Genomic DNA, 72,089 nt, shown 5'->3' with positions numbered 1-72,089 from the left:
TTTTCACTACTTGGGAATTGTCTTATAATATTTTCAAAATTTGCTAGAGCTAATATCCCGATTGCCCAGAAAACCAAGAGGGAGAATGCTTTTGTAAATTAGATTTTGCCATTAGAAAAGCAAATTTGGCAGTCCCAAATTTTAAACCATTCAAATTCAGAGATTACCCAGTCACTATTCCATCACTTATCAAACATGAGTTGATTATTCTTCATATCTACCATCCCTCATGGCTGATACATTTGAAGCCATGATTCTAGACGTGAGGAAAAATTTCAAAATAAATTTCAAATCATTTTATCCGGATTTTGAAAGAAATATTCCAGCACACCATGTATTGGAAGTTTTATTTCAAGATTTTGATGACGAATATCAGGAATTTAATACAGAAAATTCCAAAATTAAGACATTCAAAATTGAAGAACCAGTGGAAAAACAATTGGAAATAGTCCGAACAAAAATTCTAGCCGACGACTTTGGATGGACAAGAAATAAATTTGCCACCATGAACATTTTAAGAGAGGATGAACAATGAAAAATTTATTGTGAATCATCAATAACATCCAAGTTCTTCTTCCCTTTTAAAATTGAGCATTCAAGACCAAGACTACTCCAGATATATAGAAGGCACAGGGAAACTCTTCTAAAATTCAATGAAGGTGGACATTCAAGACAATCCTCATCAGAATCCTTTCACTAAAAGGATTTTTTTTTTTTGAGTCTGAAGGTGTAAATTACAATGAATAGAAGAAGAGACATATACATATATGAATTAAAGCTGTAAGTCTAACCTCTCATCTGAAATAGTGTGGAAAATCCAGTGTTGCAAAAATCCCGCCTAGGCGCCGATTAATTCCCGCCTAGGCGCTAGGCGCTGGTCGACTGTCTAGCGTATCACATTAAATGGTGGTCTAGGCGGCTGGCCGGCTAGGCGACCGCCTAGGCCGTCTAAGCTCCGCCTAGGCCGCCAAAGCACCGCCTAGGCCGCTTAGGCGCTGACTGCCTAGGCGTCGACTAGATCGACTAGGCACCGACTAGGCCTTTTAGTCAGTCGATTAACTATTGTTCTTTTTTTTTAATGGGTTATTTCACTCAAAACAACATCGTTTTGAGCGAAATAATCCTAAATTGTACAAACTTTAGATTTTTTAGGTTAATATTTAATATTTTAGTATTAACTATTAAAGTATTATATAATTTATAATTATTAATCTTTAAAAAATTAAAAATACTTTAAAAAAATTTTAAAAAATAAAAAATAAAATAAAAAAATACACGAACGCCTAGGCGCCGAATAATCCCCGGCTCCTAGGGAACGCCTAGCGATTTTTTCAACCATGGGAAAATCAATAAATTCGAGAAGCCAAAGAAAGAATCAGAGGTACCCAAATAGCACGAAAATCCCAAGTAAAATGAGCCAAATAATGTGAACCAGCAACAGAGCTTGACCCGACACGGGACCCGATCCACCATTCCCCACATCGCAAAACCCTAACTTGTCCACCTGCACGCCGTTGCAATGCGCATCGGCACAACCGCACCAATAGGTCACGCCATCGACGCCGCAAACCGAGTCGGGTCGGAAACACTTGATTGGGCAGGAAGCCGGGGGATCCAGCACGGGGCAGACGTCACCATCGTCCTGATCCGACGGCAATCGGAGCGGGTTGTTGCTCGACTCTGCCAGGACGGATGTGGACAAACAGAAAACGGCGATGAGAAGGGTGAACACAAGGAGGGAAAACGGAGGTTTCAATGACGAAATCATGGCGAGCTTGAAGCGGAGCTCGCCCTTTGCCGTCGATTCCCAAAATTATTGTACTGAGAAACCGTAAAAATCCTGTGAAATTATCAAACCCTAAGACGAGTTTTGAGAATTTTCCACTAAAAGGATTGAAAAAGACAATTTTGGGACCCAAAGGAAGAAAAATTCAGCCTGAGCAAATTTGAAAAGACGAATACTTTTGAAAAATTGGTACACATACTCTACAGGGGACCCAATTTTAGGACAAAATTAAAGACTCTACGGCTAAGAGAAGGGGCATGTCCCTTCCAAGAGATAAGATCAAACTTATCTTTGAGTTGTGAAAAGATGAGATAAGATTCTCTCTTATCTTCGTCTTTATTACAATCTGTAAATATGTAAGTACAAAAGCAGTTGATAGCAGCTAAGATAAGATTCTATCTTATATTTATCACTATAGATAGTAGACATTTGTAATATCCTAGGATCTTCTATCGCTTGTATAAATATGTGTGATGTTCTCTCTGCAGAACACACAACACAACTCACAACTTTCATAAACTTTGCATCATAATGAAAACCTTTTGTTTCCTACGCACTAAATTCTCACGCTAAATTCCTTTGCTCCTACTTCTTCAAATTGCTACTTATTAAGAGGTATGATTCTAACTTAATCTTCTTCCTTTATGTTAGTTTTTATCTTTATTTTTAATCATATGCATATCTGTATCCAAAAGGCGTAAATCCTGTTTGAGCCGAAGCAATCCATGTAGTCTAGAAAACCTTCGGGGAAGAAATACCACGAAGGGAAAATAGTATCCAACTAAGGTTCATAGATGTTGTTAGGATTGTAGACGGAGAAGTCCGGTGGTAGGTTAGGGATGAAAAGGTGAGGGTGTTAGATAAAATATGATTAATTAGTAAGCATAAAAACTAACATGAACTGATAAGATTAAAAAGGATCATATCTGGAAGTAGTAAAAAGGAGTAAAGCTTCAAAACTCTTGAATAAATCTAAAATTTGAAAAATAAATTCTACAACCGCTTTGAGAACAAATAAATTTTTCAAAATTCTAAAATGGACAAAAAACTCTCATTCAAGACTATTTTGGAAACGATGAAAATTTTCAAGTTGAAAGAAATTTTGGAAATAATTTACTTTTTCAACATATTATTTAGATGAAAAATCAAAAGACGAAAAATTCGTGGAATACACAATTGATATTCCAAATTACAATGTAAAAAAAATTCTACTTACTCAAAAGATTTCCTTATCCAGACTTGGTAAAACAAATTATAAAATATTTAAAATTTTCCACATTTCAAGAAAAATTTATAATTGAACAATTAAAAGAACAATTCCAAAAAGACTTTGAAGAAGAAAAATTAGAAATGTAATTGGTTTTCTAAGTAAGAACCACCAATTACTTACACAAACCCCGCTCTCTTTCTCGCACACACCAAACAGTTTTAAGTTCAACTTAAAATCGAGCACGCACACCAAACAGTTTTGCATTCAACTTAAAATCGAACCATTCAATATTAAAAAAAGAATGCTACTGTTATCAAATCTCGAACCGCCATCCCCTAATCGACAATCTATTGTCACATGCACCAATCCAGTTAGACATTGTAAAACCCAAGGGTTCTTTCTTTGGGCTAGCTGAGTCATACCGGCTAAAAGCAATCATCTCTTTATGGGTTAAATTCTTACTTCAAGCAGCTGCTTTTTCCGGTTACGAAATATAATAAGCACATGTCATGCACATTTTAACATAACAATGAATTATTTTAAACCCTTCACATTTTACGCTCAAGAGATCATTTAGCGCATTTGCATCTCCTTATTTAGAGTTGTCAAAATGGGCCCAATCCGTCAGGTTGGGCCCGTTTAACCCGTATTTTAGACGGGCTGGGCTAGAGAATTTCTAGCCCGGCCCGTATAGCCCGTGTGGGAGTACGGGTTATATGGGTTGGCTCGTGGGTTACACGGGCCAACCCATATTCCTACCCACCCCAACCCCCTACCCTCAAATTTGTTGTGTAATTATGTATTTTAATATTTTAAAATATTGTTAATAAGACTTTGATTAGTATGTTACAAGTAAATTATATTAGTATTAAATATAAATTAAATAAATTATATATATATATTATATATATACATAGTACGTACATACATATTTAACATATATGTTTGTTGAAGGGCTTTGTTCAAATGTTATATACATTCACTAATCCACATTAGATTCATGTGTTTATTTATATTTATTTATACAAAGTAGTACAGTATGTACATACATATATGCTTATTTATATTTTTTTTTTTTGAAAGGAAGAAATTAAATTATTTATTTATTTATTTATATATTCATACATAGCATTTGTTAAAAAAAAATTCATGTGTTTAGTTGGAAACAGCGGTAATTGTTAATTTAGAGGTTGAGGGTTTAATTCATAAGAAATACAAAAATTAATAAATTTTAATAATATAAAATAAAAATAAATAAGCGGGCTGACGGGCTGGCCCGTTTAGCCCGTCAGCTCGTAACCAACGGGTTAGGATTTTCTCAACCCGTTTAAAAAACAAGCCGACCCGTTCCGGCCTATTTTTCACCAACCCGTATGGTGTTCTACTGAACAACCAAAAATAAAATAAAATAAAAAACTACTTACAGTAAATCATGGATATCATGATGCCCCTCCAACACAAACCACATGAGCCAGATCCATTTCTGTATTTCCGCTAGAGCAAATTGGATGTGCATCTCCAGAATCTTCACCAGTTAATCTTTCTATTGTGCAAAATTTCAATTTTAGTCCCATGAACATTATCAAAATGACAGTTTTGATCCACATGTTTAATTTCTACCAATTTGCATCCACGACTATTGTTTTAGTACCAAGTTTCATCCACAATTATTATTTTAGTGTCAAAATTCATCGCGCCGGTCACCAATCCGTTTAAAAACGTGCCAAATTTTAAAGTTTTAAGGGTATTTTCGTCATTTCCATTTAAGACATCAATTTTTTTTTTCAAAAATTTAAGACATCAATTTGAACATGAATAAAAGGATTTAAGTTCTAAGATCAATCAGAATTCACAGTTCTCCTCCTCAAATTAAGATAAGATGATGAGGAAAACAACGAATTGTGATCATTTTTAGGGCTTAAATCCTTTTATTCATGCTCAAATTGGGATATTAAGTTGAAAAGGACTTAAATCTATTTACGGCTCGTTTTAAACGGATGGATGACCGGCGCGATGAAGTTTGGCACTAAAATAATAGTTGTGGATGAAAATTGTACTAAAACAATAGTCGATGAAAAACCAAAACTGTCATTTTACTAATACTCGTGTGACCAAAATTGATATTTGCCCTCTTTCTATTGGAGAACATATTTTCAAGTATTTCTTGTTTCATCCAGGTATATACACTTAAAAACCATTTTTCTAAATTTCATTCAAATACTAAAAATGAAAACATTTTTCAAAAAATGAGTATTTAAAAAAAATTATTTTTCAAATTTCCAAATAAGCTTAAAAGTATTATTTTATTGCATTAAAATATTAACTTTTTAAAAATATATATATATAAATGCGGTTAGTATTAGTTTATGATATAAAAATGATAAGTGTTATTTTAAAAGTATTCATTTTAATATTAAATCCTTCGTCTAGAATCAAAATTATTTTGATATAAGAAAAATTAGTTTTGGTACAAAACCTTGTATTAATTTACTCTTTTTTTTCTGCTGAAGATTTAAAGTGGCTTTTTTTTTTTAACCTAATTAAACGCACTATTTTTTTTTGTAGAGTAATAGACCTTTTCAGGTGGCAAATTTTTATGTGAACCATGGTCCACAACGTTGCATGGATATCAAGATGTATAAACAAATAATATACTTTTTTAGTACTCAAATAGTCGAATAATGTATTTTATGTACATAAACAATGTATTTTATATTTTTTGTTCACACAACTGTATAGACCATAATCTATAAAATAATGATTGTTCTCATGCTATTATAGAAATAATTGGTCAGAAATTGTCAAGAAAAGTTAATAGTTCAGCTAGTATGCTAAATGTGTATTTGTCATGTTGAATGTTTCGAATCCTCTTTTTATTTTTAAGCATTTCCATCTTCTGGTCTTACACAAAGTTCTGCAATTATACAATTAAATATCATAAGGTGTATGAGGCTAAATATGGCATAACTTACATATTAACGATTGCATGGATGCATACAATGTAAATTAGTTAACCATGTTTTCTATCAAAAGCTTTTTGTACGAACAAAAGCGAGAGGTGGTTCACATAGGTAATACAAGTTATATCCATTCATTTGGAAAACAAAAATTACGACTCAAATGCCGCTATTCTCAACTTGATGCTTAGGCTCTGTTTGGAAGAACGATGAGATTAGACCGGTGACATTGAGATTGAAATGATGCCAAACCTTTACACCTACAATTGAAATTTTTGCGACTGGCGTGATTCACCATTCCAACATCTCAAACTGCAATTCATCCAAACGCCTTATAGAGAGAAATTGAAGTGGTCCACCGCTTCAACCACTCTTTCAAGCACACCCTTACAAGAGCCGCATACACAGACAAATTTCAGCCCTAATTAAGCTTCACAATAATTAGATAACTCAGCTATCTAGCTTGATCAAGTGTTCAGTATACTTCCTGATGCAAACAAAAATATCTATTTTCATTTTCCATTCCAACATTAATAATGGTTTCATTCTGGTGCAGTGATAAAAGTTAAAAGTTAAATTGCAAATTTAGTAAAACTGGAAAAATATAAATGGAGATGTAAAAGCAATGAAGTAATTACTCCATGTTTTATACCTAACATGTACTATGCGCATGGGCAAAGCCTCCTTGTATGCTGATGTGAGCCACTGCAAGAAAGCACAGATTGCGAAGTAGTATACAAGCATGCCCCAGAATTCTGAGCAAAAAAAAAAAAAGGAAAATGAACAAAAATGGTGAAAAATTATATATATATATATATATACTAACTAATATATGAAATCTTAATAGAAGCTAAAAAGTAAAACGTGTTCAGAAGGAATGATATCTTAATATCCCATATTAGAATGACATGTGGACAATAAATTACTATAATGGCTCTGATATAACACCAAAACCAAATGAGGAGTTCTTCAGAAAGTGAGACAAATTTATTGTGGTAACCTTTTATTGCTGCAATCATACATGTGCAAAATACAATGGCGAGGAAACTGCCCAATCAATGGCATCCTAAATGTTAGAAAATTCTAAAATTTATCACAACACATTGCATGAGCTATCATGTGAAAGTTGATTGATTGGACTTTTGGTCCCTCAAGCCTCAGTTAAACACAAATAGTCAAATTATTACATAATTGAGGGATCAAAAGTGCAATTAACCCTAATAATAATAATAATAATAAAATTATATTTTAGTCCTCCAACTACATTGGCATTCTCAAAATTAATCATTGATTTTAAAATTGCCTAAATGCAATCCTCCGACTTTTGTAACTTGTTCATCATCGAAGGTGTACTCAAACCAATTAAGATTACTTGTTATTCATTTGTCATACTCTGATACTCTATATCTTAAAGCTACTAATTAATTTTGAAAACAACTAATTGTTGACCATTTAGAGTAATTACTACTATTGTCAAACACTACAAAATCCTTGATGAATGATTGTCCTGCATTCACTACTGTTTTTATTGTTTTGAATTTTGGTTAATAATGCTGATTGTTGCATGCAATTACTACATTGCATTTTAGCACCCAAATTTTATTAACCAAAATAGATATTTTTATAGCCAATAAAAATTTCTTAAACCTTTTCAAAGTCATAAATTCAACATTGCAGTATATCATTGCATATTGGTGCCCAAATTTTCTAGTGAGTGGATGGATGATAACCATACATCAAGGATTTTGGAGACTTTTGTGATGGTAGTAATTACAATAATATTGCAAGACTCAGTAAGATTTTGGAGATTTCATAAATGGTCAACAATTAATTGTATTCAAATTTAGTTGGTAGCTTTAAAATAGTAAGTATTACAAATGAATAACAAGTAATTTTAATAGCCTAATTGGTGAGAGTACCTTCAATGAACAAAAGGTCTTTAGTTCAACTTTAAATGAAAACAAACAAATTTGGCTTATAATTTTTTTTTTTCTACAAAGACGGTAATTGATTAAGTTACATTTGAAAAAATTTAAAAATTAAAATAAAATGAATTTACAAAAATATCAGAACTTAAACCTTAAAAGCTAATGAAAGGACCAAAATAGATACTACCTCCAAAATCAGAAAAAATTCAATTGGGCATTTAAAGTTGAGGACTAATTTTGAGAATGATTACAGAATTGAAAGACCAAAGTGAAACTTTCTTTATTAACAAATAACAAGAACAATAATAATAGTTAGAAGAGGATTAAGTAATGAAATTAATGATGGTTTAAGGTTGTGCCAATGAGCTCTAGGGTCACCTAACACGAGATCAAGGGGTCAATCCCCATCAAGAACACTCCTATGTGAAGTATTAAAATCTCATCATTTGTGGTGCAACTTAATCCCAGTTATTTTGGGTTTGAAATAATTCCAACCACATCAAATTTATGACCAAAATATACATAATCTGCATTTCTATAGTACTTGCACAAATGAGAAATAACACCAGATTACTAATAATTTTATGAAGCAGATAATCTTTTTTAAAGCTGAGGCTATATTTTCCTCTATGAAGTAATTCTGTGTGTGTGGCATGAGTATTAGCTAGTTGCTTGTAAATCTCTCTAAAGAAAACATATTTTGTCTGATCAGATTAGGAGCATATAATTTGCAACATAATAAAGAGAGATCAAGAATATATAGCACAAAAGGAGTACTATACCATGTCTTCAGGGGCATCATCAACTACTTCAGCAGGTTGGTCTGCTCCAATACTGGCCAAGCATCCACCTTTACAGCTCAAGTATTTCTGTATCCTGTTCATGGGAGACAAAGTCAGGTTTAAGCAAATATTTAATGGTGTCAAGATAAAGGAGAAAAAAATTGAATTCAAAACGAGTCTGCATCAAAATAGATTATGGTCATTCTGTAATAGCTTATTCAAAGAGCTTTTCTGCATAACCAAAATGAGATGGAGATCATGCTATAATCCATATCCATACATACAGATAACAGACTCTTGCAATGACCACAAAAAAGCAAATAAATAAAATAAAAATTCCAAAGATCTTATATGATCCCGATTTTAACTTAATCATTTATGTTGACTCGATAATTTAAAAAGAAGTATCCAAGTTTTCTTTAGTCATTCTAGCTTTCCGAGGGAGGTTTCTTGGATTAGAAAACTGACACAAGTCCCATAGAGAAACAGAAAAAAATGATTAAAAATTAAGCACAAACAATCAACTGTAAATAAATAAAAGAAAATCCTTTGTAACCCCCACATATATTAGTCATTTCCAAAGAAGCAGGGATATTAGATCTTCCCAGTAGAATCTAGACAGTATCACACATTATTGAGGAAGGACTCCAGAAATAAGTATTTGTATCTAAAAGGAATTGGACAAATTAAACTAGTCCAATGGGTTCAATAGCTTCAGTTCTTCAGGTCAAGCAAGGTGGGAGCGAGAGGATGGGTGGCAGGGGGGGAGAGATAAAAACAGAGCAAGAGAAACAAATCTATGATTGTGTGCGCATATTAAACTTACATTTCACATTGATTAAGCAGCAGTAGTTTGTTGGGTACACAAGATTCACCACTTGATTTGCATACCAAATCACATGATTCCCCTTGCCTTTTTCCCAGCACCATGCAGAATAATGAACAATATCTGAGAATCAGCTCAATTCCAACCACAGAAGAATTATAAATTAAATTCCCAACCTTCCAATGATGATGTTAATCCCAGTCAATCTTGATTCCATGGGCTTCTCAGAAGACCCTATTATATTACATATTTAAAACAAAAACAAAAAAGGTTATATAAACTCATAGGAACAATCGTAGCTAATTCAAATATATATCTAATCCCTGCTGAGCATACTAAGATTTTATGCGTAAACAGTTTGAGAAACTTTCGCTTTGGAACATTACACATTGACCCTTTATTGTTTCAGGAGATTTTTTTTTTTTTTTTGGGTCCTTATTGCTTCAAGGTTCTGATGGTCCTTATCCCACTTTTTAAAATTGACCAGTCAACACCACCATTGTTCACCAAGTTTCATGCCATTAGTTCCTCCATCACTCACATCATAAAATATTAATGGTCAACACATATATCACCGTTGTGTGGCTTCAATACCCATTTCTGGTCACAATTCTTTGCTATTTTTCCCTTCCCAGTATGTATAGCCTAATCCAATAGAAAAAGTAAAGGATCTAAAATTTGGGCCAACCTGGCCTAATTCAATAGAACCATAATCAAACAGACTAATCCAATGCCATTTATTCAACTCACATCTAGCAAGCTCAACGCCTGATCCGATTGTGACCCACAACCAACCTGGCATCTTATCTTTTTCTTTGCAGTCTCGTGCCCTCACTTAAAACTCTAGGCAATGCCAGTAAAAACCTCCACAGATGAGGACAGTGCTTGGCAAGGGGTAAACAGAACTTCCTATTGTGTCAGCTAGTAATTTTGAAAGCATTGATGGTTGGCAGGGACAATGGTTTTGCATTGTCATCAGAATAGTTATGACCGTGGCTCAAGTCTAGCATTATTCCAGGCCTTAACCACCGGTTATGGTTTAAGAACTGATTTCCAGAACCTTTTTATTTGTCTTGCCAGACAATCAGAGTGGCTCTAGTCTTGGCTTTTACTTCTTCCTCTCATGAGTCTCACAGTCTCACACTCTCACCTCCTCATATATATACACATGCACATAATACGTATTCCTCTATATTTTTATCACAATATTCTCAACCTTATCTCAGATATATACACATGCACATACCTATTCCTCTTTGCTGATTACTAATGTTGATAACCAAAATAAAAAACAGATGAGTAACACTTTCCCCAACCTTGATACCAATTAGCAAAGGCAAAAATGTGATTATCAATTATAACCAGCCTATTTAGCCAAAAACAGAACATGTATAGGCTAGAATAGGATGCTTCACACTTTTAGAGGGTTTCTGAAATACCCTACTAAGCTACTATGGAGTCTTCATGCCACCTTATTATAAAGAGAATACAGAAAATATTATACTTTTAACCAGCAAGAAAAGTTAAGTACTAACCTGAAGAATTTGATGGTATGGAGAAACAATGGTGAAATTCACTGTGGTAAGCATTTTCATGGACCTAAAAGGTTAAACATATATCAAATATTTAAGCTTAGTGACAGCACCCCTAGCAGTTCTTTGTCATTCACTATTATTTCTGAATTAATAACATTTTTTGCAAAACAAACATTTAACAAATTTAACCAAATTGAAGACAATAAATAATAAGATAAGGAAAATGGGTCAAATAAGCCCCCTAAGTTATAGTGCAAGTGAGCCCCCTAACTGAAAAAAAAAACAGTGCAATTGAGTCCAAATGTTATTTATGGTTACTGCTGATGTGTCTGACACTGTGACACGTGGTGTTCTGATGCTTATGTTGATTCAAGTGTTTTTTTTTTTTCGAATTTTTTAAGAACAGCCACGGACTGTCTTCAAAGGAGACAGCCATCATTGATGGATGTCCAAAAACTAAATTCAATTTTTTTAGACAGCCAAGACTTTGAAATGAAGGCAGCAGTGGCCACCTTTGTCTCCGGTCCATATCTGGACACAAAACAGCCATGCCTATCTTTTAGTTTTTAGCAGACAGCCACAACTGTCTCCTTCGAAGAAAGTCAATGGATGTTCTTTAAAACAATGCAAAAATAAATAACAAATTATATACTTGGATCCACATAAGCATCAGAATGTCAGATGTTAGCCAGTAGCCACAGCAGCGGTAACCTGTTGAATAAGTAATATTTGGACAGAATTGCACCTTTTATGCCGATTTAAAAGGGTTAGAAGGAGCTTTTTAAAATTAGAGAGTTTAATTTCACAGTTCACTAACTTAGGGAGCTTATTTAACTCTTTTGCCTAAAGTAAAATAAAATAAATAAGTCTCGCATATATGCAAGAAGAGACTGATGTCAAATGATGATGCCAAAGAAAGGCTGAAATTAAATGAGTCGTCAGTAGGCTATGATCCAAGGATTAGAATAATAGAATATTCATTTTGGGAGACCAAATTATGTAGTTCTAAACAATATGATGGCCATCCAAGTCAATTAAACTATGTAAGCCAAATTTGCCCATTTTCTCTAAAATTCAAATGACTAATAACAATCATCCATTCAAAGTATAAGATAAGAAAGGTATCCTGCTCCTTTAGTTTGGCTAGAACCTAGAAAATGAACTTGAAAGCAAATGGTTCTAGCACACTAACACCCATATGAATCTCTGACTTAAGTGGTAAACAAGAAAAAGATACTCACCACACTCTCTGAATTATGACGACATCTGCCTGCACAAAACTCAAAAATACTTGAATACGTTCCTGTAAAATAATGAGCAACATTTATCAACCTTGCAGAAAGCATGTAAAGATACAACATCTATGTGTAAACCCCAATCAAAATGTGTGGAGCCAGAAGCACAGAACTCCATAATTCAATCCACAATTAGAACATATTATTAAAAAATTAAAAAACCAAAAATAAATTGTGTTCGGAAATACTTTTGTTGATAAAATTTCCCTCTTACATATTTTTCTTCTTCTAAGAAAGGTTTTGGAAGATCTGTTATTACAGTTAGAAGTAAAACCCTGCAGGACACTGATATCATTAATTATTATTTATATGCATTAAATTGATAAATTAAAACATTAAGGCCAAGTGCATAAAAACCAAAATCTATTATCGGAACTTTACCTGAACATCATTACTTAATGCTAATCCGTAGTAACTATGAAGAGCAAACAAATATTACCATACAGAACTAAAGATAAGAAAATAAACACACACACACACACACACACACACATGTATGTATGTATGTATGTACATATTGCAGTGAAAGTGAATTCAATTAGATTCAGGGAAATGTCTTATTTCATAGCCAAGTATAAAGTATAAACTTCAGTCGTTTACTTTTTGTGGTGAAGTTTAAATCATAGGTTCTCTACATAGGCACATAGCCATAAAATAATGTTATTGCAAAGAAAAATAAACAAATCTATCAGCTTCTATTCTTCTAAAGAGGAACTTCTTTTTCAAAAAAAAAAAAAAAAAAGGAACTTCTATGTCTAGAGAACTTCATACCAAATATATCTTCAATACTAATGGTACCAGATAGGAACTTCTCGATGGAAGGCTCGTCTTGTTGCAAAAGGGTATGCTCAAACCTATGGTATTGATTACTCTTGACACATTCTCCCCTGTTGTAAAATTGACCTTTGTTAGATTGCTCATCTCTTTGGCTGCCACGTATGATTGGCCCTTACACCAACTAGACATTAAGAATGCCTTTCTACATGGTGATCTTCACAAAGAAGTCTACATGGAGCAACCACCTGGGTTTGTTGCTCAGGGGGAGTATGGTAAAGTTTGTGTCTTCGCAAATCTCTATATAGCCTAAGGCAAAGCCCTCGTGCATGGTTTAGGAAATTCAGTCAAGCAATTGAAAGATTCGGCATGTTGAAAGGGAAGTCTGAACACTCTGTTTTTTATAAGCATTCTAAAACAGGTACTATCTTATTAGTGGTCTATGTGGATGACATTGTCATCACAGGTAGTGCAACCGCTGGTATTGTACCTTTCTTCATAGTCAATTTCAGACTAAAGACCTTGGCACATTAAAATATTTTCTAGGTGTTGAGGTACTACGGAGTAAGAAAGGTATATTTCTCTCGCAAAGAAAATATGTACTTGATCTATTGACAGAAATAGGGAAACTAGGAGAGTAGGAGTTAAGTCGTGCACTACTCCAATGATCCCTAATTCACAGTTGACCTCAGAGGGGGAGCCATTTAATGATCCAGAAAGATATAGACGACTGGTTGGTAAGCTAAACTACCTGTTGAAACCGCTGATATCGCTTACTCAGTCAGTATTGTAAATCAATTTATGGCATCTCCAACTGTTGACCATTGGAGAGTTGTTGAACAAATCTTGAACTACTTGAAAGGGGTTCTAGGGCGTGGAATTGTATATAAAAATCACAGACATATGAAGATTGAGTGCTTTGCAGATGTAAACTATGTAGGGTCAAAGGAGAATCGGAGATCTACAACCGGATTTTGTGTCTTCTTTGGTGTGAACTTGATCTCGTGGAAAAGCAAGAAGCAGAATGTTGTCTTAAGGTCGAGTGCAGAGTTAGAGTATAGAGCAATGGCACAAGCAACTTGTGAAATCTTGTGGATATATCACATTCTTAATGAAATAGGATTCAAGGCTCCTATTCCTGCGAAGCTATGGTGTGACAACCAGGCGGCTCTCCATATTGCCGCCAATCCTGTCTTTCATTAACGAACCAAGCACATCGAAGTTGACTGCCATTTCATTCGCAAAAAGATACAACGAGGCTTAATCTCTACAGGGTTTGTGAAGACAGGAGAACAATTAAGAGATCTTTTTACAAAATCCATAAATGGATCTCAAGTAGATTACTTATGTAACAAGTTGGGCATGATCAATATCTATGCTCCAACTTGAGGGGAGTGTTAGACATTATATATGGTAGGAGTATATTCATCATAATATTAGGGATTACTTGCATATTCTTAGGGATTTAATTATGATCCTTACCTTAGTTACTATATATCTTATTGTATAAATATGTGTACTCTTGTGTCTGCAATATATGAAAAACATATGGAGTACTCCATTTAACACCATACATTACTTTAAAAGTTTACTATTTCAAGTGCAACACAATTAGAGACCTACCAGCTGTTATAGGCTTTGCAATCTTCACCTTTAGTGCTAGTTCCTTTGGTGTCTGCAACACATTTAGCAACATAAGTTGTAAAACATATAAGCGGCAAAATCTTTACCAAAACATAGAGAAAAGAAAACCTAGTGTAGTTTATTACCCTAGATGGATTCAGGCAGCATGCAACACAAAATTCATACGAGTTGCAGCATTGTGAGAGCAGATTGCAGCCGCTACAAGAGGGAAATAAAATAAGAAATATCAGATCTTGTTCTCTTTTTAAGCATATTTGTATGCTCGAAATGAAGTGGTGACTTAATGAAAAAAGTGTTCCACATCATAAACTTGAGCAACTCACTGGCAAGAGAACTGTTCTCCTTTGCCACGACAGCAGCGAGACTGTGGATCAACTGACAGAGCATCACAGACTTGACCTACAATTGTTAAACACTGGCTATAAGAAGTGCCATGCAGTTAGCACTTAGCAGAATAGAACATGGAAAATTTTTTGCATTATGTAATAACACTAGGGATACAAAATAAATTTTCCACCACTATAAATGAAACCCAATGGGGTAAAATGTTATAGTAATATTCTAATAAGTATGCAATGAGACATCAGAGAGAACCAAATATTGACATATAATTTTTGTACATAGAGATATGTTGAACAACAACAATGATTGAAGGAAGCTCCCCCTTTTTTGAACTTCTTTATTTTCTAGAGGCACTTTGATAATAATTACTCAAACTGAATAGGAATAATAATTGAATACCAGAGATTTTTACATTCTCTAAAGCTCCCTAACATTCCTCAAAGTGGAAAGCAAATGATTTGAAGAGGTAAAATTAAGAAATTCTTGTCATCAATCAAGAATTTGTTAGTATGAACCGTCAATTTAAGTATTTGATGGAGCTTCAACAAGGCATGAGATTAAAGTTCTTGCTAAGCAGAATAAATAAATAAATAAATAAATAAAGGGAATTGAATGCCGAAAATCAATGAGATGTCTCACTAGACTCCACTAAAAGTTCCATATCTACTTTCAGTTCTAATTCTGATGAAGTGATGACATTATTAGTATCCCATGAAATAAAGTGAAATGGATTCAGGTTTTCTTAAGATGAAAAGTCCTGTCAAAAAGTGTTTTAAGAATTAAGATAACTGCAAGTTTGATATTTTACCATTTGTTTGAGGTTGAAGAACCTCTGATTCCTAGATTGAGAAGCATAATACACAAGTTGTTTAATGGTGACTTTATGCGCTTAGAACTTCTAATTCCTTACTCTTTAATTCTCCTTCTCTTCATAAAACAACATCAGAAGCCCTTTGAGGTTCCTCCAAATGTTTTCACTCTTAGGCCACCAATTGCTTGTGCCAAACCTCAATCCTCCTATCAATGTCAAAGCTAGTGCTCAGCGCCGATCTATTCAAGAGGTGGATGAAGACTGGGTGGTTGAGAAGCTTTGCACTCACCACAAATCTCTCAATTTCCTCGCCCATGTACACCGAAATGAAGGTGGCCCTCTGACACTCCTATCGCACTGGATCTAAGTTTTATCATCTGAAAATATTTGAATCTCCAAGAGAAAGAGAGAGAGAGAGAGAGAGAATGAAGGGAAGGGAGATGTTGCAAGGTGAAAGCTGCTTGTTGAGATCAGAGTGGAGCGCCAGTGATATCTCCCTTATTTTTAACAGCTCAGTTAATATTTGGGTTAATTTAGCCACTTTTCTGATAATTGAGGGGCAAAAAGTAGTGACATTAATAATTGACGGACAAAAGGTGTTATATCACTATAATTCAAGGGTGAGCCATTTTCCCTATTATAAAACAATAATGAAGAGTACAGTTGATGGTGGCACAAATGAGAGTTCAAATGATGACAGTACCATTACCATGGAAAATGTTCGAGTTATGACATAAAGGCAGCAAAGTTTTATTATAAAACAATAATGAAGAGTACAGTTGATGATGGCACAAATGAGAGTTCAAATGATGACAGTACCATTACAATGGAAAATCTTCAAGTTATTACATAAAGGCAGCAAAGTTGAAGAAGATAATAGGCAATTCCAATGATTTTTTTTGGTCCAGGATGAATTTATTAACAAGAGTTTGAGGTTAGAGGCTCCTATCTTATTCTTCAGCAATCTCAGCTAAGAAGCAGACGTTGCATATTAATTCAAGAATCCCAGTGGAGAAGCTGCAGATGTACACACTTGAAAACAAGAGGTCAAGTTTTCTCCATTGCGGGGAGAATGATCAATGATGTGGTCCATTTATGCTCAATCTTAGTTTAATTCAGAACATTGAATATGTGTATTATAAACTACGTATATCCGTAGATTTCCTGATCAATACCACTAAATTTTTGGCAGTCTAGAAGCTCCATGGCAGGCTATAGATTATTTAGTTTCCTGTTTTTCTTTTCAGTATTTTAGAATCTTGCTTGTTTTAGGATTGTTAAGCTTAGAAATCCATAGTCATCAAATAGAATGTTTGCTAAGTCATGATGAGCCTTAATCTATATAAGCTAATAAGCCAGTTGTTTTGATATTACTGATCATTGAAGAGTCATTCAAAAGAGAGTTTACTTGGTTTTTTTCTATCTGGGGCAGAGACTCCAAGGGTATCCTTTTCTTTTCTTGCTCCCTTTCTTGTTATATCTTACATGAGTTACATCAGGCGATTCTCGTATCCTACTGAAAATTTCCTGAGAATAGTAAATAGTTAACTTCTACTATTTAATAAACCCAAAGCATAAGCTATTAACTTCCCCCAAAGCAAATACTAAAGCTACAGATGCAATAAAAATGTTCCAACGGCAATCATGGGCTGTGGCATGGGTGGTAGGTGATGGGTGATCAAGGTACTTGAGGAAGAGACAAATGATGGGATACAACGCTTCTTCATAAGGAGGTGAGGCAACAAGATTACAAGAGGCTCAGAATTGGAAAGTATTTGACCCAATAGATGGTATTTTAACTCTAATTTTTTGTTCCATTTGACTGAGCTCCAGTAAAAGAATATATTTTTTTAAAAATCACTTTTTTTGTCACTCGAGTCTCAATTCGGACCAAAGTGCTTGCTTTGGTCTGAATTTGTAAATCTTTGTGCTTTGCCATACAAATCGATGAGGAATTAATTGATCACAAGGTTTTTGGCACAAATTACCACATTATGATAAAAATTACTTTCATGCACAAAATTGCAAAGATCGTCCACAGGTTTAGAAAAGAAACACAACCTTTATCATCAGCTATCATGTATCGTCCTTGTACTGTTGTTCTACAAATATAATTGTCTTGCAGGCTCACATCCTTCCTACAATGCAACAAAAAACAATCATGGATATATCTGTGTCAATATTTTTACCAACTTTTTGTGTTTATGAACGAATATGATTTTCCTCCGAGATCCACAGGGACTTTACATTAAAAACTAATGATTATGGTTCTTGTTAAGCATAAACTTCAATAAAACAAAAATGCAAATCGAAAACAATCCACAATCTACTGTAATTTTATATGAATCGTCAAAAATCAGAAAGGTAGAATTTTAACTATGGTTCTTGTTCAGTATAAATTTCAATAAAGTAAGATTACAACAATTCAAAAAAATTGAATATGAAATACTAAAGAAATTAGTTAACGTTAATCAACCAAACGATGCTTTCTTTTCCAATTACCTGATAGCTATAACTGAAGACGAGAATTGAAGTGCAACGACGAGTTGAAACCACCACAAAGATTTCAGGAGTAATGACGTTTTCGGCATTTCAGTATTTGAATTTCGAGATCTCTGTTTTGCTTGATCGATTTTCGATTCTTGAAGGGTTGGTTTGCCCCTTTACCTCCTAAGGGCAGTAACTAAGAGGCAAGAGCTCAAGAGGTATGGACGACAATGACACGATTCGGACAAATCCTTACATTCATCAATAACTAGAAAATGGATTTTGATGCAAAGTTTAATCCCTTTTTATTCCCTTTTATTTTTTATTCTTAATTATTATCTTTATCTTAACTAGTATTTTCGCCCGTTGGAGTGAATTAACGCACAGAGTGAATTTGTTATAATATTTTAAGAATATTTGTATCGATATACAATTATATAAATTATAACATTGAATATTATATAGCGCAATTGATGAAATTGGTTGGATTGATTATGTTTTATAATGTTTTCCTTGCTTGAATTATAACAAATAATTGTCCAATTACCAGTGCGATGCATGGATAATTTTTTTATTATATATTGAGATAATAAAAATAAAGATGAAATTATAAAAAATTCTAATATTGAACGTGTACATTTATTTGATTATAAGATTAGTGCAAAAGTATTACTCAATTAATTGAATAATATATGATTTGTTTGTCTACAATTATCTTAAAAGATCTATAAGTAATATGACTTATGTAATTATATTATTACTAAAATAAATATGGGAAAAATGAGAAATAATTTAATTATGGTTATTATAAAAATAAATTCAACGATCAATGTTTAGCTTAATTACAATAATAATTATTAGCTAATTATTATTAGTCAATTACACTTATATATGTGTAATTATACTTTTATACTTTAAGTATATTCATTTTCACCATATTGCATTTAGTTTTATCTTTCTCCTCCATATTTGAATGAATTAATTTTGATTATTATAAAAATCTAACAACCCATGTCAAATTAATTTGTTTTAAGTTTTTTTTTAGTACAATTTTTTTTTAAAGTTTAAATAACTTAAAGTTTTCAAAAGGAAAGTATAATTATTTTTTATAAAGTTTTAAAATAATTTTTAGTCAATTAGCAATATCATTTTCCTTTTCCGATAAATTATTTTACTTTTATTAATAGTGTTGATACGTGAATATAGCAACGATATTACCAATTAATAGATATTAGTTAATTTCCATTTTACATTTTCTTACCAAATAAGCTTTATTAATTATTTGACCAATAAAATATTTAATTAATTGACTACAAAAGCTTGGGCGGAAAAAATGAAATAGGGGATTTTACTTTTATATATAGTATAGATAGTATAGATAATACGTGTAAGTTTAATTTTGTTTAATTATTGATGTAATATTTGTACCTTTAATCTCCTTTAATTATGTCGTAATATGTGTACCACTTAATTCCTTAATTGATTACATAAAATCTATAGTATGACAAGCTATATTTTGGCAAGTATAAAAACAGTTTAATAAAAGTATAATGTGTGACTTAATTTCTTAATTATTATAATTAAAGATTTTATTCAAAAGTAACTATTAGCATAACTTTATGTGTAATTAATAATCTGTGAATTTGAATAATTTGCATAATTGTATGGACACAATAATTTGTGAATTAGCATAATAATCTGTGAATTGGAACAATTATCATAATTTTTTAAATATCCTTTAATTATGATGGACTTAATAGGTGTATTATCAATTTCCTTAATCGATCATATAAAAATATAAAATTTAAATAACGGAAAATATTAATTCATTTATTTCTATAATTTTTTGATATTATCTATACTATTAATGAAAACAATATACTCAACTTTAACTTCCCACCCAAAACACTCTTATACTATTATGGCACGTTTGGTTCATGCAATAGGCCTGGAATGGAATAGCATTCCTAGTAATAGGCCTATTCCGCTGTTTGGTAAAACCTCATATTCCTAGGAACATTGTTCCTGGGAATGACATATTCCCCTTGCAAGGGGAATAGAGATTTCTAGGGTCCCCCTAGGTATTAGGCTATTCCTGAGTTCTCAGGAATAGATTTTTTATTATATTTCCCTTTTTACCCTTTGTTAAACCAAAATTTTTAGGCTTATCTTTCTCTCTTTCTCTCTTTCTCTCTCAGTTTTCATAGCATTCTAGTTTTTGTCTTGTTGGATGGTGTTAAATTGTCCTGGTTAAAGTGGGAGACGAGCAATGATTTGACAACATTAAATCAAAAGCAAACAATAATCCCATCACAAAATCATCACTTTCTTGGGCAATTAAAATTAACTACTAAACATTTTTTCCCTTAATCAACCAATTGAAATCAAAAGCAAACAATAATCCCTTCACCAAATCAAAGTAAAATTGAGAACCTGCTGCAATTTCACAATCTGCCAAATTAAAGTTTCTCCACCAAATTGAAATTGAAGCTGCTTGCGCCGAATTGAAATCAGGAAGCTCAGGGATTAATTTTTTGTCGCACCGCTCCGTCGAAATTAATTCCTGGCAAGAAGTCACCGCTTAGCAAGATTACTCCACATCCTTGAACATTGTTTATAACCTCAAAACCTCAACTAATTAGCAGCCAAAATCGACACCTCACTCTACAGCAATGTTTCAGATCAAATAAGATGCATTAGCATCGACAACCACAATCAAGTCATGACCCGAGTCAACGAAGTCCATCACGACAGCTAGATCCAATGCCCCTCCAAATCTCTCAGCTAATAGCGAGAATAGAATGAGCCCATCGTACAAGATCCAGACTTCCACAGAGTGAAGAGGACAGAGCTGACTCTTGAATATCTGATAATTTGTTGCAAAAAGACTCCTTAAAATAAGGAGAGACACCCATCTCAAACCAACTTCTTGAACAATTCATAATTTCTTCTTCTGAATATTATTGGATGTTCTTTAAAAAAAATTTATTATTTGTATACATATTTTGTTTCATAATTTATAGATCATTTTTTTTAATATTATAATTGCTATGGAATAATATTATATAAAATCTTATGTAATAATAATAATAATAATAATAATAATAATAATAATAATAATAATAATAATATATTTCGTATAAGGGTATTTATGTTTTTTAAACATATATTTCATTTCTATTCCGTTAACCAATCAAACGTTGGAATACAATTCCTAAAGTCTATTCCTTCAGTGAACCAAACAATAGAATACAATTCATATTCTATTCCTTACCTATTACATTCCTTATGAAATATCATTCCTATCCCCCCTAAATTCATTCCATGAACCAAACGTGCTGTTAAGGTTTGCGTAGTATTGAAAAATATGGTAATTCAATTCCAATTCGTAATACAATTGTAAATTAAAATATACTAATACTATTCCTAATAAAATATATTCTTACCTACGTTTCTATTCATAATAAAATTTTTGATTAAAATTACTAATTGTAATAATACAGTGCATATATTTCTCTGCAATGTAATCTATACTATTAATAAAAACATTATCCTCAACTTTAACTTTCCGCCCAAAACACTCCTACACTATTAAGCTTTGCGTAATATTGAAAAATATGGTAATACATTTCCTATTCGTAATACAACTGTAAATTAAAATATACTAATACAATTCCTAATAAAATATATTCTTATCTACGTTCCTATTCGTAATAAAATTCTAGACTAAAATTACTAATCGTAATAATACAGTACATATATTTCCCTGCAATGCAATCTATACTATTAATAAAAACAATATCCTCAACTTAAAATTCCCGCTCAGAAACACTCCTATACTATTAAGGTTTGCGTAATATTGAAAAATATGGTAATACAATTCCCATTCGTAATACAATTGTAAATTAATATATACTAAAACAATTCTTAATAAAATATATTATTATCTACGTTCCTATTCGTAATACAATTCTAGTTTAAAATTACAAATCGTAATAATACAGTACATATATTTCTCTGCAATGCAATCTATACTATTAATAAAAAGCATATCCTCAACTTAAAATTCCCGCTCAAAACACTCCTATACTATTAAGGTTTGCGTAATATTGTAAAATATGGTAATACAATTCCTATTCGTAATACAATTGTAAATTAATATATACTAATACAATTCTTAATAAAATATATTCTTATCTACGTTCCTATTCGTAATACAATTCTAGATTAAAATTACTAATCGTAATAATACAGTACATATATTTCTCTGCAATGCATTCTATACTATTAATATAAAGCATATCCTCAACTTTAAATTCCCGCTCAAAACACTTATATACTATTAAGGTTTGCGTAATATTGAAAAATATGGTAATTCGATTCCTATTCGTAATACAATTGTAAATTAAAATATACTAATACAATTCCTAATAAAATATATTCTTACCTACGTTCCTATTCGTAATAATACTCAATGGTTGATGTTGCCAAATTTTCTAAATGACATTCGTGCCTGCCGGTGTCGGCGCACACGAGTCAAGCCTTTTCAAGTTCATTTTTGGATTTGGCTTGCAACCCCCCCCCCCTCCTCTTGCGCGAGAGAGAGAGGCTCTATGCTATACAATTGAATAAGTCTTATAAAGACTCTTGTATAAGTAGTTGTGCAAACTCACTTTCTAAACCAATGTGGGACAAAAGTTACTTAAAAGTATTTTTCTCTCCATTTTTCTAACTCAAATGGGTCAACTTTGAGAACCAATTTCTTATTCACCCATTATCCTTTTTGAGCGTACAATATATCAAACTTTTCATCTAACTACTAAGAACCCGAGTCCACTTTGACCCAACCCAAATCGAAAGTGTACCCCACATATATTTGTAATACAATATGCCCACTAAAATATCATTTTATGCTATTTTTTCCAACAGTTATTTGTCCAGAGAATATCAACGTTCTACGGTCTACCAACAATTACTCAACTGATTATCCATTACTCCAGGTGAATTTTTCTCTAATATAGTTATACTTATTGAATATCAAAATATAAGTGTACCTTAAGATCTTGCAATAACTAACCGACAAATAATTAAATTAATGATATATAATGCAATGCAAATTATCTACATATTGCATTTATACACTTATTTTAGAACACTGAATTTTTGTGATATTTGTTGCATGCAAGGAAGACTTATACTATAGTTTATTTGTCGATTCTTATATGTTATAAATCATAATATCATAAGAAACATATACTTTGATGAAATATGAAGCATGATTAGTCTGCCAATCAACGGTTATAGACATCGCATTTCAACAGTTTGGATAAACATCATTTCAAAAAGTCATACACTCCATTTGGTGATCTGAAGTGAAGTTTGGATTAACAGTTTAGATATATGATTCATATATTTTGATATATTTTTGTTTATTGTCTGATGCCATTATGATGATTTGAATTTTGAGAGCATAAAAACAAGCTCGAAACATGCTTATATGCTTGAATGGTCTTACGTCAAAGTTACTACCCACTATCACATAATGCTTTATGTTGTATGTTAAACTCAAGGTTACTAACTTCTTGCAATAGTCAGAGACTTGCTTTATATGTATGAAATATTGACAAAAAAATTATGCTTTAGATGTGAGTTTTACTTATATATATACCTCGGAATCTGAAACATTTTGAATTTTTTTTTTGAAACCAAACATTTTGAAATTTAGTGATTGGTAAAATCAATATGTTTTATATCAAAAAATCACAGAATATATACATGTAGATTATAAAATTAAAATTTTAGTGTCAATATTGTTATGACTCAATGCTTTGATTACATTAAAAGTGATTTTTTAAAATTTCAAGCTCAAGATATGGCACGCTTGATGAGTCGCAGCTGGAAGGTCAGTGATCCGCTCGCCGACTTTAGATGTTGTTGATCAAATAAATCAGTACATGTGCGACATGAATATTGCAAAAGGACGAACATATTTAAGTTGTAACTCTTTGTGTAAGGCAGAACCAGACGATGAAAATCTATTAGAAGTACACACTCCTAAATTCTTAAATACTTTGAGATTGTATGATTTTCTTAATCATTCATTGACATTAATTAAAGGTCGGTGCACCTGTTATGTTATTGTGGAAGACCATTTTCTTGGTCTTTATAACAGTACGCGACTCATCATCACAAGATTGGCAGAACACATTGTTGAAGCAAGAATAGTTAATGGGACACATGAAGGAACCAAAGTTCTTATCCCTGGAATGTCTCTCACTCTTTCTGATACGAGATTGCCCTTCAAGTTCTAGCATAAATAATTCTCATTGATGCTTGCATATGCCATGACTATCAATAAAAGCCAGGGCCGAACACTAACTTACGTTGGATTATTGCTGAAAAACTCAGTTTTTAATCACGGTCAATTGTACATGACTTTCTCCCTAGTCACACATCTTGATAGCCTGAAAGTGTTAATTAGTTCTAGACGAGGATGAACAAGATTGTGTTGTTACTACCAATGTTGTTTACAAAGAGGTTTTCAATAATGTGTAAATACAACCGGTGATATTATGTTTTTTTCCAAGATGGCAAAATTACAATATATCTACACAAAAATATATCTTCCATACACATGAATTAGAATAGCAATTAAATAATATATCTTCCATACAAAGAGGTTTGAGGATATTGTTTTTATTAATAGTATAGATTGCATTGCAGAGAAATATATGCACTGTATTATTACAATTAGTAATTTTAATAAAAATTTTTATTACGAATAGGAACGTAGGTAAGAATATATTTTATTAGGAATTGTATTAGTATATTTTAATTTACAATTGTATTACGAATTGGAATTGAATTACCATATTTTTCAATATTACGCAAACCTTAATAGTATAGGAGTGTTTTGGGTGGGAAGTTAAAGTTGAGGATATTGTTTTTATTAATAGTATAGATTGCATTGCAGGGAAATATATGTACTGTATTATTACGATTAGTAATTTTAATCTAGAATTTTATTACGAATAGGAACATAGATAAGAATATATTTTATTAGGAATTGTGTTAGTATATTTTAATTTACAATTGTATTACGAATAGGAATTGTATTACCATATTCTACAATATTACGCAAACCTTAATAGGATAGGAGTGTTTTGAGCGGGAATTTACAGTTGAGGATATTGTTTTTATTAATAAAATAGATTGCATTGCAGAGAAATATATGTACTGTATTATTACGATTTGTAATTTTAATATAGAATTGTATTACGAATAGGAACGTAGATAAGAATATATTTTGTTAAGAATTGTATTAGGATATATTAATTTACAATAGTATTACGAATTGGAATTGTATTACCATATTTTTCAATATTACGCAAACTTTAATAGTATAGTAGTGTTTTGGGCGGGAAATTAAAGTTGAGGATATTGTTTTTATTAGTAGTATAGAAGTATAGATTGCATTGTAGGGAAATATAAATAAGAGCCTGTTTGGTTACTCTAACTTCTCTTGCATCGGTTAACCATTGCAAACGATAAGGATTTGGTGATCAAGCAAAGGTAACTAAAGAATTTTAACAATAGTTGCACTAGGCACACTTGTGCAACTTCCAAAATCTATTACCACAGTATAAGCATTCCCTCTTAGTGACCCTTTAGCACAAAATATATTTTCTCTTTGAGACTCATCTTCTTTTAAATGGTGAACATTCAAAACCTCCTTAAAAAAAGAGTATTACTAAACTCACTATCAGTATATTCAGACTTAACATCTAAAGGTATGAATGGTTTCCCCCTCAACATGTTCATTGGGGGTTTCAAAATGGTCACATACCTCATCATCAGACTTATATACAAGACAAGGAGCAAATGTTTCAGATTGTTTTGTTATCTTACCTACCCTCTTGTTAGGGCAATCATGAGCCATGTGGCCTCTCTCATTACATCTATAACAAATCAATTCTCTATCAAACTAGAGTCGGATCTAGTTTCCTTCGATTCAAGAACGAGTCAATGAACCTAAATCTAATATTGAATAAAGGAAGATTGATTTGTGTCCACGAATCAATTTGCTAGTCGAGTCCACGACTAGCCACTAATTGAGTCCACAATTAGCCATAAGGTTTCTTACACAAATGTAAATAAAAATTTAAGAATTTTATTGAATGAAAGCTTGCCTAAAACTACTATGGATGTGTCCTATTTAAAAGTGTTGGGCACAACATTGTAACTGTAAATAAAATGGGAAAAAGAGTCGTAAACCTAATCTAGAAAGCAAGTAAATATAGTCCTATTTAGAAGGGATTAAGGAATCCTTTCTAAATACAAACTAGTGTTTCTCTTTCATGCCAAACAATTTAAAATAATGATGACAAAAAATAATTGGGCTGATTTGGGCCAGTTGTTATACCATGGACCCGGGTCCATATTGCAAGGTAGACTCAGGTCCATGTTCACAATTTTTATAACTCTATGTTACAAATTTAGAACTCTATGTTCACAAATTTTGAACTTTATATTCATAATTTTTTAACTCTATATTCACAATTACAAAACTCTATGTTCACAATTTTCGAACTGTATGTTCACAATTTCAGAACTGTATGTTCACAATTTCAGAACTGTATGTTCACAATTTCATAACTCTATATTCAATAGTATAACACAATTTTTGAATCTAGATTACAAAATTGTGAATATAGAGTTAAAAAATTACGAATATTGAGTAATGTAATTTTGTATATTAAGATTTAAAATTGTGAGTATAGAGTTCAAAAATTGTGAACATAGAGTTTTAAATTGTGAACATGGACTTGAGTCCACCTTGCAAGGTGGACCCGAGTCCATAGCATAATTTGTCGATTTGGGCCTAATTTAATTCCCAAAATTAGCACTTAAACAATTATAAAAAAGCCTTGAGTTCTTCTTCATCTTTTGTAATTGGGCTTGACTTGGATTTCCACCATCTTTGAATATAACCAATGAAGAGTTGCCTTAATTGTTTGGACTTGGGCATTGTGATTGGCCAAATTGATACACTTAATGGATCTTCTCTATGTTGGGCCGCATCACTTTGTCTTTTGAATCATCTCCTGGAGGAGGATGTTTGATAAGCACCAAGAATAGCCCGATTTAAGGGTCGTTTACGGGCTAAAATTGCATAGTTTGCTACCCATTCATAAGGATTTCATGCATTAAGACTCGGATGTGATCAAAAACCTCTAACACAATTATGGAAGATGTTTTGAAGCTATTTCTACAGCCACAAGAGGGATTCAAGGCCAAAACCGAGCAAAAAGCGAAGAAGCCACGAAGCAGGAACCTCCTACGCAACCCAACACGCGTGTGGATGGGCGTGGATCATTTCTAGTAGCTCACCATGCCCTCCACCACGCGTGGCGCTAGGCCACGGAGATTCAAGGCTCGACGCGTCGAGAAGATGCCGTAACAATTTCTACAAAAATCCTTCAGGGCTCGACGCGTCGAGAGCCCTGTGACAGCCCAAATTTCAGCTTCGGGAAAATTGTCTATTTTGCCCCTATTTTGCTCCCACTGTATAAAGCTCATTATTCCAAGACCTAGAGGAAGCAAAATTAGGTTTTAGATCAGATTTCTTAAGGTTTTCTCCCCTCTTGGGGGAAAACCTCTCTTCCTATTAGATTAGATTTAGATCAAAGAGGGGGATTGAAGTTTCAAGGATGTAAAGGCTCTATTCTTCTTGGATGGTAACCTTTTAATACTCTTAATATTTCAATATCTATTTCCTTTGAAGCTTTGATTTTCTTCTTCTTGTTAATATCTATTTCCTTTGAAGCTTTGATTTTCTTCTTCTTGTTGCTTTATTTTCATGCTAGCTTAGTTTAGAAAGGGGTCTTGTTGCTTTATTTTCATGCTAGCTTAGTTTAGAAAGGGGATTGGTGGCCCCGAAACCATGCTAGCTTAGTTTAGAAAGGGGATTGGTGGCCCCGAAACTAGCTTTATGGTGTTTAGAAAGGGGATTGGTGGCCCCGAAACTAGCTTTATGGTTGATTTAATGATGATTGGTGGCCCCGAAACTAGCTTTATGGTTGATTTAATGATATGTTTTTCTTAAAGTTGTGAGCTTTATGTTCTTGTATTTGTATGCTTGTGTGGGAGATATTTGGTGTTGTTTGGTGCCTATGTGTGGCCACACTAGGTAGCAACTCTGTGAAAGTGATTGTGTGCGCGATAGCGGCCTCTCACGAGTCCTACTCACCTACATCTCCGCCCTTAGTCCGAAAGGACGAGATCCGAGAGGAGTGGTAGACAAGGTGTTTGACAAAATGTCCCAGCCGAATGAGGATATGGGAGTCTGAGTTGACGCCACTCGGTGATGTGCCTAAAGCTCCCTTGTTAAATCCGAGGCATATGCTCGCACAACCGATAGAATCTTAGACCATATATGCTAGCCAAGAGCCTCAATCCCCGTTTTTCCCTCACTCTTGCTTTTGTTATCTTTAGATTTCCAATTTCCTTGCACATATACTTTCAAGTTCTTGTTATTCTTGTAACTCTTAACCTTCAACCTCCTAAAAGTCAACATACATTCGACTCCAAACCTGCCTTCCTTGAGAGACATGACACTCAGGGAGTCTTGACTCTTCGTTTTAACACCTTTCATTCCACATTCACTCACCACACATACTCACAACATCAATGTTCATCACACCTTTGAGGGGTGGAACGAGTGTTGTTCCTTCTTAATGCACCATTGTTGGACTTGTATATTTTCATCTCTTTGATTTTTGCCTAAGATTCACATGCAGCATACAAGGCATCATAAAGGGTGTCATATCTCTGAATACTCATTCCACATTGAATTTCTAAGTTCAATCCATGTAAGAAACGAACAACAATTCTTACTTTTTCTTCGTGTATGTCTCCCTGTTTAAGCAAAATATTTATAGTTTGGTGGTACTCATCAATTGACATTGTTCCTTGAATGGTTCTTTGCAATTTTCTTTCAAGATCATAGAAAATAGATTTAGGACGAACGCATATCTTCCCTCACTTGAACCCAAGTTTATAGGGAATAAAATTACTCTCTCTCTATTTCTTGTTCACCACCAAGATATTGCATACCCCTTAAAAGATTTAGCAACTAGCTAGGCTAATTTTTGTAAGATCAGAATAGTACTTTAAATCAAAAAGTGTTTCAATAGCATTCTCCCATTCTATATACTCAATAGGTCCTTTCTCGCTAGGGAAGTCAGGAATTTCAAGTTTAATGCTTCTTAACTCCTCATTAGGCTGTTAGATCCTTTGACATCTAGGATACACTCTCCCTATTGGTGGTAGTTGCCGCTCATCATTGTGTAGTGATTGCACTTGTAGAGGGTGTTGCTCCAAATTAGTTATTCGTGTGAGTAACCCGTCCATGGTGAAGGTTAGAGCATCTATTTTTTGTTCTAATATTTGGGGTGTGTTTGGAACCTGTTCAGCCATTAGTAGGGAGAAAAAAAATCTAAAAAAGAAACAGGAAGAAGTGTTAGTAGTCATGTTAGTGAAACCAAAAAGTTGGCTCGCTCCCNTAGAAAGGGGATTGGTGGCCCCGAAACTAGCTTTATGGTTGATTTAATGATATGTTTTTCTTAAAGTTGTGAGCTTTATGTTCTTGTATTTGTATGCTTGTGTGGGAGATATTTGGTGTTGTTTGGTGCCTATGTGTGGCCACACTAGGTAGCAACTCTGTGAAAGTGATTGTGTGCGCGATAGCGGCCTCTCACGAGTCCTACTCACCTACATCTCCGCCCTTAGTCCGAAAGGACGAGATCCGAGAGGAGTGGTAGACAAGGTGTTTGACAAAATGTCCCAGCCGAATGAGGATATGGGAGTCTGAGTTGACGCCACTCGGTGATGTGCCTAAAGCTCCCTTGTTAAATCCGAGGCATATGCTCGCACAACCGATAGAATCTTAGACCATATATGCTAGCCAAGAGCCTCAATCCCCGTTTTTCCCTCACTCTTGCTTTTGTTATCTTTAGATTTCCAATTTCCTTGCACATATACTTTCAAGTTCTTGTTATTCTTGTAACTCTTAACCTTCAACCTCCTAAAAGTCAACATACATTCGACTCCAAACCTGCCTTCCTTGAGAGACATGACACTCAGGGAGTCTTGACTCTTCGTTTTAACACCTTTCATTCCACATTCACTCACCACACATACTCACAACATCAATGTTCATCACACCTTTGAGGGGTGGAACGAGTGTTGTTCCTTCTTAATGCACCATTGTTGGACTTGTATATTTTCATCTCTTTGATTTTTGCCTAAGATTCACATGCAGCATACAAGGCATCATAAAGGGTGTCATATCTCTGAATACTCATTCCACATTGAATTTCTAAGTTCAATCCATGTAAGAAACGAACAACAATTCTTACTTTTTCTTCGTGTATGTCTCCCTGTTTAAGCAAAATATTTATAGTTTGGTGGTACTCATCAATTGACATTGTTCCTTGAATGGTTCTTTGCAATTTTCTTTCAAGATCATAGAAAATAGATTTAGGACGAACGCATATCTTCCCTCACTTGAACCCAAGTTTATAGGGAATAAAATTACTCTCTCTCTATTTCTTGTTCACCACCAAGATATTGCATACCCCTTAAAAGATTTAGCAACTAGCTAGGCTAATTTTTGTAAGATCAGAATAGTACTTTAAATCAAAAAGTGTTTCAATAGCATTCTCCCATTCTATATACTCAATAGGTCCTTTCTCGCTAGGGAAGTCAGGAATTTCAAGTTTAATGCTTCTTAACTCCTCATTAGGCTGTTAGATCCTTTGACATCTAGGATACACTCTCCCTATTGGTGGTAGTTGCCGCTCATCATTGTGTAGTGATTGCACTTGTAGAGGGTGTTGCTCCAAATTAGTTATTCGTGTGAGTAACCCGTCCATGGTGAAGGTTAGAGCATCTATTTTTTGTTCTAATATTTGGGGTGTGTTTGGAACCTGTTCAGCCATTAGTAGGGAGAAAAAAAATCTAAAAAAGAAACAGGAAGAAGTGTTAGTAGTCATGTTAGTGAAACCAAAAAGTTGGCTCGCTCCCTCACTTTTCTCAGCTCACGGGTAAGAGGTGGATTATATGGCTCTGTGGTAACACTACAAAATCTTACAAGCACACAATCCACTCGTGTATTGCTCAGGGTGGCGGATACTCTCACAAGCCTTTTTCAAAATCAGCACTTAAACAATTATAAAAGGTCTTGAGTTCTTCTTCATCTTTTGCAATTAGGCTTGACTTGGATTTTCCCCATATTTGAACATAACCAATGAAGAGTTGCCTTAATTATTTGGACTTGGGCCTTGTGATTGGCCCAATTGATACATTTAATGGATGTTCGTTATGTTGGCCCACATCATCCTCTCCTTCTTGAAAATGATTCAACCTCTAATCTTATAAGCATTACCTTCGATCCGTGGTATCACTTGAAATGGGCCAATATAATCCTTTTCTCTATCAAATGGAATTATTCTTGGGCTTTCTTGTTTCTTCAAGCAATGATGCCTTAAAGATGTAGTGATGGGCCTTGTGATGGGCACACTATGGATCCTTATCGGATTCCATGTGTGCTGGTTCCTATTAGGAAAACTTGGACCTTTAAGATGCTCGAAGATGAGAAGAAACATCAAAAGAAAGTTGTCTGATCCTATGAATTGTGATGGGATTAAGAAGAGAATTGTGAAGTAACCCTCAAACATTGATAACTTGTATGAGGAATTAAGGAAAGAATTTTTGTGGTAAGAATGGAGCAAGATGTAGTTGAGCTTGTGATTGGAAGATTCAATTGTCAAAAGATTAAGACTGTCAAGAGTAAACCTAAGGACTAGCTCAATCATTGGATTGTCCTAGTGAAGTGGGATTGTGTACCAATGGATCTTCATAGAAGACGTGCCATTAACTAAGACAAGAGAGCACAAAGTTGGATTATAGTTGATTGATTACGAAGATTGCAAGATTGTTTCGTGAGCAAGATTTGGGTCTACCAGGCAACTAGTAAAGGCATATGAAGAACATGTAGCAAATTTCCATAGAGCATCTCAAGATGTTGATTTTAAGAGAAGTTTTGGCTATATTCCACTTTTTGAAAGTGCCATTGACTGCGTAAGACACTAGGTTGAAGTTGAGAATTGCATTTCTCTAACTTCGGATGCCCCCAATAAGAAGAACCATTCAAATCTGAGACAACAAGTTGAGAAGTCATGCTATTGACCTGCAAGGATCACAAGATGAATACTAAGACTTGCTCGGATCTTCTTACAGTGGTGATTACAAGTCGAGTATACGAAGGATCCCTTATAAGGTTTTGTATGGTCAGAATAGCAAGAATTCTTGATACTAAAGAAGGTATAAGTGATGCATTAGTGTTAAGGCCTCGATGTTTTAAGGTACAATAAGGAAATAAATTTGGTTCAAAAGGTCACCGAAATCATGTGATGACAAGAATAGATGACCGACCAAATATCAAGAAGAAGAAGGAGATATTGGTAAAAGTTTCACATGTTAAAGGAATAACGAGGATGAGTAAGAAGGATAAGTTAGCTCGAGAATTGTTGGTCCATAAAAAGGCCTTCAGGACGTATGATGATGTGAATTGAAGATTCATACCACGAAGATGCTATGGTGTTATGGTTAACGAAGATTGAATGACCTAGACGTCGATAATGCAATTAATGCAAAGGTGATTAGTGTTTGTAATGGAAGCGATAGTTGCGAGTTAATTGAATGAGGATACTATGGCCCAATGACATGGTGGTAATGGATGGGATTAATCACCAATAATGTCGTTAGTTAGTAATAGCAGTCTTAATGACTGAATGGGGAATGATTGAGAAGTGACTCTTAGGTTGGCTTTGCCAACTAAATTGGACAAGAATTTAGAGCGTATTGAAGAAGGATATTCGTGATTTGTCACATGTGACTCCTCCTACAATAATAAAAGAATGTGAGATGTGATTCGTGATTCGTCGCATGTGACTTCCAGGATATAGATGTAAGAGTCAAACAAGGATTCCAATGCATATTCAATATATAGGTCAAAGAATGATGAAATAATACTAAAAAACCGAAGCAAAGAACTTTACACATCTCACAATAGACTCATATTAAACTACAGATAGAACAACAATCCACAAGAGGTCAAATACGTACTGGAAACAGAGTTCAATCAGAAGGATATTCGTGATTCGTTGCATGTGACTTCCAGGATATAGATGTGATAGTCAAACAAGGATTCCAACGCATATTCAATATAGAGGTCAAAGAATGATGAAATAATACTCAGCAATCGAAGCAAAGGACTTTACACAACTCACAGTAAACTCATATTGAACTAGAGATAGAACAACAATCCATAGAGGTCAAATATGTACTAGAAACAAAGTTCAATCAGAACTAAAGTTAGAGTATAATGAGGGTCAGATGCCCACCAGACACCACCGCTGGAACAAACAGGGAGAATGGATGGGCAACAGAACCCCGTCGCACACGCCCTTCACACACCGCACGGGTGTACCTCACGGTAGAAGCAAGACCATGAAGGTACCCCACCAAGCTAAGTAAGCAGCAGACATACTCAAATAATAGCTTAGACTTTGAATAGATAGGCTCATTTCCAGAAGCCAATAAATCACATGAAATCCCATAAACTCAATACATAAATACAAGGATTCAAGAACATGCAACATAGCTCAATAACAACACAAGAAACCCTTCAACAACACAGGAATCAATTTGCTAGTCGAGTCCACAAACTAGCTACTTATTGAGTCGACAATTAGCCATAAGGTATTTTACACAAGTGTAAATAAAAACTTAAGAATTTTATTGAATGAAAGCGTTGATTAAAACTACTATGGATGTGCCCTATTTATAGGTGCAGGGACAACATTGTTGTAATACATGGTTAATTTCGCTAAAATTATTTTGATACTAATGCCTTCAAAAGAGAAATATTTATTTTATATAATCCATAATTACACTAGCTTGTTATTAAATTATTATATTTTGACATTAGTTTACTAATATTATATACACGTTGGATTGACTCTGTTACAATGTAGTATCTGTTCATAATTACTTTCTCAACCTATTGAAGCACAAAGAGTCAATATCGCCTCCACTAAGGCTCAAACCCGCCCCCCTTCTATATGGGAGTGCAATCGGGTACCACTAAACCACAAGGTCTTTCGCACGTTACAAATATTATTATTATTATTATTATTATTATTATTATTATTATTATTCTTATTCTTATTATTATTATTATTATTATTATTATTATTATTATTATTATTATTATCATCTTAATTCCCCTAATCATTGTTACTATTTTTACTCCTATATTTATGCACGAACATAGTCCTTCGTTTCCAAAATTATTTTACTAAATATTATATTAGTAATACTTCCCTTACTAACTAACATGGTTGGCGTGGTGGTTCAGCACCTTGTTTCTTAAGCATGAGGTTGGGGGTTCAATCCCCACTCAAGTGAATGGAGCAAACCATTTGGCCAGTCCCCTAAAGGTAAAGGATACCTTGGGAAAATTCCATAAAAAAAAAAAAAACAACTTCCCCTACTTAGAGTCTTTATACATGGTTACATAGAAATACTTCCCCTACTTAGAGTCTTTATACATGGTTACATAGAAATTAATCCCCTACTTAGAGTCTTTATACATGGTTACATAGAAATTAATCCTATTATCTAAAAACATAATAAGTGTGAATGAAAGTTATACCCTTCATTTATGTAGTTTTTTCCCATAAAAAAAAAATACTTCCCCTACTTAGAGTCTTTATACATGGTTACATAGAAATACTTCCCCTACTTAGAGTCTTTATACATGGTTACATAGAAATTAATCCCCTACTTAGAGTCTTTATACATGGTTACATAGAAATTAATCCTATTATCTAAAAACATAATAAGTGTGAATGAAAGTTATACCCTTCATTTATGTCAGTTTTTTCGTACATTATGCTATAAAAGTTGTACTTTACAATATATTAGACAAACATACCCCTACCGTTATAACTTTCGTTATCTTTTCCACTATTGTTACTGATAAGCGCCAAGAATAATCAAGTTTAGGGTCAATTATAGGACAATATTATGTAGTTTTGCCACCCATTTGTAATCATTTTCATTCGTAAAGACTCGAATAAGATCAAATCAGCAAATGAAACTTTAAAAATTGTGTTTTAAGTCATTCCCGCAGGATATAACTGGGTCCGAGGTCAAAAAGGAAGCAACAAACGAAGAAGCAACCGGGCAGGACCTAACCACGAGGGCCTCACGCGTGAAGGAGGCGTGGACCACTTCCAGTAACGTCCACGCCCCCATACACACGTGAAAGTGGCGTGAACCGGGCCACCAAGGGCATTTGCGGGATTTTGACTTTAGGTTGGCTATTTAAACCCTACCTCTGCATTTGAGAAGGGGAGTCCCCAATTTTCAAATCTGATTTTCCTTAGTTTCTCCCCTTTGGGGGAAATCCCCATTTCTCCTTAGATTAGAGTAGTTCTTCATGATAGATGCAAGGAGGAGGATGAGAGTGAAGATGTAATAGATCTATTGGTTTCCTAGGTATATTACTCTACTCTTGTTCTTGTTATACTATGACTTTAATCTGTTTGTTTTGTCTATTTCCTCTTTGTTGATCTTTGATGTTGACAATGTTAGAGTAGATTAGTAGAGGGGATTGTTTGCCACACATTAGCCATTGTGATTGATGATTGAATTCTTCCATTTTTTTGTGAAAATGAAGTAGGGATTTAGTCTTGTGTGGTTGAAGTTCTTGGTGCTTTGCTTCTATTTCTGACCGGGATAGATAGTAGACTTAGTGAAAGTGAGTGTGTGCGCGATAGCGGCCTCTCACGAGTCCAACTCATCCACATCCTCGCCTCTATCCGAAAGGATGAGGCCCGGGAGGAGTGGTAGGCAAGGTGTTCGATCAAATGCCTAAACCGAATGAGGATTAAGAGTCTGAGTGTGACGTCACTCGGTATAAATACCGTGACTTTCGTGACAATTCCCGAACCTCGTTTCTATGATCCTCATAGTGCGGTCAATCGCATAGGCCAATTAAGGCATTCAACCCCCTTGTTCTTTTAACCCTTTTTCCCATTAAAATCACCCTTACAATCCTTCATCCATGTTTCCATTTTCCCTTAGTAATCCTTGCAACTCTTGTCTGTTAACCTCCTAAATGCCAACTCTAATTCACTCCAATTTGTCATCCTTGAAAACACGACACTTGGGGAGTCTTGACTATTCATTTTACCACTTCACCCTTTATCCACCTCACCGCTAAAACTAACACCTTCAGTTACCATGCACATGCATCCACTATATATTTTATTATTTTCTTCAATAATAATAATACACACACATTATATAAATGTTAGTTATTTCATAAAATATAAATACAAAGTTTATAAAAAATATTTTACATTATTATTATTATTTACATTAATTTAAATATCTAAAATCTAAATAAATTTAAAATTTTAATATAAAATATTAATATTGGACACCTAATTTTTGGGCATAAGAAAAACTAGTATATATATACATGCATGGTACACAATTCAATTATAACGTATATGCTTCATAATTCGCACCAATATCATCCTCTATCATTATTTATTCCTCTTCTCCTTCTGGGATGCCGAAAAGAGTAGAAAATAAACAAAATATTAGCGTTCCTTTGTTATCATCGATTTAAGCTTTCTTCTTCTTCACTATCGAGTAAAGAACTAAGTAGACGAGGACCATCAACTCTAGGTGTTTCGGGTGTGTGCAATGGAGATTTTGACTTTTAGTGTAAGGTTTATGTTCACTCAAAACTATTTTACTCCAAAAAAAAAAGAAAAAAAAACTTTTTTTTCTTAAGTGCTTATGTGAAAATCTTTTTCCTCAAAAATCTAATTTTGTTATTTTAGAATAATTGCTGTGATTCATGATAGATCTTTGTGAATATTGTGATCTATAGGAACATTTGTTTGATGATGCCATGATATTGAGTTCATGAAATTATATGTTTGTATATGTATCAATCTAAATATATGTCTATTAGCTTAGTATGTTTAATTAGTACGAATATATGTTTAGATGATGAAGTATTTGAAGTATATGGCTGTGGGCCTTCATGCACAGTATACACAAATGTATATAATTAATGATGAGTAATTGCTTATTCTGTATATCTATTGCTACCTTGTGTAATTAAAAGTATTTAGCTAAGTATAATAATGAATATGCCAAAGGGTTTTTGTTATGCCTTCTGTGTATATAGTGGGTAGTGTATGTGTGTATACATATTACATGCATGCACATTAGTCTTAGTTTATATATGTATGTGCCTAACATGTTTAAGTGGTGATTCCTCCTAAATATATTAATATACTATGCATTATAAAATTTTGAGTACAGTAGTTACGTGTAAAGATATTGGAATATCGTGTCATATTTGGTGTATGGTATGCTAATTGGAATAAAGGCTATAGACGTAAGTTAATTATTAAATGAATTATTTTGTTATAAATGTTATAAATATAGGTGTAAAGTCATATGAGTTACTTGGGTGTAAAGATTTTTTATGTAAGATATATATGAGATTTGAAGGTTCGTTATGGTTACATATATATTTTGTCTTGGAAGATAATGGTGATAGTTGGAGGTTTTGAACACTCCTTTTTGGTTACTATTATTAATGTGAGAGCTGAGATCTCTTTATTTTGTTTTGGCCACCGGTTTGTGGATTCGTCCGGTTGATTTGGATTTGATTTTGACCACCAGTTCGTAGATTCGTCCAGTTAGTTTTGGATTTGGTATTGGTTTGGAAGCTTGAAACTTTCCATTTGGATCCTGTGATAGCCTGGTTATTTTTTAGTATTTTAATAAAAATATTATTATTTTTAGGATAAATTATTTTTATTATATTGTTTATATGATACTAGCTTATTATTAAATTATATTTATATGACCCAAAATTATTTTGATAGTATTGTACTAATATTAATATTACTACAATACTATCAAAATAATTTTGGGTCATATAAATATAATTTAATAATTCTGAGTATTATAGTTTCCTAATTCCATTATCGTATGAATATTATATAGAGCCCAATTTTATATTCCTATTTCTAATATACATTAAACGGTTATACATACATATATGTTCATGTTCTTCCTAATCTTAAATTATACGACATTGTCATAATCCTAGAATGTAGACGTATACAGTATTATATATGCTATTTAATTCCTAATCCTACCTTAAGTGAATACACAGTTATATGTATCTTCCCAATTTCTAATTACTCCTAAGATATTTATATGATACGTCTTGTATATATATATATATATGAGTTCTGGTGCGGAGACAGTTTCCTGTGCGATTGTGTGGTTAACACAAAATGATGCACCTTAAGTATTAAAATGACGCACCTTATTAAATACACAAATCACGCACCTTAAGCACACAAATAAAGCACCTTAAGCATTAAAATGGCGCACTTTAAGTACATAAACGATGCACCTTAAGCATTAAATGACGCACTTTAAGTACACAAACCACGCACTTAAGAATACAAATGCATCATGTTATGGTTGCATCGCCCGGGTGTCTTGGAAGTAGATACATTTGTTGCAGGTGGGCAGTGGACTCCTTCGACTTCTCAATGGTAGGCGGTGGACTCCTTGGATGTCTAAATGGTGGGCGGTGCAGTTAATTAATATGGGAACTATACATTTTGAATTAATTATTGCATAAGGCTCTAGTTTAATTTGAATAAATTATTCAACAACTCACGCACCTTAAGAAGAAAAACCATGTATCTTAAGCTTGAAGTTGACTTAAGTTTCAACAACTACTCACATTAAACATACAACTCACGCACCTTAAGCACAAAACTCACGCACCTTAAGCACAAAAATCATGTACTTTAAGCACAAAAATCACGCACCTTAAATTTGACCTAGATGCAAAAATTACCAAATTCCCACTGCATTTTTTTAAAAAAAAATTTTTGTTAATCCTGGCGTTGATTTAAGTAAGATCAATAGCTAGAATTTAACCGCATAACCCCACGGGGCGCACCCAACACAACGGGAACTGAATTATATATATATATATATGTGTGTGTGTGTGTGTGTGTGTGTGTGTGTGTGAAAATTTCTCCTGTTTGACAATTTCACGAGTCTTAATTGTGAGACGTAGTGTTTGGTCAGGAAAATATAAGTCTTGTGGTAGATGAGCTTAGTAATATTATTTCCTACAAAATATCTATTACGATTTTGATATAAAGTATTACATATATAATGCTTAATGTATTTGTTATATATGCAATTTTGCTATTTAATGATAGTTTATTTCCTATAAATTGTCTATTATAATTTTCCTAAAAAGTACTACATTTATGTTATAAAGTATTGATAATATCTGCAATTATGTTATGTTATTACTTTATTCCTTATGAAATATGTATTACATGTTATAAAGTATTTTGTATATGACTTAAAATATTGATTATATATGTATTTTGTTATGTTATTACTTTTTATCTTACAAACTGACTATTACATTTTTGCTATAAAGTACTCTATTTTTGCTATAAAATATTATAAATAAGGTTTAAATTATTAATTACATTTGTAATTCTGCTATGTTATTACTTTATTTCATACAAATTGTCTATTAGAGTTTTGTTATAAAGTACTGTAAAGAAATTGATTCTCGAAATTCAATAGAAAATGGAAAATACAACGAAAATATCTACGAAGGATAATTACACAGGAAAAATAAAACCTGTAAAAGGTTTAATAAACATGATAAAGCCAACGGACGAAAATCGGACGATCTCGGGATGGTTGGAAGCACGAGTCGTGTTGCCACTATCCTTAAAACCTTATTTACCGCCTCCCAGGGTGCTGGAGCGTTGCGGTCTAGGTTTCCCAGGATAAAACGTACTACGATCCTATGTTTGAGCACACAAACTTGGATTCGACGAACTAGGACGTGGGATGAACGCAGATGGCTAGAAGGAATGATGAGCAGTGTTTTGAGGGAGAAAACCAGTGTATTTCGTGAGTTCTTGGTGTGTTTCTTCGTGTCTTCAAAAACTGCTGCTCACCTACGAATATACAGTAGAGGAGAGTGGATCATAGCATTAATCATGGCATTAAAATAATCCATGTAACCTCCACCCACTAGCAGAAAATTAATCGTGCCCGCAGGTGCCGACGTACACGAGTCAACCAGTTTGGGATTTGATTTGCACCCCCCCTGCGCGCGAGAGAGAGCCTCTATGCCATACAAGTCAATTAGCTTTAAAAAGCCTCTTGTATTTATAGTGGGGCAAATCCTCCTTCCAAACCAATGTGGGATAAAGCTACATAAGCTTTTCCTCACTTCAAATTCCATCTCAAATGGGTCTACTTTGAGAACCAATTTCTCATTCACCCATTATCCATTTTGAGCGTACAATATATGGATCTCTTCGTCTCACTACGAAGAACCCGAATCCACTTTGACCCGACCCAAATCGGTTGTGGACCCCACTTTAAATTGTACCACAAAATGACCACTTAAATGCCATTTTAGTGCTATTTTTCCAACAAGTACTCCACATATGCTAAAAAATATTATACTCCGTATATATAATGTTTAAAGTATTGATTATATCTACAATTCTATTTTTTTTTTTTTGCAAACACAATTCTATTGTATTGTGTTATTACTTTATTATCAATCTGCATATTCTTTATTACAGTTTTGTTATACAGTACTACATTTATATTATAAAGCATTATATATAAGACTTAGGATGCGTTTGGTTCAAGGAATCTTGCATTACCATGGTAATGTGAGAAAGGTAATCCTAGATTACCTTGTTTTATAACCCAGTGGGGTAGCTCAAGTGGCAAGTGACCTCTTTTTGTGAGGAAGAATTTCGGAATAACTTGGGTTCGATTCCCATAAGTGACGATGCGACCCGGGTCTCCGGATCCCGTCAAACGGTTATCATCATCGTCATCATACTAGAAGAATCTTGTTAAATTCTGAATAATGGAAAACAAAAAAACTTGCAAATATCTTGTTAAATTCTGAATAATGGAAAACAAAAAAACTTGCAAATTTGCCAAAACATTTTTAAAAGTGAACCATTTTTACACCTTTCATTTTCTACGATGGGCATTTATGTAATTGATATAATATAATTTAAAATATAAATTTTAAGCAAATAAGTTAATATTACATTCCAACAACTCTAACCAAATACACCAGCGAATCTTACATTCTCTTAATTTCACATAACCTTGATGGAGATAATCATATTATCTAGGATAATCCAAGATTCCGTAAACCAAACGACCCAATTATATTTGTAGTTATTTTATGACCTATTTTTATTAAATTTGACTTGTCTCACAAATTAAGATCCACGAGATAATCTTAAATAGACCAACCCTATATATAAACTCCCAGTATGCACTTTTTATTGATTTGGTGGAAGAAAAAGAAAAATAAAAGAAAAGAAAAAATAGCATCCCTTTGATTACTTAAAAAAAAAACAAGCATCCCTTTGATATATCATGGATGTATTCCCGCGTTCTGCGAATTAAAAAAGGAATTAAAAAATAGCATCCCTTTGATATATCATGGATGTATTTCGCAAACAATGTTCTGATAACGCGTACAAAAAAAGAAAAAAAGAGAATTAAAAATAAAATATTAATAATTTATTGACTGGCGCTGATAATCGATAAGCACAACTGTACAAGCGCTTTCAGACGCGGAGTCATCCAAAGCCAGTGGGCAAAATGTCCCCCATTGTGGCACGTGGCGCAAAGATGCTGTCGAGCTGAGCTATCCTCACAGGTAACAGCACGTAGCGAGGGGAAAGCATCAGAAGCATTGAAACGTTGCCGGAATGTGATTGGCTGCTCCGGTGTGCTGACATCGGCTGTCGCTGTTAGTGGAGCTTTCCCCTCCCTACCGGACGCCATAAAAGAAGTGGGTGTAGTGATGGCCTAATCACTTCATGACATGCCTTGATTAAAGTGTTCTAATACTTCACCATTTCTTTCCTCGTAATCACAATTTTGCCATTGCATTGTCGGCTTCTGCAAACTCTACTAGTCCACTCCACCGCAGGGTGATAAATATTGTGGAACTATGAGATATATTTTTTTATAAGAGTTAATTCCATCGTTGGTCCTCCGACTATTGTGATTTTTCACAATTAGTCTTTGACTTTTAATCACAACAGGTAATGAGGAGAGTATAGATAATCAAATAGAAATCAAGAGAGGTTTAATCCACAATATATATATATATATATATATATATATATATATATATATATATATATACCACATAATCCACCAAAGAGCCAATCAAGACATAATCAATATAAGTACAATCCACCAATTGTAATAGTGAAATCCGCGTGGTGGGCTCCAATCCACAAACAATACCACGTAAATCAATATCCACAATAAGTATATTTCTTGGATTATCTTGTGTTATGCTTTGATTCTTGAGTAGATCCTTGTGTATTCTTGGACTATATTTGGTTATTTTGGATTCTTGGTGTGTCTATTATGATTATAAGGGATTTCATGCATTTTATTGATCTCTAGAAGTAAATTCTGGTCATATTCTAAGCTAATGTTGAGCTACTGCTTCATTCGTGAAATGTGTTTTGAGTCTGAGAATCTATATCTTATGTTCTTCTTGCGGTACACTTTGGCGGTACAGTCCAGACCGTCGAAGAGGCCCGTTAGTTGTGTAGAGGTAGGAGTTGGCGGTGCATGGTGGCCATTTAGCCTGGCCCGTTAGTTCTTGTGGTACGTTTCAGCGGTGCAGAGCAGCCCGTTGGCCTGTACCGTTAGTTATAGTCTATTCCTGTTCAAGTGTGTATTTTTTATGTTCAGTGCTTTGTTATCCTACCTTTGATTCAAGAGATTTCTTCTGGGAGTTATGTGGAGTATTATACCTTGATTATTGAATATTGATCTATCATACTTGACCCTCTATATTGAAGTGTCTGTTGAGTATTATTGGTCTGATCCTTTGGGTAATATTCTGAGAGTATTGGTTCTGTTGTTCATTCCCTGAGTATGTACTACCTCCGTCCCATTTTGTTTGTCTGATTCGGTTAACGAGGCTTGACTGAAGTTATTTTTAATTCAATTTTTCATAATATTAAATTTAGTATTAGTATATAAAATGTATATATTTAGAAACTACATTAAAAGTACTATTAAACACAAAAAATTAAATTTAAAAATAATTAAAAATTACTAAAGAAAATAAGCAATGAAGAAAGAGTTGGTTTGACCAATGAATAGTAAACAGAACAGGTAAAATAGGACAAAGGGAGTATATATCTTTATATGAGTATTTCCATTGGTATTGGATATGAGTTTGGTATATATTGTGATCCTTGGATTCTTGAGAATGATTCCTTGAATTCCATACTATTGTGTGAAACCCTTGGATTAGAGGTTATTGAGCTTTGGCTCTTATGGTTTGGAGGCTATTCGAGCTTTGGCTCTTTATATGATATTATGATATGTGAACTTTATATTGTGGAGTGGTGGTTTATTGGTTTGGAGGTCTATGGATAGGAGGCTGTGAGCTTCGGCTCCGTTTGGTGTTGTAGTTGGCTGGTGTTTCGGATGGATTGGTGACCTGGATGAACTGGTGTGTCAGTTGGGTTGATGTGAAGGTTGGAATTGAACCAAAAGCCCTGTATTATGTATGTACATTGATATGTATCTCTTTATGCATGAGTATTTGGATATATTGGTTGGATTGTTACGCTTATTCCCTTATATTGTTGAGGTTGTGCCTTTGTCTTGAGTACTTGGCTATTGAGTTCTTGTCTTATGGTATTTGGAGTTGTTCCTTTGATATTGAGTTTTATTGAGGAGTCTTTGGTTTACATCTTATTCAGCTTATTGTTGTTGAGTCTCTTGGTATTTGATAAATGATGGTTTCGTTGACATATATTCTATATGCGTGGCGTAAAACCTATTTTCACTACTAATGTATACTATTGTACCTTTACGAGTGAGAATGGGGTTTTACTTAGCATTTCTTTGCTAGTGTTTTATAATGATTTCCATGTATGCAGTAGGACCAGCTTGTGAGCGCGCTAGTGCATTAGTCCTACCCTTTTTTTATGCACTATTGCAAAAATCCCCTGCCTAGGCGCTAGGCGCCCCTAAACCAAGGCGAATTTCTCCTTAGGCGGCCGCCTAGCGCCTAACTCGGCCGACTTGAACGAGTTGGCGGCCGACTCAACCGAATTTGGCCGAGTTAACTCGCCCAATTCGGCAGAGTTAGCCGAGTTAACTCAAGTGTGTCGACCTTGTTAATTTTTTTATTATATTTATATATATTTAAATTTTTTAAATTTATATAAGTAAGAGAAGGAAGATATATATATATATATATATATATATAATATGATATAATATATGACATACACCCACACACATGCATTACTTTTTTTTATAGGTCGCCGCCTAGGTACTGCCTAGGTACTGCCTAGGCGCTAGGCACTAGTCTACTGCCCGACTAGCGGTCAGCGCCTACTCCAACCATGCTTTTATGCTTAGCTATGTTATGTTGCTTTAGACTTGGCCTGTGTGCCTTAGACTGTGATTTCCTTAGCTGTAATAATAGATTCTTACTTTGCTTATTTGAGGACGTATGGATATTATGGATTGCCTTAGCATCTAGGTCGTGTTGGGCTTAGATGTGGCATAACACCCCGTTTATGTTAGTTTCGCCTCGTTAATCTTTTCTTAGTGATTGAGATAATTCTAGCTATTTTCCTATCTTTATTGCCTTTATCTTAGTCTAGAATCAGGGGTGTTACGGTTGGTATCAGAGCCTGTGTTGGAGCCTAGGATGAGAACCTAAGAGTTGAAATTAGAGACTTTAAGAGTTGACCTTAAGCAGCTTAAGATAATCAGGATGCCTAGTCTGTGAGATTTCTAGGATCCGTGGTGAGGTTGCGCTTTGGTTATTTGATTTAATTGGTGCTTTAATATCTTGTCCCTTTTAAATTGCGCCTGTGGCTATTGCACCTTGCGGGTGTGTATCTCTGCGGTAAGCTCTTATCTGCTATAAAGAAGTTGCGTCATTAAAGGCATGATTTAGACTTAGAGAAAGGAGCTTGGAAGTCTATTGATGCGAAATGATGAGGTAGTATCGTATGCGTCTAGACAACCAAATAATTAGTCGGCCTGATATAGAAGGCTAATCTCCTTGCGGTTCGGAGTCATCGGTAACAGTCTTCATTCAATGGGATTGGCGTCTTCGCACGTGTGGTGTCGTTTGCAAGGTCCTCGCTAACCTCAAGACATGAAGAATAAGTTCCGTGCAGCTGAAGTCCAATGCGAGACGAAGAAAGTGATTGGAGCTTGAAGATCAAGACTTGAAGATCCTCGATCGAGAAGGAGTGACAAGGGTGGATGCTGACGCCCCAAGAAGGAGCCAAGTAGATGCTTCTAGATCGATGGTGAAGAATCTCGCGCGAGCTAAGCTTGGAAACAATGGAGCATGGAGAAACAAAATGTGAGGTCGGGATGTGCAGACATTAAGGTAGTTTTACTTACCTTTGAAGAGGCAAAAGTTGCGAACCTGGAAGCGGTAAAGACTAAGATGAGTAGGAAGGTAAAGACCTTTCCCTACAGCGGTCTAGGTCTGACAGTCAGGTCCTTGTTCCCTCCACCATTACTCCCACTCCCATTTGTCTTCCTTAACTGATTACCTACTGACGGCCTAGCACTCCCACTTGGATTTGGTCCTAGAGGGGTCCTATTCTTGACTATGCACTCAAAGGCTCTGTGACCCTTCTTACCGCAAGTGAAGCACTCCACCACTAGCCATTGCAATCCACTCATGGGTGGTTTTTCTCGCACCCCTTTCAATAGAAATACCTGCCTTGAGTATCGCTTCCTCCTTGTCTCTGAACCGAAGGACGTGCCTTGCTATCACTAGGGCTACCTCTTTGAGCACTCCTTCCTGGCCCGGTATATGACATCCTTGGACTCCTCGCTATCTGTCCACCACTACCCTCAACTTTCTTCTTGTACCCCTCCATCATGCCCTTCTAGACCTACTGCACTAGATAATGACCCGCAGCACTACTATACGCCTCACTAAGAGTCCTGAAGTTCAATGCCACGAGGACTTTCCTTGCCTCGAAGTTCAAACTCGAGATGAACTTCTCAATCTTGCTAGCCTCATCGGGTACCAGAACAGGCGCGAATCGAGCCAACTCTAGAAAAGTCTTATGATACTCTTCTATCGACAATGACCCTTGTCTCAGATGTAGGAACTCCTCATACATAGCAGACTTCACATGAGCAGGGTAGAAATGAGTACGCATTCGATCCTTAAGTGTAGCCCATCCTAAGCCAGGCTCTTGACGGAATGCCTGCCCATCACAAGTCTACCAAATGTCGGCTTCTTGACGCAAGTAGAATGCTGCCAAGTCCACACAATGCCCTTCAGGATAATTCAGGGCTTCAAAGATCTTATCACATGTCCTAAACCAATCTTCCAGCATGATTGGGTCTTCCTGCCCCTCGAAGATAGGCTGGCGATGCCTCGCCACCTGCCCAACAAGATTCTAGTTTTTCCTATGATTGCTGAGCAAAACATCCCCCAAAGTCTACGTAAGCTGGGTCAACTGCTGGACGTTTTGTGCTAGTTGCTCATTTGACGGCAGGCGTTCATGGTCAACTACTTCCACGTAAAATTCACAAGAGAGATGTATGTGGATCTTGAACATACCCATGATCTGGCAGTCATGGATGGTAGAAGATCCTAAAAATTAGGGAAGCTAAAATTAAGCGAATGAACAGATGTTACCTTCTTTCGAATGATTTTCCAACAACACCCTGCAAACAATTCTCATCCGTAATTTCTTCAAAATCCATTGGCGAAACCATCTACTTCTTCAACCCCTCCAGGACGGTGGTGGCCTACAATCTCGCCTAAAAATGGTTCGTTGAGTACCCTAGTCTGCTCCTTTTCTATCGCAAATACTGATGCGGAGGCACATCAGCTCATCAAATGATCAAAGGCTTCTAGCCATAAGCCTTGGACTTTTTGCAATAATTAATGCCACCTCTATACATTGACAGAAGAATGAGCACGGAGCCTGATCCCGATGAAGAAATTGTCAGCATCTCTTCCTACTTGATCTTGATCATGATCATGGTCGTTGGGATAGCTCGTGTCTTGAAAAGATTCTCGTCGTATAGGAGGGTGGTGGTCATAGGAGTAGCTATTTTTTTCCGTCTGTAAAGGCCTCCACTCCCTTGTAGTATCTATAAATGAATTAATGTTGCGTTTTCTTTTACAGCTGATGTTTAAAACGTTAAAAACCTTTCAAATTACGTATAAAAAATGGTGTTTTGTCTTGAATATTTGCAATAATCATTTTCTAAATTCCTCAATTCCTAATTGATAGACATACTTAAAAATTACTTACAAACATCTCATATAAGCCATAGCTGAGCTAATAGGTGATACTTGTAATGAGGTTGGTGTTTCTTTCAGCGCCTTGTGTGATTCGTATTTGAATATATTCTTTGGCATTATCCCACCACTTGGAGGCGGTGTATGCACCTGAGCGACTTGGAATTAAGCGCTCACCCGAATGGTAGATCTGTACAAGCCAGAGTTACTTTTCCGTGAAAGGGGTGCGCCCCCAAGGGCTCAGCAGGAAAGGCCTGTTTGACTAGTGGAACAAGAAAGGTCGGCTGATTCGCTCCGGTCTCCAATTCAAGTGGGGTCGAGAAGCCCGCGTCGAACGACTTTCAATAGGTTGGCAAATCAAGACGTGTCGGGCGATAGAAATCTGAATGCACATGAAGCGCCAAGGGAAGTCGCTCCCAATGAGCCTAGAAATAGGCGAGAGCGAAGGTCTGAAGATATTCAAAGATATATCGAAGAACACTCAGTTCATGAGAGTAGTGGAGAGTCCCCGACTGGACAGGGCGAAGGCCGAATGAGGTCGTCGCGTTGGCTAGGCAGATTCAGGATCTGCAAGACCAAGTGAATGGGAGGTCGAACAATGCACAAGCTTTCCTACGGGCCTGCCCATTCTCTCAAGAAATTATGGCCTACCGGAGCCCGGTGAAGTTCAAGTTACTTGAGGATTTAACATATAACGGGATGGGTGATCCCAAGGAGCATCTTATTAGTTTCCAAGCTCGGATGCAAATACATGGAGCCGAAGAACCTCTGATGTGCAAAGCCTTCCTAACTACATTAGTCGGTGGGGCACAAAGGTGGTGCATGAAGTTGCCCGAGCATTCAATGAGCAATTTTGGACAGTTGGCCAAACTTTTCATAACCAATTATGCCGCCAATTTGCGTCCTAAGAAAAACTTCATGTATCTGTCTAGAATCAAGCAGGATCCTAACGAGCCTCTTCGGTCGTTCCTAGCTAGATGGCAAAAGGATGTTCAAGCGGTCGATGACCTAGATGATAACACAATGGTGATCCTGTTCATAGAGAACTTGAGGTTAGGAAAGCTGTATACTAACCTCCATACCAATTGGCCGACCTCGTACGCTCAGGCTATCCAAAGAGCCAACCGGCATGCTGACGCTGAGGACGCAATCAAGCAGAAAAGAATCCAAGAAGGAGGGTCATCTCAACCTAAAAGGCCTCGTGCAAAGGAACCGTGTCCGAGAAAGTTTGATAAGAGTCGGCTAGGCCGCCAAGAGACTGGTCGGAACCCTGAAAGATCGGGTGTCCCGTCGTTTCACCAACAGCCGGTCGCGGTGCAAGAAATTCAGGCTCAACCTCCGCCACAGGAGGTATGACCAACTGATACGCCCCAAGCCGCCGGCCAGAGTTTAGGGCTGTCAAATATTGTCGGTTGCATCGATCGACCACTCATTCAACTGAAGAGTGCGCCTTCTTGAGGAATGAAATGGAGGCTATCATCCAAAGAAGTGCGTTGACTCCTCCCAACCAGTGGCGTCAAGGTCTGCCATGGCAGCGCGAGAACCCGAACTAGTTTGGGGAGGGTAACCGTGACAAAGGAAAGCAACCTGCCTCGGGGGAAGAGGAAGATAAGTGGAAGCATAAAAATGTCATTCATATGATCATTGGAGGTCCCGAGGGAGGCGACTCGACCGGATCAAGGAAAGCTTGCGCTCGACAGCTATACGTCAGAGCTATTTATGGGCGAAAAGCTAGCGTAAAAAAGGTATGCCGTGAACCCATTATTTTTACAGATGATGATCTACCCTTAGGGGCTAGACCTCACCGAGATGCCTTGGTCATAGCTATGGACATAGTCGGCACCGTCATAAGACGGGTATTGGTTGATACGGGTAGCAGTGTCAATGTGTTATATTTAGATACTTTCAATAAGTTGGGACTGGCTAGAGATGTTCTTAGGCCGATCATGACTCCCTTGGCGGGGTTCACGGACGACTCAATTGAGGTCGAGGCTTCCATAAAGTTGTTGGTCGAGTTGGGTGCTACCCTAATGTTACAATCATGGAGATGGAGTTCGTGGTCGTTCAGTTGGAATGTTCTCACAATGCAATCCTGGGAAGACCGGGGTTAGAAGATCTGGGAGCCTTGATATCTTTGCAACATTTGTGTATGAAGTTCCGGGCACCCACGGGAGTCGGGGTGGTGCGGAGTGATAAGAAAGTAGCTCATGACTGTTACTTGCAATCCTGTCGCAGGATAGGAACGTCGGACCTGCGGATTCATACCATCACTAAGAAGGAGGACATGAGAGAACGTACTTTGGAATAACCCGAGCCAGCGATCGAGTTAAAGGAGGTGGAGATCGATCCGGCCCACCCTGAAAGACGTGCGAGGATCGGGAATGGCCTCCTAGAGACTGTCAAAGAGTCGGTTGTGCAAGTGTTCAGGAAATATAAGAAAATGTTTACATGGGGACCTGAAGATATGCCAGGGGTAGACCGATCCATAATCATTCATCGGTTAGCGGTAGATCCGACTTACCGACCTGTAGTCCAGAAGAAAAGACATCTCTCGACGGATCGTCGGGAGTTTGTGAAGAAGGAAATTGACGCATTGATGGCCGCTAGACACATCCGAGAAGTTAAGTATCATATGTGGTTGGCCAATGTGGTATTGGTCCCAAAGCCGCCTGCGTGGAGGATGTGTGTTGATTACACCGCCCTAAACAAAGCCTGCCCTAAGGATCTGTTTCCGTTGCCGAGGATCGATCAAATGGTTGATGACACAGTTGGATGTGCCTTATTGAGTTTCACGGATGCCTTTAGGGGTTATCATCAGAATTTCATGCATGTGCCTGATGAAGAAAAAAACCACCTTTGTGACTCCGAACGTGGTATACTGCTACCGAGTCATGCTTTTCAGCCTAAAAAATTCTAGTGCGACCTATACCAGAATGGTGTCTCAGTTATTCAAAGACTTGTTGGGCAAGTCCATGGCTGTTTATGTTGATGATATGCTAGTGAAAAGCCTCAAAGAAGAAAGTCATGCGGACGACCTTGCTGCTAGCTTCCGAGTTATAGAAGAACAAAATCTGAGATTGAATGCCAAGAAGTGTGCTTTTGCAGTACAAGTGGGAAAGTTCCTGGGTTGCATGGTAACTCAGAGAGGGATTGAGCCAAACCCTGAAAAGGTTAGGGTCGTCCTTGATATGCAGCCACCTAAGACTATGAAAGAGTTGCAGCGCCTTACAGGTCGATTGGCAGCACTGAGACGATTCCTATCTAAATCAGCTGACCGTTCCTTACCTTTCTTTGATGCTTTGAAAGCTAGAGAAGGATTTGTCTGGTCGGAGGAGTGTCAGACCGCTTCCGAGAGACTTAAGACATATCTGTTTTCCCCTCCACTATTATCCAAATAAGTGGAGGGCAAGATATTATTTCTTTATTTGGCCACCTCTCACCGAGCTGTTAGCTCGGTACTTGTCCGAGAGGAAGACAAAGTTCAGCATCCAATATACTATGTGAGCAGGGCTTTGAAGGCTGCCGAAGTTCATTACTCGCCACTTGAAAAAGTGGTCTATGCATTGATGATCACAGTCAGGAAGCTGGTCGTTTATTTTCAAGCTCACCCTATCCAAGTATTAACAGATCAACCGTTGGCTGGAGTGCTCAAAAACCTGACCTCTTCCGGTCGGTTATTCAAGTGGGCAGTAGAGTTTACCCAATATGGAATCGAATACCAGCCACGCCACGCCATCAAAGCCCAAGTACTGGTTGACTTTATAGTCGAGTGCACGGCTCAAGATTCAAAGGAAGACTCTGTGACCATTCCCGAGTCTGATGGATGGTGGGAAATACATGTTGATGGTGCATCAAGTCAAAAGCACCATGGGGGGGAGTAATGCAAACTACCCTAGAAGGATTCCGACTATACTATGCTTTGGAATACCAGTTCAAAAATTCCAACAATGAAGCTGTGTATGAGGCCGTCCTCGGCAGATTACGAGTGGCTAAAGCCTTAGGAGCCGAGAAACTTCACATTCGGACCGACTCACGTCTGGTAGTCGGACAGGTGAAAGGATCTTATTTGACTAAAGGAGAAAGAATGAGGCAGTACAAGGAAACGACTAAGGGACTCCTAAAGGAGTTTTAAGCCTATGAGATCGACCATGTTCCTAGAGCGGAAAACTCGGAAGCAAATGTTCTGTCTAAAATAAAGTTAGGTGGAATATCAGAGTACTTAGTAGGCATATGTCGGAAAGAAATGGTGGAGCGACCAAGTGTAGAAGCTCGGGACGAGGGTGCGGAGAAAGTGAATGTGATAAGCGAACAAGATCGAAACCAAGGAGAAAGTGATAATGAGTAGGAAGTTACTCCAGAGGCCCAATTGTTGGCCGACCTTATCATGTATAAAGAAAAGGTCGAGCTGCCCGATGACTCGGTGGAAGCAGCTGGAATTAAGAGAATGGCATCGTCCTATGTCTTGAAGGACAGAAGATTGTACAATAGGTCTTTCGGGGGACCCCTTTTGTTATGTTAGTTCTCGGCTGATGCTGAAAAGGTGATGGAAGAAGCGCACTCAGAAATTTGCTCGGCACATCAAGTGATGTTAATAATTACCTTGAACATACTTGCACAATCCAACTGGTTAACTCTTAGACTGGGTGATTGGAGATGAAAGATTTTCGTTCTTCCAAGAATCGGAGCAAAGTTGAACTCTAGCTGCAACTTCATCTTGTTGGCCGATCAGCTTCATGATCGGTGTCCCTACGTTCTCCAAGTCTTCGAAACTGAGAAGGGCGAAATTCCGTTGAGAGTTGCTGATTATGGGTCTTCTTTTCTTTTTCATTTCACCGAGGACGAGTTTTTTCACAAAAGTGCCAAAACTGCCCCCCATTGCTCCACCTAGGTTCTGGTTGAAGATCGAGACTAGCTCAGTTGCCCTGATACGAACTTCCCGAGCCACAGTCGACCACTATTACTTGCCAACTAAATTTAGTTTCGAGCAGATTTCCGAAGCTATTGCCAGGCAGGTCTCCGGTCACCGATCACAATGATCAAGGGTTCACCAGACTTGCTCAAGCCGTTCGGACCCTCTTGACCTGGTGGTCTTCCTACTCTAAATTGTTTCTTGGTTAGAGGGGTGAGCTTAGAATTCATCGTACCTGGTCCTTTAAAGTTCCTGAGCTACTGACCACCCCCAGCGTTACTTGAATGAATGAAGAGAGCATAACATGATAGATCCAAAAAAATTTTGAATATGTCTCGCAGAATTCTCGAGCAACCATCATGGATCCATAGCTGGTGTTCGTGGAGGTGCGTATGAAGTAGATGAATGTGTTCCCAAGCTACCAAAAGTTGTGTAGAATGAATTAAGATGGATTTCAATGTTAGGTATTGTTGAAAGTCTCGCCTACTAAGGGGGTGATGCGATTTGGGAAGAAAGGCAAATTGAGTCCTAGGTTCATAGGACCTTACGATTTACTAGAGAAGATTGGGAAGGTGGCATACCGGTTGGCCCTACCAACCGAACTAGAAAAGGTGCACGACGTGTTCCACGTATCCCAGCTAAAGAAGTATGTGCACGATGCTTCACATGTAATTCAACCCGAGGTAAGGCTAATCATTGTGTTTGACAACCCCAATTAGTAGACAGATTACTAAGGATGTTATCGTGATGCTTATTAAGGTCGTGGAGTTGGATGAGACATTGGCATATGAAGAGAAACCTGTGAGAATCTTGGATACTAAGACAAGGGAGACTCGTAGGAAGTCAGTAAAGCTTGTGAAAGTCTTGTGGTCAAACCACTTGGTCGAGGAGGCAACTTGGGAGGCGGAGGATGATATGAGGAGGCGTTACCCGACTTTATTCGAGAAAGGTATCATTGAGCTTTAGTTTAAGCATAGTTTGAATTCAAGTGTAGTTCGATTGTTAAGTGGGTAAGACATACTTCTTGAGTTGTTTAGTTCTCTCTTCAAATTATAACTAAGACTCCTACTACTCCACCTCTTCCCAAAAAAAAAAAAAAAATCCCCGTTACAAAATGACTTCTAGCTTCGGGGACGAAGCTCCCTTTTAAGGAGGGTAGGGTGTGACACCCCATAAAATTTAAACCCAAATCCCTCATCGTATAAGTATTTCAAAAATTATTTTCTAGAATAACACCCATTCTCAAAACAAATTTCAAAATAATATTTTCTTATATCTTAGCCTATGATTCTATGATATCTAAAATTTCGTTAGATTGTCAAGACACAGAGTCCAAATATTTGAAATAATTCATGACATGAGGCTAAGCCCAAAAAGGCAAAGAAGATATCACATTCTTACCAAGCCCATCACTCTTGCCCAATCATCAACCCCATTTTGGCCCAATAAGATTTAAATATATATATATATATATATATATATATATATATATATATATATATAAATCAGACACAAACCCTAGACCCTATATATATATATGCATACCCTATTCACATCCCTTCTCACCCTCCCTCTTCTATTCACTCAAACCATCCTCATTCTTCTACAACACCAGGGCAAGACCAAGCTAAGAATCACTCACATTTGTACTCTAACTCAGTTAGGTAAGTGTTTTGTCTTCTCTCCTGCTTGATCATTCTAAAACCAAACTATTCCTTGATTTTCTTCCTTGTCACTGTGTAATGGAGTCTAGTAGGAGAAGAAGAGGTAGGTGAAGGAGGGAGTGGTCAAGCTTAGGGAGTATTGAAGTGTTGGAGCTTAGTTTGAGGTAAAATCCTATGTCCATCAACCTATTCCTTGTTTTAAACATCAAAATATGAGATATATTGTGCTTTTGGAACTCCACTGTGTTTTGGACTGTTTTGAGCTCAATGTGATGTGTTTTGGTTTCAAAATCTTACACCTTAGTTATATATATATGTGTAATAATTAGTATGGGTGTAAATTTTTGTGTATTATATATATAGATATATATATGTATTATATATATATATATATATATATATGCTGGGTATGTGTGTGTGCGTAAGTATATATAATATATATTAAGTGAATGTGTAAGTGAGTAGTGTATATATGTGATATATATGTATACTGGGTATGTGTGTGTGCGTAAGTATATATATATGATTTATATTTATATATATAATATGTTAGTTTAGTATTTTCTTTTATACATATAAATGTCACTGAAATTAGGTACATAGAAATATATGGGTTTACGTTTTGGAAACTTGAATATTGTTAAGTAAATTATTTTGACATCGAATAATGATTATATTTATTCTAGTACTATGTATGGTGAGTTAGTATGATTTTCAAATGATTATACAAATGGATTTGGACAAGTTAGATTTGGTTTTGGCCATTGTGCCTTTATTACAATCTTTGTGGGTTCATAGAGGCTATATTTTGATTATATACAAATCTGTGTACATTTTGGAAATTTATTTGTTGTCTTGGAGGATACTTTACTTTGGAAATAGAAATCTATTTTGGAGAACATTCTTATGTTTATAAACTATATGGAGGTTATCTATATTTTTATTATTGGAGGTTACGAGAATCTTGGGCTGCGGTCCAGATTATTGTGAGCACTTAGGGCTGCGGTCCTATTTGCTATTGATATGAGAACCTAGGGCTGCGGTCCTATTGGTTATTGATTGGGTGGGTAACCTGGTAGTAAAAATCCTGGGTTACTAGGGCTAGTAACTACCTTTGGGGCTTGGAATCCCCGGGGTGTGCGCACTTAGGTTTCTAGTTCCTGTTTCCATTTATATTGAATAGGTGTGAAGGTTCGGTAGTGGAGGTAAGCTCCGTTCCTATCCTCCTATTGGTGATTTGAGTACCTCCATACTTATGTTTTACTTGATAATTTAACTATGAATTAAGAATTGTTGGATACCTCCACTATTATAATATATGTGTGCTATGGTTATGCTATGGGTTTGAGAAATGGATATATTGAGAATACCTCTTGATATGGATAATGTTTTGAGAAAGTAAATAGCATATTCCTCCATGACTATATGGATTTCCTTATGTTTTCAAATACTATACTTATATGAAGTGAGATTGCGAAGGAAAAATAGGTGCTATGAATATTTTCTTCTTTACTATGGTAATCCTTGTGAGTAGGGTGCTACTTACCATATTTTAAACCTCTTTTACTAAACCTCCATCCTCATTTTGAGTCAAGCTTATTGGACTTTACGTTGTAGAGTTTGATAAGTAGCGTGTGTGGTACTTAAGGTACCAAAACCTATTATCAAGTATATCTATTTTAGAAAACTATAAATGCACTTATTTTACGGATTGGAGTAGGATTTTATTTAGCATTTTCGCTAAAGTTTTAGTAATGTTTTCAGGTCTGGAGTAGTTTGCTTGTCTGCTTGGTTGAGGGCGCGATATCGACCTTTTGCTAGTTTAGCTCCTTAGTTCTTATTATGTCAAGACTTGTATTTTTTTTGGGTTGAGTACTTATTAGTAAACTCTTGGATGCTGGTGCCTATGTTAGATATTTGTATATTGGGTATTAGACTTATGTTTTGGATTGGATGGGATGTTCTACTATCTTGGATGTTTAGTTTAGCCTCAGCATTTGGGATCGTGTTGACTCAAATGTGGCGGTTACACCCCAATTAAGTTCTTTTGTCACTCAATTTCTGCGTTGAACTTTCTAAAATTTGTCCCTTTTTACTTAATTCTTCCTGTTTAGAATTGGGGGTGTTACACCGGCCTTCTCCGGTCTTCCCTACTACGCTGTCATGCCTCGTCATGGTTGTTTTGTTCTACATATCTTTCCAACTTTCAGAGCTAGATCACCATTGAGTTCCTGTGTTCACTGAGTTTCCCAGCCAAAACATTATCCTCGGGCTCACCGGTGAGAATAGTCACGAATACAACTGTTAGCCTACTGAGATCTTCCTATTTTTGACCGAATACATAATGAGTAGAATTGATACAGGCTACCACCGGGCTATCGCAGCTTCGTAGAATCTAAAGAATGGATGCTCAATTGCAGTCATCGCGTGCAATTCTCCGACAACGGTTAAATATCCCCTACCAGGCTATCCGCCTGACTTCGCCGATCAGTGCTACCAAATTCATTATTCATATTTTTCCAAGCATCCAACAACCATCATGATGGCTTAGCAGCGGAAACTTCCCGAGTTGACCATAACAACCACAACTATCTCTCTATGCTAGCATATACATTCGAAGCTCCACGACTGCCACCAAAACCAAAGAATGGAGAATGTGGTGTGTGTATGATCTGCAAAGTTATTATGAAGGTGAGCCCAAACGTCGGTTACCGACCTCGGTCATCAGCATGATGAGTAATTCCTAGATAGTTTATTGGTTTAAATTCTGAGAACATCATCACACTCTTTGCCGAGCTCAGTTCCTGTCGAATTAGTCGTAATAAATACAAATTCTCGCAACATGGACACCGACCATAAAACATCAACCCAACTGGTTTCAACATCCTATTTAAATCGTTGCCCAAGCATCGTGGGGCAGTCGGTAGTTGAGCCATTCATCAATCATCATATGATCGGGTGACAAGTCAAGCCATCCAATTCAATTGTTGCTTTCCGAGCTTTTGTAAACAGCGACCAGCCCGGGATAAAGATCGGAGCAGGTGGATCATAAAGGTTGCAAATCCATCTTGTTGACTGGCCAATTCTCCGAATGGCCATTACAGGTAAACCAGCTGCTGATTTGCTCTCAAGTTTGAAACGCCTGTTGTTATCGATCAAGGATTCCACAGTGACGTTCAAAAATGGGCAACCAGTCGGGTGGTCTAGCTCGGTTATACAGGCTTATGATTTGCGATCGATCCGCTGCAAACTGAATATTTAGATCTTGCCGGGTAGATACTGGGGTCGGGGAGGTCAGAATTTTCGGAACGACGCAACCAGGTTCCAAAATGTCATTACCTTGAATGATGGTTTACCAACCGCTCAGTGATGCCCGGGGGGTGATGGCCTGAGTAACCCGATCCCATTATTTTTAACCTGGGCGACCAAGAAGAGACATTTCACTATTTTTCCTTAGCGGCACCATCGAGCTCTGGGCATATTGTTTGCAATTCTCAAATTTTCAAAATTATTGCTTTCATTGTAATTTTAATTTAGGAGTTGTACTATTCTTAGCTTAGTACTAGGAATTGTTGTAATGAATATGTAACTAAGTCAGGTTAGGTCGGTCCTTCCACCACCGGCATTGTAAGTCCGGGATTAAATCTCGAAAGCAACGTGCTCGTTATGGTCATCGGACCGATCTTTGGGTGTATAGTGTCCACTACGGGAGCAATATGCCCGTTATGGTCCTTAGACCCATCTTTGGGTGTATAGTGCCTACTACGGGTGCAAGGTGCACATTATGGTACTTGAATCAGTCTTTGGGTGTATAGTGCCCATTACGGGAGCAAGGTGCCTGTTTTGGTCCTTGGACCGATCTTTGGGTGTATGGTGCCCATCTACGGGAGCAAGGTGCCCGTTATGGTCCTCGGACCCATCTTTGGGTGTATAAGTGCCCACTGCGGGAACAAGGTGCCCGTTTATTTGCCCGGTTATAGGGCGTCGGGAGTAAGGTGCCCATTTACGATCATTGAGATCGATTACGACGGAAAAGTCAAACCGATCTCAATGATCATGTATGAACGATCGGTTAGTTTGTCATTACCACCACCGGCGCCTTAGGTCCGACTAGGTCGGCATTGCCACCATCGGCACGATGAGCCTAAGACCGTATCTCGGCATAAGCTCTACGTAGTAGGTATTTAAGTCCGGTTAGGTCGGCATTACCATCACCGGCGCTTTAAGCCCGATTAGGTCGGCATTGCCACCATCGGCACGATGAGCCCGAGACCATATCTTTGCATAAGCCCTACATAGTAGGCATTTAAGTCCAGTTAAGTCGGCATTACCACCACCAGCGCCTTAAGCCCGATTAGGTCGGCATTGCCACCATCGGCACGATGAGTCCGAGACCATATCTCGGCATAAGCCCTACGTAGTATGCATTTAAGTACGATTAGGTCGGCATTACCACCACCGGCGCCTTAAGCCTGATTAGTTTGGCATTGCCACCTTCGACACGATGAGCCCGGGACCATATCTTGGCATAAGCCCTGCATAGTAGGCAATTAAGCCCGGTTAGGTCAGCATTATCACCATAAGTGCCTTAAGCCTGATTAGGTCGGCATTGCCACTTCAGCACGATGAGCCCGAGACCATATCTCGACATAAGCCCTATGTAGTAGACAATTAAGTCCGATTAGATCGGGATTTCCACCACCACCACTGTAAGCCCGATTAGGTCGGTATCGCCACCATCGGCATGGTGAGCCCGGGACCAGTTCTCGGCATTAAGCCCTATGAAGAAGTCAATTGAGCCCACCAGGTCGGACTTCCTACCCCGGGTAAATCCAATCTCTTGATTGGTAAAAATTGATCACTTTGTCACGTTAAAAGTTTGATCGCTCGATCAGTAGCATTCAAACCCTCTATCGTGTTAGAGGTCTGATCCCTTGATCGATAAGTTTAAACCTCGTGAATCCCCAAAGTCCTGCAAGTTAGGCAAATCGACCATCGATACTAAACATGGTTCGATACATCGGCACCGTGAACTCAACCGAGTCACTTCCCGACTACAGTCAAAATTGAAAACAAACTCGGGAGGCCACCGTATCTACTCCCTTATGCTGACTATTCTCCCAACATAGGGAGTGGGGGCCTACACTAATAGGATCGTAGGGAAACTATCTCGACCTACGTTGCTCACTAGAGCAATTCCCGACCATAATGCACTTCCCGAGCATAATGACCTTCCCGGTTTCGCTAGACTTCCAAGTCTCCTAGCATCCCTCCACTTAGGACCCTCGGTTCGTAAACGGAGCACGAAAATGAGAAAATGCCCCATTCAAATGATTTCGGTTTTCAAAAACCCGTTAACGTGGTAATCAAAACTAACCAAACACGATCGGCCAAGAACGATCTTGGAGCCAAGAAATTTGGGTCAAGGTTTGATCAGGCTCAAACTAACTACGACTGATTAGCCCGAGTAAAGGGAAATGGGAGAAACATTCTCACTTATGATCGGTAAGATCAATAAAGGTCCTTAGACCGTGAATAAATTCAATCCCTTGATTGGTAAGACTTTATCGCTAGATCTCATTAAAAATCCAATCTTCTGATTGGTGAAACCCAATCTCTTGATTGGTGAGATTCGAACCTTAGATCGTAGGTAAGTCCAATCCCTCAATTAGTAAAATTGAATCTTTAAATCGTGAGTTTTTAACGAGGCAACCGGCGTAAGTCACAGACTATACGATCAGTTTTTCCAGCTCGAACTCTTCCTCATTGGCGCTTAAGGTTGTGATCTTTTTTCCTTGGCTAAGATTTTTTTCCCATTGAATTTTTTCTTAGTCTAAAGTTTTTAACGAGGCAACCAGCGTAAGTCACAGACTATGTAGTTAGTGTTTCCAGCCCGAACCCTTCCTCGTTGGCTCGACGTCAAGCACGGACTGGGGAGCTACTTGATAGAGAATATATCCCGGTTTTACCTCCCTATACGTTCACGCTTTCGTTTTGTGGTCGGGTCGAAGTCAAACGGTTCGGGTCAAGGTTAAAGTCAATGGGGCAGCTTTTAGGCCTATATAAAGGGTCTTCGTCCTTCCGTTAAGGGGATTTGGCTCCTCCACTCTCTCTCTCTCTCTAAATTCTCTCAAGAATTAATAAAGTATCTTGAAGCCAATTTCTCCCATTTTTACTCTCTACTTTCTCATGCATTATTATCTACAAATTGTATATACTGTGTAGTTAGAGCAATTTGTTCTATCAGGCCTCTTCTTTAGGCCTTGATTGATTTATGGTCACTTTTGGGCCATTATATGTAAGACATTTATTTTTTTCTTATTAATAAAGCTCTTATTTTGTTTAAAAAAATCTATAAATTTTATATACTAATACTAAACATGAAAAATTAAATTCAAAATAACTTCAATCAAACCTCGTTAACTGAACCAAACACATAATATGGAACAAAGGGAGTATATATTTAAGTGCACACTAGAATATGGAAAACAGAAGCTTGCACTATACTTGGATATGAAATGGTAAATCAATCTAGTCCTTTTAGCTGTACAATACTGTGAAACTGATCTATTTGATTTCTGTACTTAGGCATCAACCAACCCTGACCCTGTCTGTGCTAAACCAACATTTATGTTGACTACACTACTACTACACCCTAAAATGATTTATTCAAATCCAACATATACAATGCCCATTGCTCTGTGTTTTAACTTCAATGATACAAAGATGAGACTTCTTCCCAACACGGGTGGGGGGGGGGTGAAGGATCAAAAACTTGTGCAAAGGGGAAGAAGAAGATGAACCCTACAACTTTGTCTTTTACGATACAACAAGGGCCATCGGGCCATCAGATTCTTCTCTCGTGGTTGAGCTTTGAATGGCATCCACGCAAACAACTCTCGACTTGTATATACATTCCGTGTTGATTAAAGACATGCATTTTCTGGAATCTGGAGAGACATGTATCAGTCCAAGTAATCATCAAAACTAAAAATCAGAATGTCAAGCAAATTTAAGCAAAAATATACTCACTGTCGGGGAAACTTGTGTCATTGTTTTAACTGCTCTGTAGTGTCTCGAAGAACAGGTATCTGTCTGAGCTCAAAGCCACTACTACAAGCATGAAACCAGAAGCGTTTTCCACAGTTTCTAATTTGATTTGACATGAAAAAACCTTGAAACTTCGCGGTAAAGTTGTTCTGGTTCAAATGGTTTCGAGACGTATCCATCCATTCCACACTTCAGGCATTGTTCATTTGTAGCATGAATTACATCAGCAGTCATCGCCAGAATGGGCACATGCCAGTTTGAGGCATTTACCAGAAGTTCACCATGTTCGTTTTGACTATTAGCTTGACGTTCAAGTTCACGGATTCTCTTTGTAGCTTCAAACCTGTATGATCAAATAATGATTGTCAACTTAACACTTCTTTTATGAAAATGTATAACAGATTATGGATATATAAAAAATTAAAAAATTAACCGTATGAGCATAAAATTTAAGTTAAAATAAAGAAATACAGCAATGTCAATACGTAAATGGAAGCAGGCAGCAAATAATAGTGCAGGAACAATATATACATACATTAAGCATAAGAGTGATCAGGTGAGACTTACCCGTCCATTTTTGGCATCTGAATATCCATAAAACAGGCATCAAAGCGATGAGGAGGCCGCAGATGTGAGATTGCCTGTTCCCCACTATCTATGCAGACCACATCAGCACCATACTTACGCAGGGCAGCATTAGCTACTCTTAGGTTCACAGGGTTGTCATCCACAACAAGTATCTTTCTTTTGTGAAGGAGCTCAGAAAGAGGAACACCAGAAAGCCCTCCATTCCGGTAATTTCCTCGGTTGTTAACCCCCAAAGCACGCTGAAGAGAAGCAGCAAGCATACTAGCCCGTAATGGCTTCATAATGACAAATGGAGTAGAAACACCAAAAATTGAGGTGTTCGCTCGTGTAGCACTTGCACAATTAGCTAAAACAAATAGTTTAGGAGAACAACTGATATCGTAGCTTCTTAATTTCTCTACAAACTCTGTGGCCATCCCTGAATCCATATCCCACACTTCTTGTTCCACGAGTACAATATTTATATTTGTTTTCTCAGTGCTTAAACAAGTGTACCCATGATTCAAATCTGGAACCACCTTAACGTAAATACCAAGGCGTTGAATGTGATACTTTGAGACCTGGGCTCGTACAGGTCTGGGATCCACAACTAAGGCTCTCATCCCTTTGAATTCAGAAAAAACGGAGTTGGACTCATCATTAATGTGCTGACCCTTCAGCTCATTCGAACTAAAAGAACCATTAGCAAAAACAGCTGTAAAAGTAAATGTGGACCCAGTCTTTGGCAAGCTTACGAAACCAATTTCACCTTTCATGAGGTGCACCAAACATTTGCTTATACTCAATCCAATACCAGTACCCCCATGAATCCGTGCAATAGAGGGGCCAACTTGCATAAAGGGGGTGAATACACGAGATTGAGCTTCAAACGGAATCCCAACGCCTGTGTCTTCAACCGAGACAATTAAATTGATCTGGTCCGATGTCAACTTGAAAGAAGAGAATCCTTCTTGAAAAGCTTTGAATTTTTTCCAGCTCTGTCGTCTATCAGCTACCAGGAATCCACTCAAAGTGCTACTTGATTCATGCTCAATCGAGAACCCACTCAAAGCGTAACTTGATTCATGCTCAACAACCACCTCCTCGGCAAGGTGGACAGTAACAAATATATGCCCCTTCTCAGTAAACTGCCAATAAACAAATCATAAGTGATCTTTGATGCAATGTACCCAGTTGAGGCACAAAATTTCCTATCCTTCAGGACATAGATTAACAAGCATGAATCTCTTTCTTTATCCATAAGAAATACAGGTATTGGCTTTCTTTTCTCATATCACTAAAATTTCAGATGTAAAATATTCCTTTTCTTTTCGAATTTTAAGTTAAATGACTTACTTTGATTGAGTTTCCCATCAAGTTTGTGATGATCTGCCGAAATCTCCCTGGATCACCAATTAGCAACTTTGGTATCTTATCCGAGATATAAACTGCCAACTGCTCTCTCATATAGTTTTTTTGCAAAAAGAATAAATAAATAAATGAACACAAATGAATAAATAACTAATAAAAATAGAAATATAAGCAGATTTGATAGGAGAAGAGATGAAGGCTTGCATGAACAAATGATCAAATATAAAATACCTCTACTCCTTTCTCCTGTGACTTCCCAGAAAAAAGTGACAGGACATCGTCCAAAATTGCCCTCGGATCAAAAGACACTGCCTCAAGCTCGAGTTTTCCAGATTCAATTTTGGCTTGGTCCAAAACCTCATTTATGAGTGAAACTAGAGCTTTACCACTAGCCTGTGCAGTTCTAACATAATCTTGTTGGGTTACATCTAGCTCAGTGTCCATAAGCATATGAAGCATCCCTGAACATAGTGGCACATAATTTTATTGTCACTTCTATCATGTTCAGCAATTTTGTTCATTAGTAGAAATTCTAAGACTCACCTAAAACACCATTCATTGGGGTCCTGATTTCATGGGAAACAGTAGCAAGAAACTACAATATAATGAAATAAATATATTAGCACATTATCAAAAAGACCGGATATACATGCTAGAACAGGACTTGGAAACAACACACATACTTCTGATTTTGCAACATCAGCTGCCTCAGCACGCTTTTTGAGCTCCATCATTTCATGATAGTCGTCCTCAACCTTTGCTATTCGGTTTATTGTTGCATGAAATATATGCCCTAAGAGCAACACGATTGTAATGATGCCAAAGGAGGTAATAATAGCAAGCCATGGCCATGGTGGCTTCTGTTTGAATCTGCATCCAGAATAAGAATTAGTCACCTGGTATGGCATTCCTGAGTAGACCAGAGACATTATCTAGCAAGCTATAGAAAGGCATAATTATAGTTTTATTTGTACAAAGTGGATATCCAAAAGTAGTATAGCCTGACTCAATTCAGTCTGCTAAAATGGTTAGTTAAATCCATGACAATGAAGGGGAACAACAATATTAGTAAAGTAGTGAATTTAAGGCCAAAAGGTAAAGATGAGCACAAATTATTCTAGAGTACTCAAGAGTTATCACCTGCAATGCATTTCATGCTTTCTGAATGGATCCCCAAAGTTTAGGGAACTAACATGCTCCAGGTCATCAATTGATACATTTGTACCATACATACTTATAGGATCGGAGAGATTAGTTGTATCATAAACATTAACAAGGATGGTTTGTTTACTTGCAAGCTGTTGAAGGAGCTTCTCTACAAGTGATTCAATATCAAAGACTCCTCCAAGGTACCTGTTTATATTGAAAACACCAAACCAGTTTTTTCAGCAAACCTACTGGTTTCATCCCATCTGAAGATCAAATTTTAAATATGAAGTCACAGCTTAAATTTGATCCACTTGTAAAGGAAAGGAATCAACTATTACCATTGGGGCAATTTGACCATGTATAGAATCATTTGTTTCAGATAAGCTCAACTTGATAACTCAAAACCAGAGTTGTTGGCTTCCCCAGAATTCAATTATTATTTTACCATTTTTTTTTTGGTCAAACATCCCATGAGATTGTCTTTGAATATTGAATTTCAAAATACTCATCAAGAATAATTTTCCTTCTCTATATGGCCTGCAATTAAATTGGATTCTTGGTGTTCCATACTTTCTAAGCATGCAATACAATCATGTGAAGTAACATGGCATACCCATAAGTTGCTTCAATTCTCTCATTAGGAGTTGCATTTGAGGGAAGATCCTTTTTATAGACAGCAAATGTCAGTATTACTCCAAGTCGGTTTGTTTTGAGTAGCTTGAAGGGTGCAGTGAGAACACCCTTTCCTGAGGCTCTTGCACGCAGTACATTTTCACGATCCTCCTGGTGGAGCAATCACTTATGAAATTGAATGCATACATTATAGTATAATCACGAGTAAAGAAAGCTGCTGATAATATCATAAAACTGTATATTTAAGCATAATGGATAAAATCATCACAAATGTGATCATGACAAGTTCAGATACTTATATCTCGGAAGGAATCCAAAAAGCCTTACCTTTCCAGAGAGCATATCAACGGAAATTACATGAGCAATTGTATCTTGAGCGAAGATAACAGGTGCATATTCCTCCTGAATTGGTGATGGCTCCAGGTTATCTACATTATACTCATTTTCATGAAATTGGGGGTCCATTCTTTTAATTGTCCAATCCTGCTCCCTTTCAAATTGTTCTCGTTCAGGGTGGAGAACTCTTACAGCATATGCAACACCACTTGTCAGAGGCCTCTCAAAAGCAGTCCTTTCTGTATATCTCGCAAAAGTCCTCTGCAAAGCTTAATAAATTAGAATATTTGATGAAGGTCAAGGTACTTGGAAGAGAATACAAAGTTGGTTCTAAAGCACTAAATGTCACTGAAAAAAACCTAGTTACTAGATGAAACTAACAAAATTCTGAAGTGCTCTATTTTTTTTTTTTTTGGACCAAAATAAAGATGATAGTGCAGCAATATCACCACAGTTAATGTGAAATGCATTTTTCCCTCTACTCTGCATCAAATATAATTTGATGATAAAATTTTCATCACTATGAACTAAAGTCCAAGTGCCCAAACCCATCTTTTTTCAGGAAAAAATGAGTTTCTCATTGTTTAAGCAATTAGCATTTTCCTATGAAGCATAAGCAATTGAACAATGCAAAGTAAGAATCATTTGTTCCTATAATATCTGAATTTCAATGAGTTTGAAAATTCAGAAACACAATGGATGAGGTATATAACCTGATCAATAACAGAAGGATTTTTGCCATGGTGGAACGTCGAGATCAAAATGGACATGGCTTGGACATGGTTCATGCTGACATTAAACTGATCCTGTAGCATCCTAGCTCTCTCATCACACATGCTTGCAAGTGTCTCTTTCCTCTTCTCCATAGCTTGAGTACTCAAACACCAGAAAGCACAAAAAGCTAGAACTGCCCCAAAACCTAGCCATATCACCAAAAGACCCCACCAGTTTTTCCTTACTTTCTTGGACCCAATATACTGAGAGTAACTATGCTGGATCTTGGAGATGTTCTCAGAGATCTTCCCCCACAACTTGGTCAGTATCTCCTCTCCATCATCAAGCAAAGTCTTGGTGGTCATGACTCCACCATTACTCAACCAATTCATAGAAATCAGTGTTACAACCAAGCTGCATAGTGTCAACAGTAGGTTCCCCAACTTCAAACCAAATCCAATCACATGGAGCAAACTCATCCAAGAACCTAGGAAATTAAAAGCTCTTTTCCTGAAAATCCTTAACAATTTCCAAACACCAGAGGGTCAAATCTATACAGCGTGTCCTGTTAAACTTACCACCATAAACTTTCAAACTCAGGAACAAGAGAATAAGCAAGGAAATGACCCACCAACCTCAAAAAAAGAAAACAAAAACAAAAAAAACAAAAAAAAAAATCACCCAGCAACTGTAAAATATGAAAGAAGCTTCCCAACCATCAAAAGCCCCTTCAGAACTTGACTCCTGAAAATCCCCAGAATTGTGGAAGAAGATAACAAGTCACCAATCACCAAAGAAGGAATCAAAGCACCTCCCAGATTCCACTTCCCTATTGCAAGAAAAAAAAAATTTGTTTGGTTTTTATCTTCTTGGCCCCAATCAAATCTCAGATGAGGAACTGGTCCAAAACCACCAAATACAAAAGCAAAAAGTAAGTAAAAAATCAAGATTCTACTAATTTACAGGAAGGGGTGTGCTTAATTCATCAAATCACACATAAACAAGCCTATCAGCAAGTGGGTTCTATAGTGTTTGACTCGCATGTAATCCAAGCTGTTGAGTTGAGGAATAAAAGGAATGAAAATTAACAGAGGAAAGATGTGACAAGAAAATGTACTGAAAGCAATGAGAAAAGAATAGAAGCAGTAGCTAAGGAAAAGATTGATATATGGACACTATACAAACAAGAATCTGTGAAAGCAAAGAGGAGAGGAATATGGTGGTAGAAATGTCTGCTAGCACAGGGCATTATCTCTCTATCCAAATCCAGTCTCCATCCACCCAAAAATACTTTTAAAAAAAAAAAACATAAATAAAAAGCAGAAAGGAAAAAATAAAAAATAAAAAATAAAAAACTCTTTTAATCTCGAAGCCAGATAAATTATAAGACCAAGTACAAGTGTACAACAAATAATATTATAATTATGTGAAAGTAAAAATTTATTTTGATTATATTTAACTAAAAATCTCTCTCTCTCTCTCTATATATATATATATATGACTGCGTTCAAATGAGAACACACCGCCCAAGAGAGAACCGAGAACCAATCGTTGCGCGCCACGTGTCCAAATGTAGTTGCACCTAAGGTTATAACTAGGTGCATGAATGTTAACAAGGTAAATTACTTGCATTTGCACATGAAAATAAGTGTACAAGTGCATGTAAAATGTATTACTTGTGCAAGTAAAATGTACATTGAGCATCAATACTAAGTGCACCTAATGTTATAACTAGTTGCACCTAATGTTATAACTAGTTGCACCTAATGGTATAAATAGTTGCACATAGGTACACGAATATTAATAAGGCAAATTACTTGCACTTGTAAGTGATTTTACTTGCACTTTTTACTTGCAAATGTGCATCAACTACTTGCACTTATAACACATTTACTTGCACCAAAGTTCGAAATATTTACGAAAATGCCACCACGTCGTTTTTTTAAAATTACATCTGATTCGTTGATTTGAATACGTGGACGGCCGTGGATCGTTCTTATTTCTCTCCTGGGCACCCGTTCTCATTAGAGCGCGCCCCTATATATATATATATATATATATATATATATATATATATATATATATATATATATATATATATATATATATGTCCTATGAGAACACTTCCATAGAAAAGAAATAAGAAACAATCTCAGTTTTATGTCTCTAAAAGTTTGACGGATCTAATCAGAATTTATAAAAATGATGAGGTGGCAGTTTCGTAACTATTATCAACTCCATTGTGCAAACTTTAACATTTAATATGCAATATTTAACAACTAAATATGCAAACCTGATAAATTCTATAAAATCAACGAAAAAGCTAAATTTTATATCTAAATTGTAAATGTTATACCTTTAACAGTAAAAAGTGAACCATTTGATCAAATAAAATAAAAAACTCAATCATAAAACTCTAAAATCGAAACCTTAATTACAATGTACTTTTGCATTTTTGTAAGTGCAAACTTTTAATACTAAATATGCAAAATGTTAACACTAAATTTGCAAAACGTTAATACTAAATAACAGATTTTAGTGTTCATGTTTGTATAGTAAAGTTGTTGATAATTACGAAACTATCACCGTGTTTTTTTGTTTTTAAAAAAATTATAATCTTGTGCGATCAATTTTTCCAGATGTAAGGTTGTAATTAGTTCTTAGTTTTCTACTACGGATCTGTTCTCATATGATCCACTTCCTATACATATATATATATATATATATATATATATATATATATATATATATATATATATATAGACACACACACACACACACACACACACACACACACACACACACACACACATACATCAAAATGGGTTTCCGTTCGGTTGTGCGGTTAAATTTGAGCCATTGGTCTTGCCTAAATCAACATTCAGGATTAACAATGATTAAAAGACGCGCGGTGGCAATTTAGTCTTTTTGCATTTAGGTCAAATTTAAGGTGCGTGAATTTCCTTCTTAAGATGCGTGAATTTCCTTCTTAAGTCGCGTGGGTTTTGTGTGATTTAAGGTGAGTTAGTTGTTGAAACTTAAGGTGCGTGAATTTTCTTCTTAGGGTGCGTGAATTTCCTTATTAAGGTGCGTGGTTTTCCTTCTTAAGGTGCGTGGGTTCCTTCTTAAGGTGCACGATTTATATGTTAAGGTGCGTGATTTGTGTACTTAAGGTGCTCCATTTAAAACCTTTAGGTGTATGATTTGTGTTCTTAAGGTGCTTTGTTTGTGTGCTTAAGGTGCGTGATTTTTGTACTTAAGGTACGTCATTTTGATGCTTAAGGAGCGTGGTTTGTTTATTAAGTTTATAATAAATTTCATTAATTTCTTTATGTTGTTTGTCATCCAGGTGCTAAGATGATGGGAGAACGTGCATTTTTTTAAAAAAAATTTCATGGATTTGAGTCATTGATCAAACTTAATCAATGGCTCAAATCTAACCCCATTTTTTACCTGGGAGGAATCCCGCACCTGAACCCTTCTATATATATATATATGCATATTTATATATGTATGTATATGTATAAATATATATACATACATATTCAATTATTTGATGAAATGAATGGTTCATATTATTTTTATTTTAATTTTTCTACTTTACGCTCTATTATGTTATTTTATTCCTTTAAATAACTCGCATTCCGTTAGTATAAACTTTAGTAAACGAATATTCTATTAACTATTTATTATTCTTAACTTATTCATTGATTTCTATAAGAAAGGGTCGAACTCTATCCCAATCAGAGTTGGCATAATTGTTGAACATATACCGTGAATATATATGTTAGAGTGTATTAAAAATACGATATAAAATTTAACATGAAATCAAATAATTAGTCTAACTAAATAAATAGCATTCAAAGTTGAGCATCAAAGATTACAAGGAACCTTGAAAGTCATTTTCTTGCATTTAAAAAAAAAAACAAATTTAGGTTAAGTTTTTTTTCCCTTTTTTTTCATTTAATTAATCCTCTTTTGATTATTTAGAACAAAACTCAATATTTCAATAATGCAAATTTAGGTCATTATAATATTAGGTTCTGTTTAGCAGAGCTTATTTAAGAACTTATAGTTTATTTTAACCTACTAATAAACTATAAGCTCTGTTTGGTAATGTTCTCAAAATAAGCTAGTAGCTTAAAATAAGAGCTTATTTTATAAAGCTATTTTAGATAGATTTTCAAAAATAAGCTAGTAGCTTTTAACTTTTCTCCATATTTATCCTTATTATTTTAAATAAATGACATCCTTTACACATCCCAATTAAAACTCTTTTGCCCTTTTCTCTTCAATATGTTTCGTTGTAATTTCGATGTGACATTTGTGTTTGAACAATAATTTTTGTATGAACTAATTTTATGAATTATAAACATTTTGTTTTACTTTATATATTTTCAAATATATGTTTTTACTTTATATTTTATTAAAATATATTGATTTTATTATTTTATATTTTAATATGTAAACAAACCTATTTATATTTAAAACTATTTAAATATTATGAAGATGTCCTTTTTAGTCTTTTTACATTTATCAATTTATCAAAAAGCTAATTTTACCAAACACTCTTAAACATAACAGCTAGCTTAGCAGCTTTTCAGATTTCATCTTCGAGCTTATAGCTTTTCAGCTTTCAGCTACTTTTCAGCTTTCAGCTACTTTTCAGCTTTCAACTACCTTTTCAGCTACGTTTGCCAAACATAGCCTTAAGACTGGCAGAAGTAAACCTAAGGACTAGCTCAATCATTGGATTTTCTTAAGTGGAATTGGATTATGCACTAAAGGATTTCCATAGAAGACTTGTTGTTAACTAAGATAAGGAAAAACAAGTCAGATGGTGGTGGCAGGTGTCTTCGTCCCCAGCGTCGAACGTTGTGGCTCTGCGGCGGTGTTCTTCTTCTCAGCGTAGCATGGAGAGTGTCTGATGGAGCTTTGGAGTATATTAGGGGAAGATGGCAGAGGAGATAGCCTAGATTAAGGTAATTATCTTATTAAGCCTTAATTATAGTGATTAGTGTTATTGGCTCATGATTAGAATAGCTATATAATAACTAGGTTATTTAGTTTAATTATGGTTCGGGTATTAGTTGTTACTAGTACATAATGAGATTATAGCTCAATTAGTGGCTTGATTATTGATTTATAAATAATGATTATGGTGGGCTAGCTAGAGACACTTAGGTGGTTGATTAATATTGGATCTATATCATTCTAGCGGTGATTAAATGTGGACTCAAATTGGTTCACAAGTTCCCTATCGTAGTCTATCATTGAGTTGAACCTAGAGTTGGTGTTGCTTTTGGATTGATAGGCTTCAAGAGGTAAAACTCCATGTCTCACAAAACCTATTTTCACTCTCTTATATATGTGTATTTGGTCTATTTAGAATCCTGAGAACTATTCCTTGAAATAGCTTCTGTATTGCTTTGATTCTTGAGCTTAGCTTGTGTATTCTTGGATTGTGTTAGTTGTTCTTGATTCTTGGTATGATTTTTTGTTATTTTGAGGGATTCCATGTGTTATTTGACATCTGAGATGTATATTCTGATCATAATCTGAGTACTGGAATAAGCTGCTGTGTCTATCGTGTATATTGTTCTAAGTTTGAGATTCTGTGCGTTGGTGTGGCTCATGAGGCTGCTCCGGTGCCTCTAGCGGTGCGTTGTAGCCCGCCAGCTTGTACCGTCAGTTATAGTTTGTTGCTGTTCTACTGCGTATTTATGATATCTAGTACTTTGTTATTCTATATTTGATTCCTA

At 36.0% G+C, this 72,089-nt stretch overlaps 3 protein-coding genes and 1 long non-coding RNA gene across 7 annotated transcripts; 2 read left to right on the top strand and 2 right to left on the bottom strand.

Moving 5' to 3' along the window:
• Positions 1-5,838: 5,838 nt before the first annotated feature.
• On the bottom strand, positions 5,839-18,637 carry LOC116027785. 4 transcript variants are annotated; one of them, XM_031269530.1, is made up of 12 exons: positions 18,393-18,637; positions 17,952-18,028; positions 15,061-15,136; positions 14,863-14,935; positions 14,717-14,768; positions 12,266-12,327; positions 11,025-11,088; positions 9,666-9,723; positions 9,490-9,576; positions 8,664-8,757; positions 6,606-6,708; positions 5,839-6,440 (listed from the first exon to the last, which is right to left on the bottom strand). In XM_031269530.1, exons 1-11 carry the CDS (start codon positions 18,479-18,481, stop codon positions 6,616-6,618), a joined length of 825 nt encoding a protein of 274 aa, XP_031125390.1. In that variant the 5' UTR covers positions 18,482-18,637; the 3' UTR covers positions 5,839-6,440; positions 6,606-6,615. The 4 variants fall into 4 exon arrangements, with proteins under 4 accessions (XP_031125390.1, XP_031125391.1, XP_031125392.1 ...); XM_031269531.1 differs by having other exon boundaries at positions 5,839-6,383; XM_031269532.1 differs by having other exon boundaries at positions 5,839-6,374.
• Positions 18,638-48,576: 29,939 nt separating this feature from the next.
• LOC116026971 lies at positions 48,577-49,290 on the top strand. Its single transcript, XM_031268396.1, has one exon. The coding sequence runs from the start codon at positions 48,577-48,579 to the stop codon at positions 49,288-49,290; it is 714 nt and encodes a 237-aa protein (XP_031124256.1).
• A 5,124-nt stretch (positions 49,291-54,414) lies between these two features.
• On the top strand, positions 54,415-56,565 carry LOC116028105. Its single transcript, XR_004100059.1, has 3 exons — positions 54,415-54,507; positions 54,597-54,671; positions 56,272-56,565. It is a non-coding gene; the product is annotated as an uncharacterized LOC116028105 (long non-coding RNA).
• Positions 56,566-60,987: 4,422 nt separating this feature from the next.
• On the bottom strand, positions 60,988-67,601 carry LOC116026828 (histidine kinase 3). Its single transcript, XM_031268239.1, has 11 exons — positions 66,327-67,601; positions 65,605-65,874; positions 65,258-65,427; positions 64,636-64,848; positions 64,179-64,365; positions 64,039-64,090; positions 63,727-63,956; positions 63,481-63,579; positions 62,125-63,272; positions 61,540-61,900; positions 60,988-61,457 (listed from the first exon to the last, which is right to left on the bottom strand). The coding sequence occupies exons 1-10, from the start codon at positions 66,804-66,806 to the stop codon at positions 61,657-61,659; spliced, it is 3,093 nt and encodes a 1,030-aa protein (XP_031124099.1). The 5' UTR covers positions 66,807-67,601; the 3' UTR covers positions 60,988-61,457; positions 61,540-61,656.
• Between the last annotated feature and the right edge of the window lie 4,488 nt (positions 67,602-72,089).

This window comes from Ipomoea triloba, chromosome 8, assembly GCF_003576645.1.
Source record: "Ipomoea triloba cultivar NCNSP0323 chromosome 8, ASM357664v1".
NCBI lineage: Eukaryota > Viridiplantae > Streptophyta > Magnoliopsida > Solanales > Convolvulaceae > Ipomoea > Ipomoea triloba.
The sequence above is the reverse complement of the archived record's forward strand: the minus strand, read 5'-3'. Positions and strand labels throughout refer to the sequence as shown.

What these genes read in the sequence shown, in the direction of transcription:
- LOC116027785 (XM_031269530.1), bottom strand. Translation starts at nt 18,481, where the DNA reads ATGCCGAAAACGTCATTACTCCTGAAATCTTTGTGGTGGTTTCAACTC. An exon ending in GCTGCCTGAATCCATCTAGG is followed by an intron (nt 14,769 to 14,862) that starts GTAATAAACTAC and finishes AATGTGTTGCAG; the next exon opens with ACACCAAAGGAACTAGCACT. An exon ending in TGCAAAGCCTATAACAGCTG is followed by an intron (nt 12,328 to 14,716) that starts GTAGGTCTCTAA and finishes ATTATTTTACAG; the next exon opens with GAACGTATTCAAGTATTTTT.
- LOC116026971 (XM_031268396.1), top strand. Translation starts at nt 48,577, where the DNA reads ATGGCCTACCGGAGCCCGGTGAAGTTCAAGTTACTTGAGGATTTAACA.
- LOC116026828 (XM_031268239.1), bottom strand. Translation starts at nt 66,806, where the DNA reads ATGAGTTTGCTCCATGTGATTGGATTTGGTTTGAAGTTGGGGAACCTA. An exon ending in ATCCTTCTGTTATTGATCAG is followed by an intron (nt 65,875 to 66,326) that starts GTTATATACCTC and finishes TAAGCTTTGCAG; the next exon opens with AGGACTTTTGCGAGATATAC. An exon ending in AGAATTGAAGCAACTTATGG is followed by an intron (nt 64,849 to 65,257) that starts GTATGCCATGTT and finishes CAATATAAACAG; the next exon opens with GTACCTTGGAGGAGTCTTTG.